General features: G+C 37.5%; 1 long non-coding RNA gene across 1 annotated transcript; it reads left to right on the top strand.

Annotated features, from left to right (window-relative positions):
• Window positions 1–13,216: 13,216 nt before the first annotated feature.
• LOC140251928 (uncharacterized) lies at window positions 13,217–34,438 on the top strand. The gene is made up of 4 exons (XR_011903491.1): window positions 13,217–13,248; window positions 31,188–31,269; window positions 31,566–31,629; window positions 32,772–34,438. It is a non-coding gene; the product is annotated as an uncharacterized lncRNA (long non-coding RNA).
• The last annotated feature ends 37,651 nt before the right edge of the window (window positions 34,439–72,089 follow it).

The raw sequence follows: 72,089 nt of genomic DNA, 5'->3' as shown, positions 1-72,089 counted from the left end.
ATAGGAGAAAAGCACAAGTTAAAGTAGAAGACTAAACCAGAGAAAAATAAATGGGTTGTGAACAGATCGGTGGCAAAGTTTGATCACTTGAGAAAAGAGGCAAATTTCTTATAAGTTAGTACAAAAGTTAAAAGAAGCTGGAGAAAAGGTCATAGGAATCCAGTAATATATATATATATATCAACCAAGAAGGACGTAAGCTTGTTTACAGAGAAGAAATTGCAAACAGTCTTTGGTCACAGTGATTCTGAGAATTCCAAAGCAAAAGCAAGTATGCATGAGGATGAGCAGAGATAATTGGAGACTTCCAGGGCAGTAATTTTGTGATCCATAAGACTTAATATTGTGTAGAACATGAGATTCAGTAGCTCAATTCATGTTAATTCACTTTTGTCCTTCATTTTGGAAGCTATGGTTCCTAGCTACTTTGCTTAACCCAGAGTTCTCTACTGGATTAGCTGGTATCTCTTTGCCTAGAAAGTTTTTTTCTTGCATCTCCAAAAAAGCCTGATGCCATTTTGTGTGATTTCATTTTCTGATTGTTTTCCTTTCTATTGCAGAAAGAATTAGTGCTGGCTTTTTACCCAATAACAGTGAAATCCTTAACTTTGTATAAATCAAAGCAGTTATAAATACACTGGAGGGATACAGAAGCTGCTGTTAGTAAATATGAAAATCCAGAGAGTTTAATTTTAAAGTAAAATTTTGCTGGCAAATTGAAAGCTTTTTTCTATTAAAAGTAAATGTGAGTACCCTTTTAATAAACAAACTGCTACTGATGTGCAGTTAATCTAGTAATTACGTAGTTTGCTTTAGTTCAGAGATTTTATCTTTTAAGACAAATTATCTTTATACAAGACCAAAGCTATTTCATTAACTTCCCAAAATAAGGCAATAATTAATTAGATAAATCACTTTCTCCTACTGATAAATAATCTATTTTGTGTTTTGTTGCAGTGAATTATTAGTTATGCTAGCTTCAAGCTCTCACTTCAAAAACAGCTTTTATAGGAACAGTAATCTGGGGAAGTTCTGAGCAACTGTGACCTCTTCTGGAAGCATTCAGATTGATTCCAATATACAGCAACCACAGGAAATCTTTGTTGCTACTTTAGGAACTAATCTGCATGTGTTATGAGCTGTAAGAATGGATTGAGAGATTGTACCTACCCTGAGGAATTTACTTGTAAATACAACATAAATAAAAAATACAAATGAAAACAAAGAGGAAATCAATGGTTGGACTAGACAGAATCTCAGTCTGCATCTTAGATTGCTTGTTCCACCTCTGAAGCAATATGAGCTACTTTTTTAAGCCACCACTGTGCATGGGTACACATGTGAAAAGGTGAGAACCCCAGAGTTGTAGTTCAATGTAAACAATGCAGAATATAAATATATATATATATATTTTTAAAGCGAAACAGGAACAAATCTTTGTTCAGCAAGGACTTAAGTATTGAGTTTCTGCTGGAAATAATAGGACAGTCATAACTGCATGATAAAAGGAGCCTTTAATGGAATTATCAAGAACTAAATCATTGATCTGGAAATGCTTAAGTCATACATTCACGATTCCAGCATGGAGAATCTTGAAATGCTCTTACCCTTAATGTTGGAAGTGATGCTACTCTGAGGCTCTACTTCAGCATGAAATGTACAATAAGTCACAAATTTGATTTATATTCTTGAAAAGAGATGTTTACATTTTACTGTCAGCTCATGCTTCATTGCAAATTGTCAAGTTTTTGAAAAATGTAAACGAACTTGCCACTTTACTTAGTGGAACATTTGGCATCCTGAGCATATGGTTCATTAAGGCTTCAGCAACTGTTTACTGCAGTTTGTTGTCTGTGGGAATTCTAAGTAGCAGTACAGTAAGATCTGAGCTCTTGAAATCAGAAGGCCCTGGAGCAAAGGCCGTCTCCCTCTTCCTGGTGCATCCCTGCCTCCTCTAACGATATAAATATAATATTTCACATGTTATTTTTGAAATATATATTGCAGTTGTCAAGATCCAGGCATACTTTTATGTACAAATGTCATATGTGATGAAAAAATATTGTTTGGAATTAATTGGAAACTAGTATTAATCTATTTCTTTTTTGTATGCTCAGATCTGGTCGTTATCCAAATTAAATCTCTGTTGAGGCACTGTTTAAGATAAAAGGGAAAGCTTGCACTGATTTTTGTAAGCTGATGATGTTAACCCTAGATAGCTTCTAATCTACAATAACTCTCTAAGTGAAGGGGAAAAGAGAGGGAAGGGTCAAGAGACAGGAAGACAGATAAATCAAAAATTTCACTGTGAACTCTGCCTATTCCTTATCCTTCCAACAAAGCGATTGGGAACTGCACTATCATTTCCTTAAATTCCTGGGGAGTGTAAAAATTTCCAAGACTTATTCAAAGTATTATTTACCGATAATAGAAACTCAGTATATTTCTGTCTTCCTCAGGACAATAAGCATTCAGACAGTGTTTGTGAAGTGTTTAGATGAAATAAAAACCAAACCACAAAATAATCATATTTTTCATTTCCAATGGAAGTCAATCATATATTCATAGAATTGCTTAGGTTGGAAAATACCTTCAAGATCATAAAGTCCAACTGCAACCTAACCAGGTCTCCCCAGAGCCTTCTCTTCCCCAAGCTAAACAAGCCCAGTTCCCTCAACCTTTCCTCACAGGAGAGGTTCTCCAGCCCTCTGATCATCTTAGTTGCCCTCCTCTGGACCCATTCTAAGAGCTCTGTGTCTTTCTTGTACTGGGGGCCCCAGGCCTGGATGCGGTACTCCAGCAGTAGAGATGATATAAATTGGGTGGCAAAACTGTGAATGATAATGAAAATTAGATTATATTCTTACTCATTCTTTTACAGATTCGAGGATAAATGATTTTTTTTTTTTTTTTTTAGTTGATTCTTACAGTTTCTGGGATGTGATGTTGTAAAAGTAACTTCCTTCATGTCCCAGCAGAACCCTTGGAGCTAATTTCAAAAGTTTGCAGGCAAATGAGGCTAGTATTTTTTCATAAACATTCAGTGTAGATTGCTTTAATCCCTTACTGCTACAGTTCATTTTGAATCACTTTGGGCCAACTAGAAGTTATAGTTTGACACAGAGCTCATTGCATGTAACTGTAGGGGTTTCTGTTGAACAAAGAGGATCTGTATATTCTCTTGGCTTTTCAAAGATAATAAATAATTACCAGGGAGTGCATAAGAAGTACTATAACCAGAGAAGGTAGTTATGGATTGAATTACCACTGTCCAAAATGCATTTTTAAATTTTGTATACCTAATTATGTAATGAGAAACTAAGCCATCAAAACAACCTAATGAATGATCCAAAACACTATTTAAGGACCTTGAAGTCTGTAGGAAATACTTTTACTCAAATAGCATATGGAATGTAGGAAGATAGGTCTGTTTCTAGGCAAACAAGTAAATAGCTTGTAAAAATACAATATACCAAGTTAAACAATTTCAACTCATCCCACACTTATCTAGTAGCCAGTAAAGTACAATGTTGCAAGAGCTACAATACACAGAGCTCAGAAAACTTCTTGAAAACTTGCCTTCATCAATGGGAAGGAAGGAGACTCTGGTATCTAGAAGATGTTGATGGACCTTAATATTTAGTAGGAATTGAAGGATCTTCTTTCATTAATGCTATTATTCTTCCATAACATTCACAATTTATTTTCAGTATGAAAATTGTTTTTCATTACAACCTGAAGTTGTTTTAAAATCTAATGTCAGGTAATTTTACTGGCTAGTTTAGCAGTTCCCTGCTCACATTTTTCCCACTATTTAAAGGTTTCCTTGGCCACCCCTTTTCACAGCAAAGAATCCTAGACACTACATCAATCTAAGAAAAACTTATCGATACTTACTAAGACCAGCATATGTCATTTCTTCTAGCCTTAATGGAACTGTGCCTTGTCCAAACTGAAAACGTGATCTCTAAAGACAATGAAAAAGAAAGTGTGTTGGTATGGATATTGTTGAATTAGTGCCCAACATGACAGGAGATTAATGTGATATAAACATGCAGCTTTCCAGATGAATCTTTGGTCACTTGTCACTATTTTAAATATGTTCTTACACTTTTCTTATAGACTACTGGTTTCAACCTCATGATTTTGCCTAAATTCTAGATTAACTAGAATTTCTTCATTATCCAGATGCTGTGTACTCCTTGCTACCTATTCTGGAGCATTTAACTGTATTAGAGGAGCACAATTAGCATGCTAGAATTCTGAGGCAGCAGAATTGATGGGTGCAGGAATTTCACCATATAGTTAATGAAACACTCTTTCACTGGGGGGTGAGGAGGGTCTGGCTGGCAGGCGAGGGTGATTTTTTTATTTATTTTTTTTTTTAAATAGATAAAAATTAATGTTTTTGTTGCTCCTGAATGAGATTCTCAGCAAAGGAATCAGGCTGCCATCAAGATATACTAAATCATGAATCACTAGCTTAGTGTTTTAATAATTAACTTCATTCAAGACAATGGGTAAAATTAATCAAAATTTGGCATGAAAGGTATTCCAGACAATTATTGATTCTTCTTACAGGTGCGCTGTTCCTTGAAACTTGAAAGGTGTTTTTTTCTTGTGTTTGTTTGTTTGTTTGTACCCGTTTCAGTGACAACTGCTAAAGGTCAGGCTGTAATAGCTGACCTTTTCACCAAAAAAAATGGGAGATAGAAATTAAAGTAATTGTTGTGAACATAATTAGTAGCAAAATCCTGGTCAATTGCTTGATTAAAAAGATTAATCAGTAAACTAAAATGTAAAAGCCTTCTGCAAGCTCATTTAGAAAATATCTATGTGCCATACTAATGAATAAGCATTGCAAGTCTGAGGAGAATTTTTTGCTTTTTTGGTGAGGTGTGGGTTAATTGTTTGCTAATCTCTACTTCAGAGCCAAAGAAAGAGTTTGATACATGTGTTACAGGAATACAAACAACAGATGCATTCCTTTGTGAAGCTGCAATAAGAACTCATTCTTGTCTTTCCAAGAAAATAAATCATGTCAAAAGGAAATTCATCATTTCAAAGTGTATATTGAGATGAAATTCTGATATTTTTGAAATTATGCTGGTGTTCTACTAAGGGCCTGAAAATTCAGTAAGTCTGGATTTTTTTTTTTTTTTTTGTTTGTTTTTTTTTTTTTTTTTTTTTTTTGAAGCCTTTTAGAGGTTTTTGCAGTGACCTGCTGGATCCAGCTTTGAATATGGAATTTTTCCAAATCAGAGACTTTTGATTTTATCTTAAACTTGGATATTGAGCAGACAAGTGGCATGAAATTGGACAAGCCTGGTAAAAATACTGAAATGGGCAAATAATCATGCAAGGCTTGCTTTAGAATTACTGGAGAAAAAAAAGTCTGTCATTGAGAAGATCTCATCTGCCACAGAGCCAAATGCTACTGGCTGAACACACAGTCACTGATGTGCCTGAGTTAATGGGAATCCGAGTCAGTTCATCGATAGAAAATATACTTAAAGACTTCAGGGAGGACAGTGCTTATGTTTTGTTGGGACTGTGAATAATTAAAACACTTAGAAACAGACTTTCTGCTTGAGCATTTGTGTCCCAAGAGGGATCATTGGTTAGATTTTGCCACAAACAGTACAGGCATTACAGATGAGCAGCTGAAAATGTAGCTTTCTTATAAAGATGTACAGTCAATTTTTGAACAGCAGAGTTCATTTAGATCTGAGAAACTACAGTATCTGTTTGTAAAATCTTAATGAAGACCTAAGTATTCAAACCTGTATTGTGCCTGTGCCAACCTTTCTCAAAGGTAGGGGTAAAATAACTGAAATTGAGGTATTCAGGACAAATACTGACTGACAAACACCAACAGTATTAAGCTCTAAACTGGTGAGAAGAAGGATGGAAGGAAATGCATTTCTCAGCTCATGGTACACTGTGTGAAGCAGAGTTTTTCAGACTTAAGTAATATTTTACACAAATACTGTTTCTATTTGCTTTGTCTTCTTTACTATATTAGCATTCTGAATCCTCTGTGCTTTCTTTCTGGAAGAAGTGCTTCCTAACTTTGGCAACGGCAATTTTCTAACTCTAAGGCTTAATACAAAGGGAATGCAAGAGTAAACCCTTTATTTGCTTTATTTCCTATTGCTGGAAAGCCAGTAGATGGAGCTTAAGTAACAAACTCTCTTCCCAGAATGTATTAATAATACAAAGGTACATAAGTAAACAAACAACACTCTGCCATGATAGTCTATTCCCGATAGGAAACAGAGGAGGAAGGAAATCAGTAGCCATCAAAAAGGATGAAACTAGAAGGGAAAGGAATTCTTTGTTCTAGTAGATGAGTGCACTGAAATTAACGGCAAAAAATAATGATTTTAAAATCTAGGAATCTGCAAGGTTTGTTGAGGAAAATACAGTAGTTTTTAACTTTTCTACATACCTAAGAAAGGAACAGATTTCACTGGCTTTTGTTTTGTAATGACTGTTCAGAATGTTGAAAAGTACTGACTGACTTCTCTCTCACTGAGTGTACCACTGAATTACATGTGCTGGGACTCAGGGAAAATACTCAGAATATGTTTCTGATGCAGTACCAGACAATCCTAAGCTGCCTTTCCTCTTCACTTACCTCAGCAGGGCAATCAACTCTGCTGAAAGTACAAGATTAACAATAGGAAAGCATTATTTATCTCTTTTTTTCGAGGAGATATATGAGAAAAACTCAGGTACTGAGTGATCAACTAAGGCAAGCAAATGCTCTGCTCTCAGATCTCTTCTTTGTAGATGACTTGCCATGCCAAGCTGGGACACACTTGCACTTGTTTCAAACACATCAAGTATAGCATCTTCTAATTTCAGGTGCCTAAATTGTTACCTATTATTGGCATCCTTGGGTAAAATAAGTTTGGGAAAAGATTCAAAGGCCCAGAAAAGAGATGAAATATTGGAGTGATTTCAGGTGGTTGTTTTAACGTACTCAATATTTATGGGAATGTTTCTGATATGGAGAGGTTGTATTTTTACTCAAATTTTCTTAATGACTTATTTAAGACTGTGTAGGTTTCTAAGAATTTGAGTATCAAATAAGAATGTTTTAATATCAAAGTTTGCCATTAGAGCCCAGTACTGATTGTAGTTTGTTGTAGAGTTGTCCAATAAGCACACTGTAGAAAGAGGTTCTCCTCCCAGTTTTTTTACTAGAAGCATCAAATTAAAGAAGACTTAGCTAAACAAGTGTCAGTGTTTTACAGACTTGTTGAATGTATGGTTTATTCCCAGCTCCACAAATATGTTTATTTCACATTGCCTTTTCTAGGTGTTTGGTTTGGAAGTGTTCTGCTTGAAAATGAAATCTTTTCTGGTCACGCACACTGCTGTTGTATTTCCACCTCCATAAATAAATTTGTTTTATAGCTTTGATAACAGAAGTCTAGACCCTTCAATAAAAATTTCCTTTCCTCCTCAATGGGTCAATACACCACTTGGCTGGCTGCCTCACAGCAGACGTACAATCAATTCTCTTCAGAAAAGACTGAGACTAAATTCCAACTTGCTGTATAACTAATAATTGGCCCAGTTTACTCCATTGTTAAAATGATTTTGCTGAGATGATAATCTCTTTCCAGTAGTCCTAAACTGTCATCTTGTGGTTAGTACTGGGTATGATTTTACACGATCGAGAGAAAATGCATCTAAATAACAAATACAAAAAATCTGTAAGCTTTTCTTACAGATATGGACATTAATAAGATCAATTTGGGGAGTCAAGATTATTTTAGAGATTGACTCATTGGGGCTTACCTTGGAAATAACTGATTGTAGTTGCTAATAAAAACTTACTAAGGAGTTCATAATCCATTTGGATTACACATAATGCTGTGGTTAAATGGGTTCATATGGAATTAAAAAAAAAAAAAAAAAAAAAAAAAAAAAAAAGTGAGGAAAAAGAAAGTCATAATAAATTATTAGATTTTTGAAATTCTCCTCTGATTGCTATATGTTTAATTTTCAAACTTTAATGAAGTACTCAGAATTGAATCAGACTGCAGAATCATCAAAACTGAAATAATTAAACTATCGCACTTGTCCCAGGATAACAAAGCTCACATATAAGCTCTCTGATATTAGCACACAGCATCTCAGCTTGCTCAGATATGCAGGCAATCTGATGTTCCTTCTGAGGTTATAAAAACCAATCTGAGTGTTCAGAGACTGAATAGCCTGCAGCATCTTGCATCAAGCAAAGGAATCCAAGTCCTCTAGAGGAATTTCTTCCAGGAGCTTTAAAGGATGAGGTGGGGAGGAGCTTTAACTGTTCCAACATTTTTGTCTCAAATTTCAATTATTTTATTCCTAGTAAATGTTTATAGCAAAACAGAAACAGTTTTAGCACTAAACTCTTACAGTTTTTAAGTTTTTTTTCTGAGAAATCTAAAGTTGTGTCATAATCCCAATTCAAATTTGTGCCAAACTGTGGAGTTTTCTATTTATAATCTTTTAGATAGCAGCCATCTGTTCTCTATGCTTGCATACAAATCACTTGCTGATATATATTACTTAGATCATGGGGCTTTTCTGTATATTTGAAATTCTCTTGGCAAAAAGACATTTATGCTAGCTGCAAAACTGTATGGGATCCAAAACTATTTATAAACAAGCAATATGAAATTCCATCTCACTTAAAAACGTAACAGTCCATTTGATTGCAAACGTAGCATTCTACTTTCAGACACTTGTGGTTTTTGGTGGTTCTTTTTTTTTCCTTCCTATTTTAAAGGCAAGGAATAAATAATTTATTCATTGGAATACAACTTAACATTTCTAGCCTTACTGCGCCTGCACCAAATGAGAGCGATGCAAGTTCAGTTTTTATTCCTTGAGGATTTGAACATCTCTCCCTTTTTCCAGCGAAGTTCTCAGGTTATGACCATTTTGGACTTAAGGAGTTATGGTAGCATTGTGCTCATTTTCTCCTAGTGGTAGCGTGCCACTTGTTCTGGTCACAATAATGGGTACAGATCTATTTCCCACCTCCTTTGTAACTGTCCTAAATGTTAGGACATAGAACCATTCTCTATCCCTTCAGCATGGCCCTGATGGCTGCTTGAAATGTTCACAAAACATACAATGCCACAGCATGTGTCCTGATGGATGGAAAACTCCCCTGTGAGACCTAGGTTCAGCTGAGCTGTGCATTGCACGCATTTGTTTACTACAAAGACTATCTTGATGCCTGGTGTTCACCCAGTCCATGGTTATGCAAGCACCGTATAATAATCTCTAGGGGGATATCTCAAATGGGCACAGCTGCTTCAGAGGTATAGCACGGAACAGCCTGTCTGCAATGTCTTGTGCTATCAATATAGATCATAACCTCATTCCTGAAGACTTATGTGTTAACAACGTGCCGTCAGAAAGTGGAAAAGTTCATAGTAATGTGCAGTATATTCAGAAGTAATCTTACAATGAGAAGATGGTTGGTTCACTCAATTACTTTATGGACTGAAGTTAGAGCAGCTGCTGAATCTGTTTGGCATACGCTGCATGGAAACAAAGATTTTCTGTGTCACTGGTCTTTTGTTTTAAACTCTGCACATCTCTTAAGAAGTAGAAAAACGTATGGATTTCCTGCAGTTTCTACCACCAAGGAGTTTGAAAATTCGTGCAAGTTCTTGAGTGTGTCTTCAAGAAAGTTGCTACCCCACACTTATTTATACCATAGTGAGACACTGCAGTTGCTCAGTTATTTCCATATTTTAAAAAATTATGCATTCTCTATCCCAGAGCACGTGAAATCTAAATTCAGTTGTACAATAGGCAGTGTAACTTATGCATAGATGAGATCATCCTCTTGAGAGTTGCTAAATAAAGTCCTGTTTTAAAGAAGGTATTGGGTGTTCTTAACAAGCCCATTTGTGTGTAATATTTTTCACTTCAGAAACTCTCTCTAAAGTAGATTTTAGGCTTGCAAGCCAAGAATTTACTAGCACAGATATCCACTTAGGTGATAACTTCCAACGAATTCTGCTTGTGAAGTGCTGCAATGGTAAATAGATATTGATTAAAGGTATTGATTTCTGACAAAATAGGAGACTTGACTCATTGCTGGATTTTGAACTTACACTTTAAATAAGACGACTTTGATAGGTGATGCTAAAATCCATTGTTTGTATTAGAATGATATCCAGAATCCCAAACTGAAAGAACGTACTTTAAAGAATAGTTGTAATAGAATAAAAACAACCACCATTAGAAAGAGAGATCGGGGTGAAATCTAAAACTACGTGTTCGGTGGATTAATCCTATCCTCTTATTTGTGAGAACATTTGGGTCTTTGTCTCCACAAACTAAAACTTCCTAGGTCAAATCTTCTACTGATCATGTAGGAGCAAATAAAAAGACAACTTTGGGTTTCTCTGGAGATGATCATTCAAATATTTAGCCAGACATTTTAATCAAGTCTGACCCAGAGATAAGACAAGACAGAGACAACCTCATTTCACAGTGCGAGGAATTTGCAAATCCTTCAGGCACAGTTGCTTTCCCACAGACTTCTATAATCCTGATATTCTTTCACAGTTTCCACAAAGAATACACAGTTTCGTTCCTGGAATATGTTACACTTGCATTACTATGTTACCATGTTTGTTGCTTACCTGGCAAATATTTTATTAATATTGATATCATGTTGCACATAGAATTAATTTTCAGATTCCGGATGCTGTGCATAAACTTCATGTCTTCTTTCTTTATGCTTGAATATGCATTCTTCCAGCTATTGGAGCACTTTTCCCTACCATGCCTAAGTATAACTCTTGTTTATGTGGGTTGCCGTACAATCTTATGCTCTTTGTTACGATTGTGATCAGATATCAGGTCTGACCTAGTGCTCAGTGAAGCTAATGAGAAATCTACGCTGATTAGAGTACTTTCCATTCTTAAAACTTGGTTATGTATATATCTGATGCAGACAGGCGTTAATGCAATTTTAACTGTGCTAAATTCCTTACGTAGATTGTCAACAGTTTATGGGCTGGTTCAGCCCAGTTCCATGAATAGCAGGGCGGAGGGATCAGCAGATCTGCGCCTCCAGAAAGGGGAAACAGGGAACCCTGAATAATTAAAAACAGTGGCAACAATATGAGGAGAATCAAACTAATTTACTAAAAATGGTAGAGGAATGCAAGATAAAATGCAATAATACAGTATAATTATAATTGAAGATAATAAATACAATGAGAGAGTCTGAAAGGTGGAAAGGCCTCACCATAAGTCTGAGGTGAGACATGCAAAAAGAAGACATGCAAGAGGTGAGTCAAGAAGGAAGGAAGAAAGCTGAAAAAAGGGAAAAGAGAGCATCAGGTGACCTACCAAGGCCTTATAACTATTCAATCTCAGCAGATATGGTAACAGAATAACAAACAGTCTTCTGGGGAATGTAGTAGTTCTTCTATTTCAGGATAGGTACCCAGCCCTGGAGCATTAACTCTTTAATTCCCAGTTCACTACGTGATGCTGTGATGTGGAATAACAATAACCAAATATCATAAAACCATGACAGAGTTTGAAGGAATTTTGAAGGAATTCCAGTATGATGTAATTGTTCTTGTATTAAGTTTAGGTAAAGGAGCTCAAGTCAAAATCATTTCACACGTACCAGAGCATAACATGAGGAACGAGTCTATTTTCAGATATTTGTTACAATAAAGTAAATGAGATTAACTTTTTTTTTATTACTTTTCTGACAAAATGTGCTTCAATATCACTAAATAATTCTGTGGTTCAAGCAATGACTTGTCATTAGCAGTAGTACACAAAGTCTTGCTATTGAGCATGAGAATTTAGCTCTTATTTCTTCTAGCTTTCAGACAAACTAGAAATACATTAGACGTTCTTCTCAATACTGCTCTTCAGTGTCAGTGCTGTCTTTTTTACAGGACTGATGTTTTGCTTCAAAACTGACTCTGAGAGTCAGCAGTTTAAAATGATAGCAAGAAGCATCAATAGATATTGAAGGTTTAACTTACTGCTGTCTTTGTTCTCTGCAGAGAATGAGGATCATCATCTATCAAAGTACAGAGCATGATTTGAAATGCAGGTACGTACATAAGTCCATTCACCTTCTCAGGGAGCATGAGGATGTGTGACACAACTGTCTGACAACAACCGCTATTCATATTTTTCTGCATACACAAGAAGGTTGAACTGTGTGCTTGACCTGCAGTAGTGAGTCTCCAGCGAACGCAATTCATCTGTGAAATTATTTCATTAGAGTTTCATCAAAATGATGAGATATAAAATGTGTCAAACAAGGTTTGGCTGCTTCCCTCTGGAGGTCTCAGCTGGATGCAAATATCTGCAGTTTTATTGTCCCTGTACTCTGCAGGTGTCCAGTACTGTCTCTACTTGTATTGTAATCTATTATGACTTTGACTGGGTAGCTCTGGTGTCAAGTCCAGTTCTGCCTTATGGGCTTTTACTTGACATAGTTCCTTTGAAAGTAAGGCCTTGTATATAGATGAAATCCAGCCTATTACTTCATTTTGAATGCCCTGTTATCATTTAGTGTCAATATAATGTTAAAAACTGATGATTTCTTTTGATCCTAACAAAGAGCGTTCTCTTTGCTTTCTTAACATATTGTGTACAATAAATCATGAAATTGATCTCTTTTGAAGTAATTCTCATACCTGACCGGGGTCACGATCTGCTTTGTAAATAAAACCTTTTCTTTTCACTTGTAGAAAAATATGTAAAACTGTACCTCTGCAAATATTCACAAGGTCTTCTTCAAAAGCAAATTCTGATACCCTCTCTGTTTTCAGATTAGTAAGAGAGAAGCAACTGAAGGAATTTTATTAGAAGTAAATTTTAATATAAATGAGGATTGAAATGCATTACTATGTCTCAGAAGATGTAAAGATAAGTTTAAGTATTTACTTTGAGTCTGCAGTTCAAAAGGAGGAAGGGAAGGCCATCCTGAAAATATACTTGAAGTTTATTCAGTTAAATCTGATAATATTTGTAGCAGAAATGCTAAGTCACAGCTTGAAGCAGTGATTGAGCACCTGGTGGAAAGGCAGGGCCAACCCAGGGGAGCTCAGCTGCATGCAATGTACCTGAGTGACCAGAAGGTGTGGAGCCAGGATCTACCCCTTCCCAGACCTCATTTAAGGGTTGGCAATGGAAGTAAGGGTGCCTTTCTGGAAATTCCTGCCTATTTGAGGCATTCAAAGGGTAAGCAGATTTCCTTTTCTCCTTCCCTTTGTTTCTGTGTCTACAGCTGCTGAATTTGGGCTTACCCTCATTTGTTGCAACCTAAGATTTTGCTGCCTGTCTATCCATTGCATTGTAACTATACAGTGTTAAACTAGAGCTTTTTTCAGGATGTTTACTTATACAAATTACAATCCAAACAAAATAGGACTATTTTCAAATGACTTTCATAATATGCTTCAAAACCATTTATCTAGATATATATTCTGGTTGTCTAAAGATTCATGGAGTCTGTTCTTTGTGTGGGATTAAAAAGATATATGAAGCGAATGTTTTGAGTGGACAACTAAAACTAGGAAGAATCTTGATCTGCCCGGTACTGCCTCACTGTGTGTTAGTCTAATGGAATCTAGTCCTAAGAAATCTTCCACTGGGCCTTTGGAAATGCTTGATGTGAATGGAAAAGCATGCAATTAACAGGTTGCTCAGGTATATATACTGAATGTAGGCTGCAATCATTAAAAATGAGTGATCTCAGAACTCTATTTCAAGAAAAGCTTAAGACTTTCTTCAGGAAACAAGAGGATCACAATGATCATTTCTGAAAGAATTTCCTAGATTCAAAACATACAGGAGACTTCCTCATCTCTCTCTTTATGACAGCAATATTTTTCTGATGTTTTTTCTTCATGCCAATCCATGAGAAAATTTTGAACATAAAGGTAAGCTCAGTTCCCACCTCACTTCTCTCTGCCTGGTTTTCCTTGCTGCAATGTCAGCAGCCATGCTTGCTGTGGCTTTGCTGTGAGACAAGTCTGTTTTCAGTACGAGGTGATCACAGTAAGTGAGGCAGAGCTGCATGCATTGTGCTTTGTGGTGCTGTGCTGCATTTGGTAATACTCATCCAAGAGCCAGACTTCCTTAGCTGATGTTTTATGCTTCTTATCCTTTCTCAGTGGGTATTTCAGTACAGCCATCGTAATAAACTTTCTGTTCCCATGGCACTGCACTGATGCCTTGCATCAATGTGAAAGTAAGACGAGTGTTGCATGTGTTTTCTCTCATGTCTTGTTATGCAGGCACTGAGCATGTGCTTCTGCTTGATTTGTTTGAAAATACAGAAGTTTGTTCCTTGACCTGATTTTATTCAGTAGGCATCTCAAATGGGCCATAATTCCCCAAAAGAGAATACCCTAGCAAAGACCCTTTGATACTGTATGAAAAAATGTCTAGATAGGAACAAAAGTACAGGTAGGTATGAAAATCACGTGAGGTTTGCACTGAAATAGGGTTTTCTTCATGGATCACTCAGCAATTTCAAACTCTCATTCTTCTATTTTAACTCCACCCCTTAACAGCTATAACAGTCACAGTACCAAAGTATGTGGAAGGCTTTCTATTCTTCTGTGCATTACTGGATGATTTGCTTTTACAGTGTGGTGCAAGTATTTCTAAACAAAGTAAGCCCCAAGAGCTAAGAAAGATGATGAAAATCAAACTTAAACTTCAAGAAAATGTGACACCAAGCATTAATAAAGCATCAGTTGGGTATTACAGGGTCTTGATAACATTTCCTCCCGGAAGCTCTGCATGCCTATGCATGAGTATGTTATCGCTTCTGACTCTGAAATGCCACTGTAACACCTGCATCGTCGAGCTGTACCATAACAACTATCAAACCCTTTGAACGTGCTAATTCTCCTCCCACGGTTTTAGTCTTTTGTGAAATGAAATATAAATTATGCCTGTGGACATGAAGGTGATGGTAACGCTGTATGTTCTTAAAAGGGGTAGCCAGCTAGATATCCTTTTGTACTTGATTGATGCCATTTAGAAACTACCATTAGATGACTGTTAATTGGGTTTATTATATTTCCATTATCACAGAAAGATCAGAGCTATTATAGATAGAACAAGCTCTGTTTCTATAGAGCTATTTTTAATGAAATCCTTCAACTTCTATAATCAAGTTCTCGAAAAGAAGTGTGTATACCCATCACTTCAAAGCCTGAAATGCAAGTTTGATTAGCTTGAAGGTATGACTGGTCATGCTTTCTTCCCTTAGGCAAAAACATTGCCACGGGGTTATCCCTAGATATAAGTCAGTGACAGAGGGGCACAGGCCACGGGGTAAACAAAGAAAGGAGAGCTAAAGGAGCAAAGGAAAAAAAGGAAGGAGTTTGCTGCGCCACCGGGCCGGCCCGGGAGAGGGGGAAGGGCAGAGAGCAAGCAGATAGTTCTAACAACGAGAAAACACAATGGCAACGATTTAAAGAGGAACGGTAATTGACTAAATATAACCATTGCAAATAAGAGAGAGAAGAGTACCTGATGTACGAGTCAAACCACGGCAGTGCGAGGGCAGCATGTGCTTTGCTCCGCGGCGAGCTGATGGAAGTGTTTTGAAGGACTGTGAGCAGTAATCAAGCTTGGGAATTGCAAATGGTGAGGAAACATTTCCAGACTATTCCCAACTAGTAAATATGGCATCTTCCTTATTTTCTTTTCTCAAGAACCTCAGGTGGATTGCTGACCAAATACGTGGTTCACATACAGCATGTTTGTGACTGAAAAGTGGCATGTTCAGGAATTAGTTGTTATTAAATGTCTGCTATCTGCAAGCTTGTGCAAAATCAAGAGATATTGCTAAACCAAGAATTCCAGGTGAGCAGTCACTGATAGTTTAAGATGAATGATTTTATAAATGAGCTATGTAGCAAAAAAAAAAAAAAAAACATACAACTCTCTTCTTCTCTGTTTTGCATTTAACATTTTAGTATTAAAGTTATAAACCCTGTGTGGAAATATGTGATAAGATTTTGCAGAATGTCATTAGTGATAGCATAACAATACTAAAATTATTTATGTGAAGCAACACAAATTTGAATGAGCAAGACCCTGAGTTCAAAGAGAAGAGGCAGCTTTAATGTAAATTAAAACAGATTCTTGCTGCCCACTAATCAAGTGTTTACCTGTTTCCACTAAAACTACATTAAATTTAATCAGCATGCCTTCTAATGCATGCATTTCTCCCTAAATAAGAAGCACATTTGTCATGAATATTTAAATTGGATTTTAAATCCATGAAAGTTTAATTTAAATAAAAAGTGAGGTGTTTTTTCAGGGTTGGAAGTTTAGTGCCTTCAAACAAGTTTAGTGCCCACATATTCTATTCAAATTCTAATGTTTGTGGTCTTGAGGGAGTTAATTCTGGGATTAAGTGTCTTTTAATCACAAAAAGCTTAAATGTAGTGACACATTGTATATAATCTATACATAAAACTTGAATAGTTTTCTAAATAAATAAAATTACTAACAATTAATTTAGAAATGAGAAGAGTACAGAGTATCGTACATGTAAAAAAAAAAAAAAATGTATGTATGGCAATAAGTTCTGAGACATGTTTTGCACTTCTCACTCTAGCCACCAATGTAGGATCTGGGAGTCATTTTCTTCATATGTTATTTCCAGTATATTTTGGTTTTGCAACATGAGTTGTTCTATGAAGTGGTATATGTATGGCCTAATTAACACATACCATAAGTTTCCATTTTACTGAAAAAGGAGGAAATGCAGTTGACTAAAACAGAAAGGTGTCATGGTTATTACATTATACTTATCAGCTGTATTAACTAGCCACGATGAATCCTTCTGAAAAATGGCATGCATAGAGTCCCAGCCTGCATTGTAGTTGACATATTGTTTTTATTGATGAAAAATACCTTTGTTCCTAGATTTTTCTTTTTTTTTTTTTTTTTTTTTGTTAAGGATATCAGTGTGCAAGTTATTTTTCATATTTTGCATTTACTAATTTATACATTCTTGCTTCATATGTAGACAATTTTTTTCTACAGAACTAGACTATTTTAAAGCAAGCCGATAATTGATACTTGAATTGTGTACTTGATTTGAATGACATAAACAAAAAAGGTCAGAGCTGAACGTTATCAAATTTTTTGTATAGCAATTACTGAGTAAATGCCACATCTTAAGATAGAACTGTAATAGATGCATCCACAAAACACACATAAATCTTCTTAGACAACTCAAGTCCTATAGTGGAAAATGGGTCGGCTTATTTGGATGAGGTTTATCCTTAGTGTTGACAACAGTGAAAATGGCAAAAACCTGAATCAAGTCTGTAATTATGGGGTTGGAATTTCTCATTTTTGACAGCAATGCAACCACTGTCAAGTTTTCAAATAAACACAATTTATTAGAGAGAAGGCCCCTGATAGACTCTAGTGTTGAAAGAGCACAACAAAGGTAACTTTAATTCCCCTTTGGATCAGGTTTGTGCCAGTGTTCTGATGGTCATCAGAATGAGAGTTGGTTCTGGTATATGTTGGAATATAGTGTATAAGCAGAGAGAAGTGATTTAGTTAAACCTATCTGCATTTTATTCAGATCTCTGCGGTGAGAGGGGAAGAAAAGGCTTCCCTGTGGTAATTTCTGTGTATGTATATTATAAATTCATACACATAAATATTCAGCACTTCATGCTTTAGGTAGAAGCCAAAATTCAAGGAAGCAAGGGATTAGCAGAGTGTGAATAATAATTCTATTTTCTTTAGCAATTTAGACTATGTACTCTGTGAAACTTATCAGTCCTATCTCCTTGTAATAAGCTAGAGACCTCTGACAACTCAACTTCCTGCGAGCAGTTGATGTTTTAAGGCAGCTGAAGTGAAGAACTTACCAAAAATCCTGGAGCTGTTGACACTGAATTGACAGTTATGATGGTTTTGAATGAGGCCAGGAGAACACCACTATTTTTCCAAACCAAAGACTGCATTCCAGTATGGCTCTGCTGAATTACTTCTCTTTGGCTGGCTTACTAACAGCAGTGGGGTTCTACTGAAGGAGTGGTATCATTAATGATGTCCTGTAATCTAGTACAGAAGTGCCCTCAGTGAGGGCTCTCAGCAGGGAGGGTATTGCTGCTTGTCCCTGTTATAGAGGGCTTGTCTTTACCTTCTGGCACCAAGTCATTTAAATGTTGCTGTAAGAAGGAAGGTTGAATATAAACAATCTAAATATCCTTGAACAGATGCACTGTAGCATGATTCTCTCTGTCACTCAAATTCACCAGGTGCAGAAGATGTTCCTTATTAGAGGAATAAGGCTTGAGCAGTTTGAAGGGTTTTCTCAGCATTACAGACTAATGCATCCTGATAGACTTGATGCATAGAAGTAATTTGAGGATGTAGCAGATATGGGTAGGGATAAACTTTGACAAGGGGTTGTTTGCACTATGGACAAACACAATCCTGAAAGCCTTTGAGCTGATTGCAACATTTCCTTAATCTTTAATGCAACTGGGATTTCATTCTTCATTCCTAGATTTCACATATACGTGTTTTGTATGTCCTCTCTCCTTCCTTGCCTTTCTTTTCAGTAGTGGGATTTGAGGACCTTTGGATAAAACAGTGTAAAGCCTCTTCTATCCCATGGGTGAAGGATTTGGGCACCAGAACCCATGAAAGTCTCAGAACAAAGCCCTGAATGCATTTGTCAGGTACTAGTTAAGCATCTTCATAATTGGACTGTACTTCATCCTATGCTGCCAGCATTTCCCTTTGAGTTTTTGAGAGTAACTTGGCCCTGCGTTGTCTGATAACTGATTGTGAAATTCAGGTTCTGCTGTAGGAATTTGTTGTTTTTAGTAAGTTCTTGAATAGTTAGAAACTGAAATGAGCCTTTCAAATTTAGAAGCATTGGAGCATAATGGAGTTATATTGATCAATCTGAATCAGAGAGAGATTTCAGTTTCTCAGCTGAAAATTATTTGTATCATTGCTTCCATTCATTATTTACTTATTAAGTACAGTTGGTTCTTCTCTGAGATATCATTAACGGCCATTGAAGTAAATTAACGTGATATACTGTTTTCCATTACTACCTTCTCTGGACTTGCCTGGGAAATGATATGTGTATTCATCCTTAAATTCCTTTGCAGGCATCTTGTCTTAGCTTTACTTACCTCATTGTTAAGTTTTTATCTTTTATGTTCAACTTCATTTGTAGTTTTGATCTTCATAGATTGGCTTCATTGTTGAATGTTATTTATTTAATTTATGTATCCCTCCCATATACATGCCTTTTTAACATGCACAGCTATTTTTCATAGGTTATTGCACAGAAATGTGGTCTATGCTTCATGGCACATAGCTTTCAGGGGTGATTCTCAAACTGCCATTTTCTGCAGTGTAGTAGTTCCAGTAGTTAAGTAGAACATCCCTATGTGTTAAACAGTTTCTGCATGTTTCTTTGTACAATAAAATTTGGTTAACTTTTTGGAGGATTCATAATATCTATAAATAGAGAGAAACATGGGTTTGTTAATGTGGCTATATTTAATCCTAGTGATGAATAGGCAGACAGACTGTCAGTGTGTGAAGTGCCCAAAAACAATCAGTTCACTGAAGTTTTCAGAAACATCACAGCAGGAAGAAAAACTTCAGAATCTCTGAAAGTGATCAACAATATGGATGGTAATGCTCTGCCATCTGGAATCACTGAAGATGTCAGATTGTACAGGAATTTGAGGTAATAGAGGAGAAGAGCAATGTCCTTCTTTATGTTGGTGGAACAGAAACCTCAGTGCCTACAAACATAGTAGGTATGAAATGTGTGGAGGTGATTTCTGTTTTAGAGCAGCTTGTGCAAGTTGTATGTTCTGAACCTGATCGTCACCTCACTGTAAATATTGAATAACTGTATGATTAGTTAATTGTGATTTGGGAGCACTGCTTGTCTCTTGCTACAGGTAAACATGGCTACAAGTGATTCAGTAAAGAAGACATTTGTTTAGTTCTGATTTTAACACACAAGCAGTAGAGAAGCATTTAGTATAGATTTGTTTTATGCAGGAAAACCTACTGTTTGACTTATTGCTGCCTCTCTGTATCCATCTTCCTGATTTCCGCTTCAATAAACATCCTCAAGGAGACAAGTAAGGTTTTAAAATAAGAAATGAAAATCATTCTTCTGATTTTGCTGCTGAAATATTAGTTCAATCAAACTGGATGTGGGGGGGGGGGGGGGGGGGAACAGTACTTATATTATGTCATAGTTTTATGGTATGTTTCTCTTAAATTGTTAAGCATTTTACCCTGTGGATCATGCCAATAGTGGCCAAAAGTTCACAGATTTACTTCACTGGCAATAGTGATGGTATAAGAATCAGTTTCTTGCCAGACAAGGGGTAGCAATAGGGAGGTAGTATTATTCTTGCGTTCCTACACTTGTATGCAGTTGCCAGTCTCTAGAATTTGACTCAGGGGTTCTTCCACAGAAAGAATGAAATGTATGTTAATTATGTTCTAATTTTCAAACTATGTAGAATATATTTAAGAAATGGAGGGAGCACTCAATTTTATTTACTTTGTCCCTTTAAACAACCTCCTGAGGAAGATGGCCCTTGTATGTGAGAAAGCACTACCAAGATTGAAGGCAGTGAAAGAAAATGATTTTAAAACTATTTTCAGTCTTGACAAATGAACAGCAGCTTTCATAAATGGCTCCTGAAAATGCCTCTTTCCCATCCTGGTGATTGTAAATTGATTGTTCCTACCGACTGCCTCGCTACCGTTGTGGGTACAAGGTACCTAATATAATCATAACTTGCCATCTAGTGGCACACCTGAGAATTATCGCACTTCTCTTGGTAGCAATATGACATATTACAGTCACTTTAAATTAAAAATTAAATTTTATTTAGTAATATCTTTTGCCATCGTGTAAAGAATATTCTTATTCCTTTAGAGGAATGCCTCTCTTCTCATACACCTGCAGCAATGTTGGCTGTGTTGTTGGTTCCTTTGTTACTCCTTTATTTTTTATTCCTGTGACAACATTAATGTAAGGTAGATTGCAAGCAGGAGGATGAAGGGTACTTTAGAAAACTGTTCTAAAACAGCTCATCACCTGGGGCGTATCTTAAGCAAAATGTTTGAGTGTATGAATAATTAGCTAAGAGCAATGTAATCTTTGGCCAAAATAATTCTGGGAAGTAGAAAAATATTTCTACAGCAGGCAGTGCAAAATATTGCATCACTGTGTTGTATGGAAACCAAACATTAGCGCTGTTCAAATAAAAATAAGATAGTAAAAATTAAGTATAATCTCTAGCAAAAGTACTATGCCATGTAAGAGAAGGAAGGGTGAATATCAACTTCTGTGCTAGTTGGAAAATGCAACTTCTTTCACTACTGCTAATCAGTGATGCATATACAGTGTACTCCTGCTTTCAAACCCATGTTGTAGAAGCAGCATTTAAAAGCATACAGTTTGGATCTGCCCCTATAAAGCGCCTTTGACTTGAGATCTCCACTACAGCAAACTTTCTGAGCTGTGATGATCAAATATGTAGCTCCACAGAAGCTTAGCAGGGTGCAAGTGTGGCTTCATAAGCAGAGAGGGGAAAACAAATCAATTCTCCTTGACAACAGGACCTTCCTAAATTTCTGACAGGAAGTGCTTCATATGGTCAAAGAAGGGCATATGCAACCCAGAAAAAACACATAGAAATAAGAGACTAAACCATCTAATATGGAATGATAGAGAAGGGCCAAAGTATATTTGATACATATCTAAGGCTTTTTTTGCCCCCCCCCCTCCCCCTGTTCCCCCCCCCCTTTTTTTTTCCTTCCATTTCTATTTTGGTATGAGAATTTGATTTCTGATTGTGAGGAAAATAATTTTCCTGTGCCTGGCTTCATTGTATTGTGTTATTCAGAGAATGTATTAACCAGATCTAGTGCTTGGGGTACATTTTGGATCACCAGCTACAAAAAGTTTAGGGTAACATACATAGATGTACTTAAACCCAGCAGCAACCCTCACTGAATCAAACTACATGTCTCATATCGGTACCTGGGTGATTTGGAATCAAAATTACGCTGAATAGGCTCCTGTTCAAGTAAACTACTGAGTGGCGCTCTGGAGCTGGTGAAATGGAATATAAGGAGATGTTCATTATTTTCCATCATCTTCATTTCAAATAAATTAAATCTAGCTAGTAAGAAAGAAGAGCTGAAAATTATGGTTGTGTACAATGCGTGTACCTCTGACAGCCTAGAGAAGTCCTGGATTTGTACTGTTCTTGCATACCAGAGTCCTTAACTGACTGCAATTTACATGCACCCAGGGGAACTATTGTTCAGAAAGTGTTCATACCTAAAATTCCTATTAATTCTTTACTTTTCACCTGAAATCAGTGAGAAGTTGAGAACATTTCAGATCAGAAACTTTAATACAGTAAGTATTTGACCTATCGCCGTTCTTTATGTCTTCTGGATTTCTTATATGTTTGTGAATTTGTGGGATACTGTGAATTTAATCCTGCCCTGGAAATACTAAAGCTTATTCTTAAGTTTGCAGATGACATCAAGTTGGGAGGGAGTGTTGATCTGCCTGAGGGAAGAAGGGCACTACAGAGGGACCTGGATAGACTGGGTCAATAGGCCAAGGTTAACAGCATGTGTTTCAATAGGGCCAAGTGTCGGGTCCTGCATTTTAATCACGACAACCCCGGGCAACCCTACAGGCTTGGGGAGGTGTGATTGGAAAACTGCCTGATGGAAAGAGACCTTGGTGTGCTGATGAACAGTTGGTTGAACGTGAGCCAGCAGTGTGCCCAGGTGGCCAAGAAGGCCAGTGGCATCCTGGCTTGCATCAGGAAAGGTGTGGTGAGCAGGACTAGGGAAGTCATCTTATTGCTCTCTTCCAATATCTGAAAGGTGCTTACAGTGAGAGCAGGGCAAGTCTCTTCTCACTGGTGACAGGATGAGGGGAAATGTCTTCAAGTTGCATCAAGTTAAGTTTTGGTTGGACGTTAGGAAACACTTCTTTACAGAAACGGTTGTTAAGCACTGGAATAGTCTCCCCAGGGAGGTGGCTGAGTCACCATCCCTGGATGTGTTTAAGATGTGGTACTCAGAGATGTGATTTAGCAGAGGGTTGTTAGGGTACTGTGGTTAGGCTGCAGTTGGACTTGGTGATCTTTGAGGTCTGTTCCAACTAGAGTAATTCTATAATTCACTAGGTAAACACTGTAGACAAGAGGCAGCAACTGTTGACATCTTTTCTAGCACACATGGGATAGTAGTATAGACTTCAAGAAAAAGAGGGAAGTGAATTTAATTGTCTGAAGCTACCCTGCAATGAAAACGTTTCACTGAAAGACTGCAGAGAATGATATAGCAAATGAAAATTGCAGTCATGTTCTGATCTCTTTAGAATTTCTGGAGTGATAGATGTTCCATGGTCCATGAGCTGGTAATCCTGACTGTCATTGTGCCTCCTTCTAACAGGCTTTCACTGTAGAACTTGCAGGCAGCGTCAGCTCCCAGGCTGACAGAAGCTTCATGCAGAACTTAGAGTCTAATATCTTCTTCATAAGATCAGTCCACTGGAGAAAACTTTCCCAATTTTTTATGTTACTTATCACAAAATGAAGTCATATTCCCCAAATAAGATTTCAGCAAAGGTGGCATGTAATCAATCTCAAACTGTCATAGAGGTGCCATGTCATTTGTTAGAGGAGATGGATAAAAAGTAATGGCAGATTATGTTAAGCTTAGCAACAGCTTCTTCTAAGGGAGAGTGGCAAATGAGCATTTGGATGATCCAGATGAGTTTGGATGTTTTAAGCACAGGACATGGTAATCCCTTTGCTAACTGATCAATACTTTTAAATTCTCCTTGGAATTAATCCACGTGGGTCTTTATCCAAAGTTACCAGTAACAAGACTGATTCAGTTCTGATAAAAGTTAGATAAACTTGTCACATTGATGCAGAACTTTCGTTTAATAAAACACTGAGCAAAAAGAAAAAGGTAAAAGCAACACGTGAAGATTTTCAAAAGGTGTAGTTAAATTTATGGTTCGCTATGGAATGTTCCTTGTTAATACAGAATATGCATATCACCTGTAATAGGATTGTCTGAATAAAGCCATGTTCTCCTAAGTTGGGATTTATACTGGCTATGCTAGGCCAGCTTTGCATAAGAGTGAGTTAGTCTGAACAGCATCTTTATATTTGCCAGCAACTTCCAAAGAAATTGGCTGTGACTAAGTGTGCAAAACTGGATCTCTTCCAAGCTACCACTTCTGTGCTGTAGGGTTAGTAAAGAGTTTGGCCAGGCATTAGTTCCTACCAAGAGTATACCTGAAGCAGAAGGAAATTCTAACATAGCTGAATACTTCTGATCAAGTCTGGGAGCCTTGAGAACTCAAAGGAACGTAATAGGTATTTTTGTCCTGTTCCATTAGATGAAGACTATACTGTAAGACTTTTCTATGCTGCTGTAGTCTTAACGCTTCTGTTCTGAATTAATAATACTCCAAATTTTTGTATTCTTGACCATACTACATTTTTCTGCATCAGAGTTGAGTCTGAGGTCATTCCGAATGTGATTAGCAAACGTACTTTACAAAAATAAAGCAAGGGGGAAGGCATGCTTGAATACATGTCAAGTAAAATATGTCTAGGAAAAGAAAAAGAAGGTGGGTAGGGTAGCCTTTACAAGTGAAACATGGGGAGCCTTATTTAAAAGATGGTGTTAGAAATGTCAGATTGTCTAACTCCCCCACATAACCAGATACAGTAACCTTCTTAATCAAAGGTTCCAGCAAAACCTTTTCTTTACAATGGTCAAGGCTACAGGAATATGGATTTTACTTGCTCCTAATATGTATGAAAATATCTGACAAGAAAATTCATTTTGTTTCTAAGATTTTCATACATCCTGATACTTCAGGATCAAAGGGATTAAGTCTTTAGATGATTGAATATGACTTATGTATCCAGCCTTCATTTCATAATGATATTTAATGAAGTATCTCTACATTTACCTTTCAAATTCTCAAAAAATAAAAAAATAAAAATAAAAAAGATAAATTTGTATCACTTCTTGGCACCCCTCATTAATTTGCTTATTGAGAAAATTGAATAAATGTTCCTTTGAAAGAATTAAAGACCTGTTCTCCCGAAGAAGGGATGTAAGGGGGAAAGGAAGAAAAACATACAGATCTTCTAACAGTTTTTCAATATCTTCAAGATAAATATCCAAGAAAAAGTAAAAATATTTGGAAGTAAGACATTGAAATAACTACAAGTTCTGATGTCTTTTTTTAAAGAAAAGTAGAATGTTTATTAATTTGAATGTATACACATAATGCAATGCCAGTATAAAGTCAGTGCACTCTCTTACACTGTATGTTTGTAAAAGAATGTTTTGAAATGGTATGGAACAGAAATTCTGTTCAGTCCAGAATCATACATGAATTCTGTAGCAAAGTGAATTTTTTCATATGCTTTATGACCATTGACCCTCTTCATCCTACTATAGCATTTTATGGTCCATTTTCAGGATTTGAAACAAAACAGGATTTGTCCTCAAAAGGCATCCAGGACTTTAAGCTGTTTTGAAAATCTGACTACTTTTGATGTCAAAATGCAGAGTGTTCCGTTCTGTCAACCTGCTCCATCTCGCTTGTAGAATACTGCTTCATTTAATAACACTGCAATTTTTATTAGAAATTGCAATGATTTGAGAAGTCTTTAAAAAAAGAAGTCTAAAAGCCTTCTAGGAATTCTGGTCCTCTAATGTTCTCTATTACTTTTACCTTGGTGGTGCTAGCTGTGATTTACACAGGATGAAGTTCAGTTCTTTTCCTTGCTATCACACTCATCAAGGAAGTCAGACATTTAATATTTCATCTGATAATCCCTTTTAAGTAAATTCTATTTTTCAAAGAAGCCTAAGGGTTGGAAGCTGGAGTGGTAAGGAAATCCTTAACACTCATCATTTCAGATATTATTTTATGCCTGATCAATCAGTAGGTTCTCTTTTTTCATCTGTTTTTGAGTGTGTTTTGTAGATGGCTTGGTAGAGTGTGTTGATGGGTGAACTGCTAAAAATGCATGTCAACTTACCCTTGAACAGGTTTATGTCATTGCGTCTTTTAAAATTGAACAATCAACACAGTCAATGACAGACATCTCTTTGCCTCTTGTGTCTTTATAATGTCTTCACTAATGCACTATCATGTTGGTTGAACGTTTGCTGCATCACAAAGAAGAACTGGAGGACTTTTGTCATAACTGTTGCTGTAGGATCACAAACCCACTGTCTACCAATAAGTAATCTGTAAATTCAAAGGGGGGCAATTTTTTTGTTGCGTCATTTGTATCATGCTGAAAAAATGTTGGATATTGTAAGACAGATGCAACAATTTTCAGAGCCTCATCAAAGTAAATAATTGAGCATCAGTTCATGAAGTAGTCCAGAAACCCTGTAAGGCCTCCCCTATGTTTGAGCAGTAAGGACCATTGAACACAGCTGGTTCTTCCTGTTTTCTCTATTATCATATCTCTTCAGGTCTTAACCAATGTTAGATTTTAGTTTTAAAGCCCAAGAGGAGGAAAGATTACAAAATGAATGGAGGGCTTTTCAAATAAGGGAAAAAATACAGGAGAAGAAATGGATGTCCAAATGTCAAGTAAGAGAGGAATCTGTCAAACCTGGAAATGTGATGTTACTGTTTAGTTTATCTCTTCAAATCTTTAAGACTTTGTGTTTGCTGCATAATGGTTGGGGAACCCGGTGTTGCAAAGGTACAGATGTGCCTTAAAGATTGCAAGTTGAACAGAGTTTTACAGGAGGTGGCCATAAAGAGGGGAGATGTATGAGTAGCCTTAGCTTAAGTACTCATGTAATATATCTATGGTCAATGGGATATGAAGGGAATGCTCTTATGTATGGCATAGTTCTAACTAGAACACCCTCATCTAAAGATGTAGAAAAACGAGATTTGTTGTGTCAGTTAAAAAGAAGAGCAATCAATATGTGATCCTCTTCAAAGACGTTGTGATCAAATCTTCAAGTAGGGAAATGACCTCTCTGGTAGCACTCTGAGTGATCATTAGCATGAGAAGTTAGGGCTTGTAGAGCTCCCAGAGTAAACGATTTCTTATTAACAGCTTCCTGTGGTTATCTTCCCTGTGGAGGAGCTGAATTAATCAGCACTGAAAATAATTTGTTCTCTTCTCCTGTTATTTCTCATCTTCTTTCTCTCCCCTTTCCCCTTCAGAACAAAACGCTGGGCCTCACAAGCTTTGTTTCAAGAAATTAACAAGTTCAAACATAATAATGATAGCTAATGGGAAGTAAATAATTATCTGTGTTTGCCATTTTGGAAGGGTCCAGATAGACTTGTAAATAAGGTAACACAATAGAACTTGACTCAGACTGCTGAAATCAGTAGATCACTATTGGTTTCTCTGCTCCAAATGAGACCTTGGGCCAAGTAATTACATCCCACATCGCTGTCTCTTTTGCCACTAATTGTTACTTCCTGGTTAGCTGAATTATTTAATAGGGAAGCAGAGCATCTTGTCTTGTGTTCCTTTTGATTTTTATTGTTTGTTGTTCTTTACCCTTTTATTGTGGGGGGGAGGAGGGTAGGAGGGGGGCAGACCTGGCTGGCAGCAGTGGGATTTTTAACATCAGCTTGAACTTAGTGAGCTCTGCTGGCATAGCTGTGCCGTTGCATGGTATAGGAAACCATGTGCTCTAGTTGATAAAACGGTATTGGGAAACATGGAAATTGATATCGTGCGAATACGTGCTATCAAGTAGTGCTTTCTTCAGCTTCGCAGATATAATTCAGGAAAGGAGTATATGCACATATGTACACAAGCGATTTTGCTTTTGGTATGCGCTGCATGTCCACGAGAGGGCTCTCTCAGTGTAGTTGTACTGACAGCAAGGCTGCACTCCGTTGCCACAGAACTCTCGTACTTAGCTGAGTTCTCATGTAAATCTGAGCACTGAATTATACTGCGTGGATGCAGAAACAGGAAATCGTTTTCATCACTACGGTATATGTATTCATGAAGTCTTACCTACATATATTAGATACCGACTCTCAGCAATGCAGGGACAGGTCCTGCCTTGCCTATCTGTGCATCTATTCCGTCACCTGCCTTCTCCCATCCCATCTGGCAATCTCATTAAGAGATGTCCTTGGTTCTAAAGAGGGTTTGTTTTGTGTTTATTCTTCCTTATTTTCAAATAAGTGTTAAAGACAGACAAATGGATTTTAAAAGGTTTGGGAACCACTACTCTAGATGTGTTGTGCCAAATTTCCCCCGACCTTGAACAGTCGATCTGTTTTTAATATTGAACTGCTTAAGCTATTTTAATTATACTTGTCAAGTATCTATAATTTAAATTCCAGTGTCATGAGGCAGAATTAAGGCAGCTTGAGATTGCTGTGCTTTCGTTGCTGAGCTGCTCTTGCATGCAATCATCCAATGTGTCCACCAGAGGTCAACAGCGAAACGTCATAGCGCAATGCCGGCTGCTTGGGAGGTTGGCTGCGATACGGAGAAACAGGAAAATAAAAGGCTGGACTTTCTGGTTATTTTAGGTTTGGGTTTGTTGTTTCGTTTTTTTGTTGTTGTTTCATATCTTAGGAATTATGATGACACAATTCTTAAACTCCTTTCTTGTGAGTATGAATGCTGTACTCTAGAATGCTAGATAAACTCATTTGCTGTTTGCATTTAAACAACTTTTCAAAAGCTATTTAAGTGAATTATCAAGAAATGCGAGCTTTCCCAAAAGGCTTGATCAGCCTTATTCATGGAATAACACAATAGGCCTGCATTCATCATGTGAAATACAACGGTAGTATACAGTTGAAGTGGCATGTTTTCTTCCTAAAAGTTGTATCTATCAGAGCTAAGTCTTGCGAAGTGGTCATCATATGACAGCATTTACTGTTGGTGTAGCTATTGATACCAGTGTAAAAGAAGCATGTACAGGTGTCTGACACTTACTTGATAGGCAATTAGTCTTCAGTCAGTCGCTGTCCATGCAGTTGAAAACCACCTATTTTCCTCACAGCATTTTTGTTTATTATCCTACATATTAAAATCTGCTTCTCCTTTACAAATGGGGTTGGGACCTCTCAATTAACTCTTGAAAGAACAAAATATTTGCACTGGTCATTTGTGAAGAAGGGCAATGAAGGTCAACAAACCACAGCACTCTGAACTAAAAGAAATAATTCCTAAAAACTATCTAAAATAGACCCCAATTTACTGCAGGTTGCATTCTCATTACAATCAGCATTTATCTGGATGAGAATATACCGAACTTTAGTAATATGCCAAATTTTTAGTGGAGACCAGTTTTACTCACAGTGGTATTACTGAACAAAAAATACAGCACTGATTTTCATTATTTTTGTTGTGTTTCTTTCTTGTTTATTTAGCTGCCATAGGGATAAAATATAGTACAGTCATGATCAAGTTTCTCAACATTTGTAATGCTTTCAAATAGGATAAGAAGGAAAGAAGGGGAACCCCAAACACAGTCAGCAAAGCTGGAGTCCATGCATATGTTCCATTGAGGATAGGTAGGTACGCATATGGATTATTTTCCAAAGAAACAGGGCAAAACATGAGCTCTTGGTGCAGCAACTGAGTTTGAAGAATACTTTACAAATAATAGATCAAAACAAGTGAGGAGAAAGGATATTTAGGGAAACTCCTCCTTACGTTGTATTATGTATGGATAAACCCAGCATAAAGCAATGGAAAGTTCATTGCAGTTGTTTCAACCCAAATATCCCTAACCTGGTATTTACTACTGTAACTAGTAGCTATTGTTGCTTATTTGCTCCAGGTAAACACATGGGTAATACAGAAAGTTACCTCTTGGTTTTCAAATGGAAAAGGTTTTCAGGTGTGTGCTTTCAACAGCTTAAAAAACAGAAGATACTCTGAATAAGGAGAGTTCAATTAAAGGAAGTCATTTCAAAATGTAATTGATAATTTTTAAGTAAATGTGGCCTTGTAACAGAATGCAGATGGCAAGCCCACTATCCAGCTGACCCCAGGGTGCGTTCGAGAAACAAACAGGAGGTGCAATACATTCTATTAATTATTTTCACTGCTACAGTTGTTTGCTATTATAATACAGGTCAACAGGGGTTAGCCTGAAGCTTCTCCTAATATATTAGTAAATAAATTTGAACAGATTTTAATTTGCTAATGGAAAGGTCTGAGCCAGTTGCGAATAAGAGTGGAGCTACTTTGTCTTGCTCATTAGCATGCAACATGGCTGCTCCAGACATTCATACAAAATGTTACATTTCCATAAAGCACGGTGTAATTTGTCACAGGGTTAAAAAAAAATAAATAAATAAGGGGGGGGGGTAACAACTCTGTAAGCTATATTAGATTAAAGATAAATGTGTATCATGGAGCAATCATTCTTATGGAGTCTGTAAGATAATTACGCATTGAACACCTGCCTCTGAAGGCTTGCCAAGTAATCCAGCATGGGCAGTGCTTTGAAGGAAATACTTGGGAGGAAAAGCAGAAAGCCTATGTTATTTGCAAATGGTTGTAAACAAGAGTGGGGAATCACACACTTAGTCTCATCTAGTTTTGATTTAAAGGCTATTTCCTTAAAACATCAGTATGCACTTTTATTTCCTACCTTGTTCTGCATTAGATTTTCTTGAAGAGATGAAAATTTCCACCTTTTCTCTCACTATCCATAGTTTCCAAAAACAAAACCAAACCTTATTACTGCATGGTGCAGTCTATATACCCCACAGCCTCGAAATACCCACATGGCATCTGCATAGAGGTGGCATAAAGTCCCATAAGGAATACCTTCCTGTTAAATAGCAGGACGGTTATGAGAAGCCGTGTTTCACGTGCATTCTAGAGATTTCTCACCTGTTTTGAAGGTTTGTGGTGTTCCTGTTCCAGTTCACACAGAATCATGAGAGTTCTGTGCTCACAGAGGTGTAACACAGCACCACATGCCACAGGTTGTTCGATTCTCATTCCTCTTCCTATAATAATTATAATTCCTTAAGTGTTAACTAAACTACTTTGCAAACATTTGTAAACGTTCTCATTTTACAGATGCAGAAACAGAGGCATTCAAGTCTGTATCTTGCCCGGCATTGTGATTGTTAGCAGCAAAATTGCGTGGTGTCTGAGCCCAGTAAGCACTGTTTCGGTTTTCCTGCCTTATTCTTTACCTCGCTTAGAAAACCACTGAGAGCAGAGAGAATGACTGCCCTTTTCAAATAATGATCGGTGATGAAGAGATATAAGCTGTACACTGCTGAAGGGTGAGTTAACCCAGCAGTGCTATCTTGTTGCATCGCGTTACTACCGTACGTGTTCCGTGGCTATAGCATCTCCCTTGAATCTCAACCCTTTTCAAATGGATCGTGAAGCTTCATTGGTGTGCATGGCTACCTGAGTAACTTTAACACCTCTCTCCTGCTTGTACAGTAAAACTCTCACGGGCCTGCTCCTTACTTCTGGTCGTCCACTGAATTCTTTCCCCGTCACAGAGGTAAATAAGGCTCTTCAAATGCTGTTGTTTAGAAAATCCTGTCACTGATGGTTTCTTAAGGAGGAATTCTAAAGGGGAGAATGATGCTTTCTTGTCAGGGAGGGTTTGTGCAGGCAGGTGTATGAGGATCAGTGCAAAGGGCCCACAACCCGGCAGCTTAACATGTATGTCCTTGCGTTGTATTTGCTGTACCTGCACACAGAACGTTTCCTATAATCAACTCTTCTCTCCATGTTTAAAATCTCACTTGCTTTCCGCTGGTTTATTTGTGAGGAAGGGATTTCTGTGGGGTTTTTGTTTTTTGTTTTGCTTTTTTAATGGCTTTCTGCTTTTAAATATTCCACCTGTTTGTATTGCTCAGATGCATGAGCTGACAGGAAGAGCCGTTAATGTTTAAACCTTTGCCATTTTCACCTCCTCTTCTTCCCTTTGTGATGTAAGAAGCGGCACTCGATTTTAAAATGGGCACAAATTAAGAAGCGTCTAAGGATTTACTCCCTTAATTACAATAATCCCTAAAGGATTATTCAGAGATTGGCCCTAACTAAAGTTTTAAACTTAGCCATGCATTTTAAATCAGGAGCAGGCTGATCTCCGCTCCGGCAGCAGAAGGCGATGCTCAGGTTTGGGAATTCTTTGGTTAAACATTGAGGTTGAGAAAACAGTCTGCTTCCTAGAACACAACCACTGATACGTTGTTTTTATTAGTAGACAGCTTGCCCAGCCGTGTCACAGCATTTTATGATTTTTCAATATTCAGTGTCTCAGTGATGTAGAAAAGGATCTCGTAACCAAAGAGACAGGGAGATCAGGGGGGGAGGGAGGAGTGTTGGTTTGCTGGCTGCCAGAGGAGTGAGATTTCCAGGCAGATTTCTTAACACCATCCCACCTTGGATGTGAGAAGTAGGTAAAGTTCTGTGGTTATTTTCAGCTGAGGGGATTCCTACCATCCAGATGTTTCAGCCACTGATTTTAGTGAAGTATCGATTAAAATAAAAGGTTGCCCAAACTGCATGAATTGCAGGGCTCGTGTGATTGGCCCTGCCTATTTGATGGTAGCAAGAAGAGATTTTCACAAGCAGTGGAACACATTCACTGATCGGGTTTCCAGAAAATTGCATTCACTGTGTGTCTTCTCACAGGTGCCCACAATTGTAATCGGCTGTTATCTGACTGTTCCGCAGAGAGGGAGGGCAGGAAAGAAGGAAGAGCAGAAGATGTGTGTGGTGTTGTGTGTCACCATCAGCATTCATCTTGCCTCCTTCGAAAGCAGACAGAACTCCTCCTGTCAAATGGCTGAGCAGTTAAGCCAAAGGAAGAATGTTTATACATAATTCCACCCTGTTTGGCTCAAGGCATGAATAGCAAAATATTTAACAGCAGTATTTAACTCCTCTGACCTTCTTAACATCCTTCCTTATTCTAATCTACATCTTCTGTCCAAATCTTGTTCTAGTTGTTTACTTTTCTTTTTACTTTCTTTTTCTCTTGTTATTTGCCATAGAAAATATTTTTTCCCTAATGTTTACATCAAGTGATGAAATCCCGATGTTGAGGTGTACCAAAAGGTGTGATGGAAGGGTTTAAATGATACATTTGCCCTACTTAATAAGCTTGTTGATGTTTCTGATACATATCTAATACTAAGAGCATAGGCAGTCATGAAGTTGGCTGCTTTATTGCTCGTGCTTTTTGTTGTTGGGAAAGACAAGGATTCTAAGGCTAAATATTTGGTGAGAAATACATCAGCAGCATGTTGCAATCGAACGTGGTATTGGAGACAACACCTCATGAAGGTTCAAATTTGGAGGAAAAGTAGTTTTTTTTTCAGTCAGGCCACAGCGCTGTTTGCTCTGTACTGTCACAACTGTTGTAGTTCTTTCAAACTGGAGAACTGCCTGGTTGCCAGAAAACTATTCAGTCTGCATCGTCCTTCACAAAATGCTGTTCCCAACCAAAGTAAAGAATAATGGTAAATATCCTCAAGTATTGAAACTAATTTCCCTACTCTGCTAGGATTCTCTTCATATGCTGCCCTGTGTTATGCCAGAGAATTTTTCTGCATTCGTTTCCACCCAGGAATGTCTTTGCCTCTGAAAGAAATTATACCGTCCCTTTGTAGCTGCTGAATACAGCTACAGTTATTATAGAGCTTAAGCTGAGGGCTGTGTATCTGCAATTTTAATAACTTCATTGTACAGGAGCAGTTTGTATTTTAGAGGACTTTCTATTCGCATTTCTCTGCAATATTTATGGGTAAACCAGTGCAGAGGAAGGCAGCCACCTTAAAGTTTCTAAAGTGTCATTGTTGTATCTCGGTTCAATAAAACAGTCATGTGAAAATTAAACACCAGTAAGAATTGAGGGGAATAAAATTAATTTCAACACTATGTCAAATATTAAGCTTATAAATAATTGTGTTCAGAAAACTATCCTGAGGGCTGTATCTGCAATGGAAACAAATCATTTTATGATCACAACTTTTTAATCACGAAGCTTGTTACCATCTAAACGCTGTGCTTATACACATGTACTGCTGCAAACTTGATTAGTTTTCTGCTGCTTCGATTATCTCCTTTGAAAGCCTGCATGAAGAGGTTAGAAGCCAAGGATAGCAATACAAATTAAAAACAAAATCTACACAGCTGAAGTTCAATAATTTAGGTTTGTAACTACAATAAGTATTTTATTATAGGCTAGAGAGCTCATGAATTATTTTTTGTGATAATAAAAAAAGATTAATATGAATGTATCTGATAACAACAACATTAGATAACAACACATTGGAAAGTCTTCCTTACATTATTGTACAATAAATACCAGTTAGAAATACAGTGCTAAAACACTAAAGCATTTTTTTATGAGCATACGGAAAGTTACGTACATTTTTGGCTTCTATGCAGGTTAGTAATAGAATTGCTTTGTTTATATTACTCACATCTTAAGAATGAAAGCAATTATTTCGGTAATAAGCTTGAAGAAAGTTAATTTTGAATATGAATTACACATCAGTTACTTATTTGGGATAACAGTCAGCCACTATACTTGAAACTAAGGAAAAATAATTCTAGAGGGCATTTCCCCCAACATGAAGCAGACGTTTAGAAGAGAAATATGTGGAAAAAGCAGCAGGCTCCTAAAAGCAAAGAGAATTAAATTTCCTTGTGGGTTTGAAATTCCTGGAACGCTAAACAATAATATTGTAAGACCTTTTTTTACATTATTGTATGTATGTAGAAATTAGTTGCATTCATCTTTCCCTTACGTAATAAGTGAAAATGCAACCTGCTTTCAGAATCAGACTATATTTCTATCTGTTACTGCAGAAATATTTTTGCTTTCTAATTTCAACACACACATATATATATTTAAAAGTAAATGATAATAACCATGATATTTTTAGGGGAAAAATAAAAAATAAAATTCATTAATTTTTTTTCATTTTCTTATACATGAATCTAAAAGATTTTTCTCCATTTTAAAGAAAAGTATGTAAGGAAGAAAAACAAAACAACAAAACAATGAAATTAGTTCAGCCTTTTCTAATCATGTCCTTGTGTATAATAGGGCATTTAACACTAGAAGTACCTTTACAGGCACGGTATTGAGAGCTTTTCTTCACTACCCAGTTTTCATCTCTCTCTTACAAGTAGTTGTTGCTTTTATTTGTCTGTCCAATGTTTCTGCAACACCAATGGAGTGGGAAGAAAAGGAAAAAAAGGTAGCATTGAATCAAAACACCTCTAAACACAGAGAAATGAAATGTGGATTTGGGGACTTTCTTGCGAGGTTTACAGCATTGTTTAGGAAACCTGACTTCATTGCACATCCCAGCTGCTCTACCTGGTAGGATGCTCAGAGGCTCTTCCGTGCACTGAATTTGCACCAGTTTTCATTCAGAAGCAGTCAGTGGTGCTTTCCTTGAACATGCCATACTGAATAGCGTGAAGGGCCCACGGTGATTTTTGGACAGTCTCTGCTCTTTGTATCTGTCTCGAAGAAGAGAGAATATTATGACAGCAGCTGCTTCTCCACTGCATGCTGCCCTCATGACCTTAAATTGAGACATTGATTTAAAGCTCATCTGTAAGTTGTTGTTCCTTATCAGCAGCTGTACGTCAGCTGCATCTGCAGTTATGCTGCAATGGTTGTTCTAAACAAAAAGTAGTTACAGTAGTGGTCTGTTTATATTTCTAGTATGGGATGCTGTGGAATATCTTCAGTATCTGAAAAAGAGGGTAATGATGACTGATCACTTAATGGGAAAGTGATCTGAGTTCATCAGTAAATGTTTGGAAAGGTAGAACATCTGAGAATTCTGATGTAACTGTAACAGGTTTGTCTGAATTTCAGGAGCAGAAAAGGAGCAGACTCATGGCTTTTCTTTACCTATTTCCCTTTCACTTGAAGCTCCATAGACAACACACTGACCTTAAGACTTATTACTTGAGAAAAGCTGATTAAAAATAAGGCAGCAGGAAGTGGGCAAGGTGAGGAATTTCCATTTCCCAAACAATTAAAGACATATCAACAACCAGATAGCCATTTTGAGACATTAGAGAAAAATATAAAATGTTGTGACTGTTATAGCCTGTTAAGGCTGAGAGGGGACTTGATCCAGGTTTATAAATACCTGAGGTGTGGGAGCTATAGTGGCGAGGCTGGTCTCTTTTCAGTAGTGCGTGGGGACAGGACTAGGGGCAATGGGCTGAAACTTCAGCATAGGAAGTTCCGCACGAATGTGCGCAAGAACTTCTTTACGGTGAGGGTGACGGAGCACTGGAACAGGCTGCCCAGGGGGGTGGTGGAGTCTCCTTCTCTGGAGATATTCAAGACCCGCCTGGACGCCTACCTGTGTGACGTGGTGTAGGGAGCCTGCTTTGGCAGGGGGGTTGGACTCAATGATCTCTAGAGGTCCCTTCCAACCCCTATAATTCTGTGATTCTGTGATATTCATATGTGGTTCTTGGATATCGTGGTTCTTGGATATAGCGCTGGTCTGGAACACGGCGACAGACTTTTGTTTCCTGTTTCACCCCATGACTGCTGACAAACCCATTCCATCCTAATGTTGATGCCCTATTTTTCCTGCCCTGCATATAGACCCTTTCATGACAGTCTTTCTCCTGTTGTTCAACTGTATGGCATCATTCGCGGTAGGATTTGGATTTTGGTAGAAGAATCTTTAGAAAAACAAACAACAACAAAACAAATCTATTGTAATACCACTAAGAAGAAGAAATAATAAGGAATACTTTACTCCCTGGAACTAAAATAAGAGGTTGCTACAAATTCACTCTGTTCAGATGTGTGTCCTTTGCAAATTGACAGAACACAAATAACATTTTTCCTACTCCCTCTGACCTATTTTCTAATCTGCTTCTGCTTTCAGAAAAGACATAATAACTGTCTTATTTTTACTCACCTTCCTGACCTTGCTTCATCTGTGCTATGTCTTTTGTCCTCAACAGTCAGCTTTCATATTGAGAATGAGTCCTTAAAGAGAGGACATGTCCTGTATGTGTTGCTTTTTCATTTCAGGCTGTCAATTCTATGGGTTATTCCGTGTATGTGTGTATGCCTCCATCACCTTGTCTATTAGAACAATTAATTACTTTTTTTTTGTCAACAGACATCAGAAATATCAATATCAGCATTTATAGGACTTATATCATCTAATGCTTCCCTTAATTTTCACGATAGCTGTTAATTGTCACCAGACTACTCATCTTTTTGAAGACCATTTACTTTAATGAAAATATCAGTATTTCATGGCACTTTTCCTAAGTGCTGTGTGTCATTTTCCTCTAAAATTTAACTTGTGATCCAAGAACAACAATAAAATACATACGGTGCTGACAGGTAAAAAAACTCTGAGATTATTCTTGAGGTGAACGTCAGTGGTAAGACCTGCTCTGCCTTTGTGCAAAGGGAGGGATATACCTTTGTGCTCTATTATTCCTATCTGACTTATAACTTCTGGAGAAAAAAAACAATTTTTTTTCTAGTTTTCTCTTCTGCAACTTTTCTTCATTTTTATTAATATTATTGAATTCTAGAAAGTTACTAAGGATGTAGCAGTTGATTCCTTGCTTTGGAGCCAGAGCAAAAGGGTATGGGCAGGCCAGAAAAGATTCTAACTTTAGTTTTCTTATGAAAGTTAGATCCCAAAGTATTCCAAACTTTCTGGCTGCAGGTCACTTCCCATGGGGCTCTTAAGCAAAAATAAGCAAAAGACAGAAATGTAACAGCATACACTGCACAAGTCAGAAGAGAGCTGATATTAAGATAATACTTATCTTTGTGACTATCAGAGCTTTGGGGGGGATATTTTAAAGCAATTTAAACATGGATGTCACTGTTTCTAAGGCTTTTCCAGTTACTGATTGTCTTTTGAGATCATGGTCTTACTCCTCTAGAAAGCACATATGAGTTTATCTCTGGCCAGGTCTAAAACTGAGTGTTGCCTCCAAATGAGTGGAGCACAAGTCAGAAGTTTGCACACATTGTGTGCATGAGCTAGGCTTTATTTGAACTAAGAGATCAGGTACATGAGTGTGTTGGTACTGGTGTTACTTGACATAGATTATAAAAGCACTAGAGAGTAATTAAGAGGAGATACCCTAGTTTTCACGGGAGACTTGAGGGAAATTGAAGGAATGTCACCAAAGTGAATTAATAGCTGCCTCATTCGATGCAATACCATATATTACACTTAGATGAGGCACATTACTGCAGGTGACACTTGAAATTATTTATTTATAGGCAAAAGTTTAGGGGGTTTGAAGCTGTTCAGTCCTTACCAGCACTGACGCACTGCCTGTGCTATCTTCAAGTGGAAAGTTAATGGAACTAATGCATAATCCATGAAACCTTTGTACATCATTTCAGAAAGCTAGGCCATCAAAAAGTTCATGCTAAGTAGACTGCTCCATTCAACAACAAAGTCACATAAAGCAGCAACTATTCATTCAATATAAACACTTAAAACAGGGGTCAAAAGTGTTACAGAAATACATGTTTTGCTACAAGCAACTATAGCCACGTTTTTCATCTTTCACCCAAACCTTTATCATTGGTGTGAGTCCTATTTAACTGTTATAGGAGATTGGCTCTTTCCTGATAATGTTTTTTCAGCCTCTTTGCTGATGTCAAGAACACTAAGCTGCAATATCTCTCTATTGCAGCTTGGAGGAGGTGAAAGACAATAAAGGCTTGGAGTCAACCACTTCTGGTGAAAAAGAAAAAAAAAAAAACCCAAAACATACACATTTAAATATTCTTTTATTTTAAAACGATCTGCACTGTATTAATCAACGTAGATGCTTCAATTTAACTTTCCATTTATTTACAATAGCATTTTTATTTGACTTTCCCTCACTAGATCAAGTAAAAGGAAGAACTTACAAAAGGGCTAAATGACTCAGAGTTTCAGGGAGGTTTTGTTTCTAGGTTTGTAGGAAAGAAAAACTATGTCTAAGTAGAATGAAAAGCAATTATCTGAAATGCAGCTGCGAAATGAATACTTCAGGTTCTCAGAGCATCTATCATTCTGGGAAACCCGGTGTTCCTACACAGAAGCTAAGCCATATTCTACTCTTAACACCCCATCGAGTAGACAGTTGGTCATTTGAAGTGTTCTGTTCAGGTAATGCCATCCCTTTGCTCCTTTTTTTCACATGGAGTCTGGTACCTTTCCCCACAGTTTAACTGCAGAGAAAATGAAGGGGATGCAGGCACTCCCACACTAAAGATTTACAGAATGATTAGTCAACATCAATTGCTTTTCTGAATTCTTTAATATTGCCCCCAGTCACTCATGTTTTCTTAAAATAGCTCAGCAGATATGAAAGGCCCATTTCAAAGGCAGAAGTCAAGAAGGAAATCAACTGCCTAGAAAGGGAATCATCAAAGCAGTTGGATGGACATCATCTTTGAAAACTTATTTTTCCTATTATTCTCTTAATAATAACAATAATAATGGTTGGTTAAAATATTTTGCAGTCTTTAAGCTGCCATTCCCAACGCATTACCTAAGCTCTGGCCCTAGGTCAGTAATGCTTGAGAAGTCCTCACTTCGTTAGAGTCTGTGCTGTGCCCCGTATAAAAATGCTGGTGTTCCCAGTTCAGTTCTTAATGGACAGGTGTTTGCAGCACAAAACCCTCCATAACAATTGGCCCTAATTAGCACCTTTATCAGCAGCCTCCCCAGGGAGGCCAGAGAATGAACAGACTCGGAAACTGAGCCGCCAGCCCGGCTCATCGCTAGAGGTGAGCCCTGCAGGTCAAGGTTGAGGGGCAGTGTGAGGAAGATTTGCTGCTACAGCCCGGGTCTAGCTGTTCCATGAATAGAGGACTTCAGACTCAGAACTGTCAATCTGGCACCTTTCAAAAGCACTAAATTCACTTAATTAACAGACAGGGGAAAAAAAATAGCCTTCCCTAGCAACTCTTGCATCAAATGGTACTTATGTTACCTTATATTCTGAGCACCTAACCCTATTAGCATTGCATTGTGTGTTTCCATTGGAGTGCCTTTATGTAGACACCAATCTTAACATACGTACCAATGTATACTGGGAGATTTAACAACATTTTAAATTAAACCGACATCATAAAGTACAATTTATGTCTTTTTAAATTTTATTTTCCATTAGCTGTTACACCCTAACATGCTATAATAGTTTCACAGAGGTTTTTTTTCCCCGTGTTAGTATGATTTTTACATGCAATTAAAATTCCTTCTCTTTTGCATTTCATGCTTTTCATTATTTTTTTTTCTTTTTTCTTTTTCTTGTCATGACACAAGGCAGTGTTTTGCATTCCTGCTCAGGATTTGTCAGTCTATTGTACATTAACACAGCACAAAAAAAGCCTATGCTTACCTTATTTTCAAGAGATACGGGGTATGCTGATTTGTGCAATTATGTAAAATTGAGATAGAAATGAACCATTTTTAACCATACCCTGTATGTTACTATGCGTAGTTGTGCCACTCAGAGAAATTACAGGGCTACCTTTATGGAAGTAAGGAGTTTCACTACACAGATGTAATATATCAGCTCTCTGTAGATAAATTGAGTTTTCCTGGTACAAAACTCTGATTTTTCCTTCTTGGTATATTTTTAAGTTCCTATATTTATTCAAGCAGATTAGGAAAATGGTTCCCATGTGATATTTTACTCTCCACTGTAGGATAGGTGATTATGCTCTATGTTAGCTCTCAGCTACCCAAGCTGTACTCAGAAATTTTGATTTTTCATGTTAGAACATCCTTTCACATCTCCATTTATGTTTCACTTCTTAAAACTCTCCCTGGATGATCAAGACCGCTCCAGGCATCCCAGAAACAACTAATGAAGTCTTTCTCATCTGTCTTTGACCTTTATTATGTCACTTCTTTATTCTGCATCTCTTTCTCTGGACATAATAAAAAAAGAAATGGTAATGCTCACTCAGCTCCGAAAGTTTTAGGTGAAAACTATTTGGAGTACACAAGTAGTTTTATGAGGCTGGGTGGTCAGGACAGTAGTCATTCTATGAGGTAAGGTTTACTGTGTAACTACATATCTTTGGCTTTTCCTGCTCTGGAGTCTCTGTAGGTTATTTTCTATTGGTAGTTCCATGGAGTAGAAACTCCCTTGCTATCTCTCAGTAGAGGCAGCCGCAACAGAACCTGGGGTCAGTGGGCCCTCAGTGTTATATAATCCAAATTCATTCAGTAGAACAATGCAGTACATCAGATGAGATGTAACAGATCAGTTACCCAACTTTCTTTCTGAAAGGAATCCAAACTGGCAGCTTACAAGTATATTGTACCAGCAACTCAGATATGCTTTTCTGATTTATGGCAGATGAAGGAGGTTTTCCTCCAAAAAAGCAAGGTTATCTCCCAGATATGTGTGATAGTTTATCTTAAAGATTACCAAGTAATTCTTTCTCAGTGAAACTGTTTGCTTTTACAGCCAAAAAGCAATGTACTTTTTGCACTACTGTCTTTGATCTTTCAAAAGTTATGTGAAGATACTTGGGATAGGTAGCGAGATATTTAGAAACGTGAGCTGGATTCAAATTCCAATTAGAGATGTCCTCAATCAGAAACAGTAAAAAAAAGAAGGAAGAGAAAACATGTAAGATGGCTAACAGATCTGCATGGAAGTTTCCTATATTTATGACTGCCTTTCAGCAAATAGTTCCTCCGTTTTCTGTTTCTGACACTATATGTCGCATTCTAATCCATCACAAATCAAGCAACCTACTGGCTAAGGTCAGTGGATTAACACTAATACCCTGCATTCATCTGAAGTATTAGTACATAATTATTGATACGTCTACAAATGTGTTGGATATCTATATTAATAACATTACAGCCGCAGTTCAGAGGGGCTTGTCAAGTGACAGCGGTCTTTCGTGTTCCCAGTAGTTGCCTGCACTGCAGCTAGAAATCCAGTGTGATTTTGTGACCAAACTGCTCTGGCTCAGGAGCGGCAAAATTGACTAAATGACTTGGAGATAAGTGAATGAAAAACAGCTGAGCAAGAAGCTGCACATTGGTGCTCCCTAAGGCCTTGTTCCCAAGACTTACTGTTTTTACCTTGTAATACTTAACAAATACCTGATTTTGGGGGGTAGAAAACAAAATGAGGCACACTCATCTGACTGTGAAACAAACCCAGATACACCAGAGACTACTAATGAGTCAACTCAGGGGTTTACCTTGACCTAATTAGTCCATTATGTTATTCTCCTTAATGAACTGTCTTCATTTTTTCCCCTCAAAAAAATCTTATATTAACTAATATATTTATTACTTTGGTGTAAAAGTTTATTTTTAAACAATGAAGAATGGCTTCAAACTACAGCACTACACTGCCACTGTTACTACCCATCTCCTTCCCTGGGATTTCAACACAGGAGACATTACAGTACTAAGAAGAAGATTGTTAGAATTAAACTGCCAAATACCACTTAGTGAGTTTTGGTGTATAATTCCTGAGATGATTCCAGTGCCTCTCAGTTTCAGTTGATGTTTCAGTGAATGGCTATCACGAGCTCATTCTGAAATTTGGCCTCGTTACCCCCTTTATGTTCCAATTTCATAGCTGAGCATGTCAGCAATAAGTCTTTTGTCGCAGAACGGGGTGACAGCAACATTTACATTTGCAAGAGAATGATCAATGAACTCTGAGTGGCATGCGGCAGTTTCCCCAGAGCTCCCCATCGCAGGAACATTTCCAGGGGAGGCAGCCAGTCTACCTGTCTTCCCCAGCAGCAGCAAGAGGTATGCATGCCCTGCAGCAACAAGAGATTTCCTGCTGAGTCCAAGGACTTGTTCCTTTCAGGCACAGCAGGATTCCTCCGTTAAGGTCACAAGCAGGACTTCGGGAAGGTATAGTTCTGCCTTCTAAGATCGGTCTTTTCTCAGCAAGTCTTACCTTCAGGTGCCCAGTGACTGTTTCTGTTATCCCTCCTTGTTTCTATTTTTTACCATCTATGTTGTGTTCAAATGGGGCATGGTGCGAGTCTCTGTTGCACTGCTTCCTTGCCTCGGTTCTTTATTCTGTTTACTTGCCTTTCACAGTTCTCTTTCTCTTCAGTTCATGTCAGTGAATGATAGATAGTGAAGGAGATAAGGCATGTAACTGAAAACATTGCTACCATGAGTTTAAAACATAACGACTACAAAGCAGAACTAAATTTGCTGAAGACATGATGTAGTATCATTAAAAATCTCAATAGGCAAAGAAAGGGAAAAGCATTTTTGTGAGATACATGGAGGGAAGTTTATGAACACAACGAAGTAAAAACAATGGTGATGAAGCATTTATACTTCACCAGTATCTGAACCAAATGTATACCAATAGGAAAACTGGAGAATATTTTTGATTGCTACCTATTATCTAAGTAGCTGCAAAAAGAAAATCATAATGTATAGCAACCATATTAGAGGTACTATATACTTTTGTTTTAGGTTCTTTTCTAAATTGTGTTTCTATGGGCTAATTGAGAGCATTCTGGACTCAATACCATCAATCACTTCAAGCACATGAATTTTGGTTAATACTTTTCTTTGTTTTTAACTTAATCTGTACTTGATTTAAAGATTCTAAATCTAGCTAATGTAATGATTAAACAATAAGGCATAGATAAGTCGTTTATTGCTAGCATAAAATTTGTATGACTGACATAATTGTAGTGAACTGATCCCTTGTATAAAACTGGGCATGATGAGAAAACACTCTTCTAGCTAAAAGCACAGTTCAAGCACTGAAGATCTTGAGAGCCAATCTTTGCTTGCTACATTTACTTGGTAAGGGCTGAGGGCATAGATGGTTAAAAGATATATAAATGGTTAACCCAGCTGTACAAGGCAGAGCATACTTTTATATCAAAACGAACCGTGGCTGGTTATCTGTATCAAAAGCTGACTGATTCCTCTGCGTGTTAGCTTCCCTAACTGTCAAAGACAGGTTACCTTCTAAGTCTGTTGCTTCATTCAGTGCTGCAACTTTCAGTAAATTGGGAATACAGTTGATAGCACAGGATATGTGCATGTTTAATCATATCTGTATGCTGCAACTTACAGAAAAAGGGGTTCTGATTTATCTCTCACAGAAGGATTAGCAGAATTCAACAGACCTGCATGTTGCTTTCAAGTGCAGTTCTCTTTCTTTAAAGCAGAGCAGAAAGTGAATGCAGTAACTGAATTTTGTAACTCTGGAAATTATTAGAACTTTTCTTTAAGGAGGAAAGTCTAAGAGTGACCAATAAAAGATTTTGGAAAGCGTCTGATCAGCTGAAATTACTTATAACTTTTGTACTGTAGAAACCCAAGAAATGAGATTTGATGCCCGCTGTGGTCTTCTCTAGGGATGAAATTGGATGCATTCTTTGATTAAATGGGCCCCAAAAGAAGAAAATATGTACGCAATTTTGATAAACAGCTTATTCTTAAGTCAGATTTATGAATCTGAATTCACAGCTGAAAACAAGGCCGCGCTGTGGGTGCGAAGATGAATATTTAACACAAAGTCAAAAATAGCTTTCTGAAAATAAGAGACTGTTGAAGTTATGATGAACTTGTTCAAATTGCAAAATATCAGCAAGTCTTCTCTGCTGCAAACTGATCTAAAGCAGCTTTGCTGTTTCCCCAGCAACCTTAAGCAATGCTAACTTGTTTCTTTGGAAGTAAATTAAATGTGACTTTCAAGTAGTTCATTATTTCAGTAGCCACAATGCCCTTCGGAAGTAAGGACATTCAATAAATCATGTTAGGATTTGCTGCACTTCTGAAGGGAGGCAGATAAAGGAATTTTGCAAAACTAGTTTTCAAATCTGGTAAATTTTTTAGAAATTACAAAAAAAAAAAAATTGTTTTTATTGGTACAGGAAGAAATAATAATATATGTTTTGGATGCATAAATAAAGATGAATGTTGTCTCCACTAAAAGCCAGCAGGACCTGAGATTTACATGCATATAGCCATTGCATGCTGGTCTGTGGTTCCCAAATACAGATCCACTTGGTAGTTTGAAACCTCTGCAAAAATGCTTTGATAGACGCAGTGTCCACACTTAGCCCCGGTTTTGCTCTTTCAATATACTTAGTAATCCTTGGCCTCTTCCTTCCCCCAGCCTGGATATGTCTCTCTAAACTACAGAATCATACTCTTCAGGTTATCTATATTGTGCACAAAAATGGATGTGAGATTTCCCTAAACAATCTCCCAGTGACTTTCAGATGCAAAAGCAGAAGCCTCTCCATTTGTTGACTACACATTTTCTAATCTGAGCTTCAAGCTTACACTGTTCAAAAAGTTTGCCTTGCATATCCACTTGAATTTCCTTGTTAGCTGCCACTAATCTGTAATTGCTGAAAGTCAAGCCAGTGCATTTTTCGGTTTATTTCAGATTTGAATGTGACTGAAGTTGTTTTGGTTCAGCCCTGGGTTCAGCAGAATTTGAGGACATTGCTTCAGATTTAGGTTTAGGTTGGAAAAAAGGGTTCCAACTGGGTCTTGTTGGGCTTAATTGGTTTACCTTTGCAGTGATGTTCAGGAAGGCAGTAGAATAATGGGCAGAAGAAGCTATCATGGAACCCTCTGCTTTGGTGCCTTATTTTAGTGCAATAGCAGGCTGTTAGAAAATAAACAGGCTTTTTGGTTTTGTTTTTGCCTTCAACAAATGTTTGTCCTTTGTCTTGGTTGTGCACATTTGGAGATAAGATACCAGGTAAAAGTAAGTCTCATTCTAACATGCGGTAGCTGAAGCAACAAGGCTGTGTTGCCAGGTGCAACGGAAATGTCAATGGAAACAGGTTCTCTCTGAATGACACTGGCAGGTAGATGGCAGTGGAACTGCCCTATTTCCTCCCTCAGTCCTACAGAAACCCCAAGTCTAGCAGTGTCCCAGAGTATGAATATTTTTTCATAGTGTTCTTATAAGTGATTGCTTGTGGCATCTTATAGTCTTATCTCAGCTTGTGCAGCTCCTCATGAATATTCTGTACATATGGAAGAGTTTTCTATATCATTGCCCATTAACAAGGAGGATAATCACTCATTCAGTTATCAAGAAGTCAGAGAAGGCCTTTCCTTGAGCCCTCAGTGCAAAGAATCATGGGAGATCAAAGGAGGTTAAATGTGGCTGACATTAGGATCATTACTTTTTTCTGTGTAATTATTGTATTATAATAAAGATGGTTTAAGATAAGGAAAAGGCGTATTGAAGCCTTTTAGAGCTAAAAGACCAAATTAGTGCCTTTAGTCGCAATGGGACAAAATGTGTATTTTGGCTGATGCAAATAAATGAGTCTTCTTTCACTGAAAGTACAGTAAGGTCATAAGTGTACGTATAAGTCATATATATTTTTTTACTTTTTAATTGATCTTAAGGGAAAATAATCCAAAAGGGAAATAGAAGCTGTAGTGTTGCATTGTTAGTAAAAACAGCAACACTGAATTCTAAGTTCAAGCTGAAAAGTAGCTTTCTCAATCTTTAGAGAATCTGAAACTTAATAATAAATTATTTTTTTGGGTTTCTTTTCTCTGCACTTTCTCGTCTATCTTTGTCACAATTTAATCCTACTTGCAGTGAAAGAAGATGTATTCCTGCGAATCAGTAAAACTCTATTTTTATAAAATAAGCATGTCCTGTGCAAATGGTATGGTTGTGGCCCGTGAAACAGCTCCTTTACTCTTCTGGTTGTTCTAGAGGTTACCACCATTGCAGCAGAGCTGGTAAAGCTGGCTGCCCTAACCCACTAAGGGTTGTAATGCAAAATCAAGTTTTCTTTAAATTCTGATTCTTGTCCCCCCAAGAAGAGCAATAGTATCCAGTACATAATTATCCTGTAGTTATTCTGCATTTATCTGCAGAAAAGATTTCCATCTTGTGCTTATTTCTTATTATTTTTTCTTTACTTGTGAATGACTGGGTAGAAATTCAGGTTTTGAAGTACAGGGTTTGAACTCACCTTGCAGGATGTCCCTATTTCACAGTCCTTAAGAAATTGTCACAGCATTTTAATTTGGTCTCTTGCATTTGAAATAATTTTCCAGTTTACTTCAGAAGACAATAGGCTGCTGATTTCATGAGTCTCCTGCTGCAGCTGCCCACCGCCCACTGTTGCTATTTTTGAGAGCATGCTGTAGGGCACATAGGTTATGCCTGATTACATGATGCGTGGATCCTGCTGGCAAGAGGCAAAGGGGAAAAGACAAGAGACAGCTTGAATTTGCCAGAGTTGAATACTTCTAACGTCTTAGAGCAATATACATACTCTTTCACTCTACTTCATGTAAAGACTTCATCTAAGAGAGACTAGTCATGTGTTGTCTCCTTTCCTTGACACATGGATGTTCAATAAACTCTAACTGCTCATAGTCACTATACACTGGCAGAGGGAATGGGTTTTAGTTTTATATTTTGTTTCACTATACCCAAAACGCTTTATTAAGATTATTGGATTTTCTAAATTTATGTCTTTCTGAAATTTTTCTTCTGATTAGAAATCACTGCTAATTTTGCTTTTTTTTTTTCTGCACATAATAATAAAGCAACAACAAAAACCCTTCAGTAAGGTAGCAAGACCTTCGTAAGGTAATATTTAGTAAATAGGGAAGGAAAAAATGTAAGACCATTGAAACTAGATGAGTCAGAAGTATATCAGCTATGTCATCTCTTAGGAGCTCTAATCCAAGAGTTACTAAGACAAAAAGGAAAAATGTGAATATTTTCAAGGCTCTTGCTGTGTGAATCAGATGAACAATAATTTTCTCAAGTACTTTGTGTCAGATGTCTGGTCAAAGGTGAAATGTTCTTGACTATTAAAGTTACAATTTTCAATATATGACAATTGTGAAACCGTGCTGCCTCTGAATCTATTCAGTCATCTCTCTTATTGAATATCTGAGCAAATCATGCAAGAGCCAAATTTTGCAGCAGATTGAGCACACCTACGCAAACAGTTTATGTTATAAAATAATATACAGAAATGAGTTTTAAGAACTGTCTTCAACTTTGAGGCTCCAGGCATAGCTGATAGAAAACAGGACCCTTTAACTATGTAAGTAACCTCCATGTTTGGTTGTCATCTGCAGAATTATTATTGAAGAGGTTCTTTATAAAACCAGGAAAACATATACTATGTGTTTGTGAGCTGGTTAAGATTTCTGACTAGAAAACAGATATACCTGAACACACAATTCTGTTTGGTAATGTAATTATGAGTAATGACTTTTCAATAATAATTATCATAATCAGGTGTACACCTAACCCTATAGGTCTTATAAAACCTTCATCACAGCATTCTACCGTCATGTAAGTGAAGCACAGGAGAGAGATTTTTTTCATTAATGTTGAATCTTTCCTGCATTTCTTCACTGTTCTCATTCTACACTCAGGACTGAACTACATCTCCCATCAAGCAACGCAGTCTCTTCCCTGACTAAGGTGGAAGAGCAGGACAACAGTCACTGAGGTTTTTTTCAGTTCTTCTTTTGTTAGAGGTTGGAATTTACTTCACAAACACTCTTGAGCTTGACAATTTATTTTCTGCATTCCTTTATTACATTTTTCTTTTTTTCCAGCACTTCTGGGCAGCTACACACAAACATCTATTAAACTAGATGAGCAGGACAAGGAAACAAAATGTGTGCAGCTTATTAATTCTGCCATTAATGTTAATGAGGACAAGTTGGTGTATTTCATGGGAAGATAAGTGCTAGAAAGCATATGATGGCAATGTATCCAATGAGCTCTTCAGTAACTCTTCCATGGGAATTATATTTGGTCAAATATATGTTTATCACATTTAAAACACTGTCATGCAAAACTGTTGCTAAGACAATCAAAGGCATCTGGCCTGTTTGAAGGATATCCTCATTCCTCCAGTTTTAAACCTCACATTGCATAGGAACCTTTGGACAACAATGTAATAATATAAATATTTGTCAGTAACAATTTCAGGATTTACTGAGTATCCATTAAATCATTTCTATTACCATTTATGTAGCACCAATTGCTGTACTGTTGAGGTACATTTTATTTTTACTTGAAACTTAAATTTAAGTAGTCCAAACTATTTTTTTCCCTTTTTTGTCATTATTTGTTTATTTTAATCCTGTTCTACTTCTGCTGTACTTCTGTAACTTTTCAGTCTGCAAGCTGAGGAATCTGTACAGCACTGTACAGATTCTTCACCTGCAGCAGGAAGTAACTTTCTGGGGAGCTTTACTTTTAAAAGTCAGTGGGGCTGTACTCATGTAAGTATTCCACGAAAGCAAGACAATCTGATGGAGTGGTCTTCTTCAAATTCTACTTTGAAACGTTAAAAGTTAAGAAACATAATTAAACTGCAACTGCATTAACATTTATATAAAATATAAACCAAGTGCTTATCCTGATTCACCAAACAAATTACAGTTTGAACATTATAGAAAAAAATACCCAGCTACTTATCAACGGCACCATTTGAAATTATTGCTAGTACTACAACTCTAAATGCATAAGATGCCTTAAATACAAACCCTGAACATTTACATACTGATTTCATGAGCAAAGCAAAAGGTATTTGCCAGTAACAGTACAGGACTCAGCATTTTTATTGTCTGAGTAATCCTGGCTCGCTCTGATATGAAAATTCAATTATTTTAGAACTGGCCGTCTCATTAAATTTTGACAAGGAGCACAAGCTCAGTACCAGCTCTAGCTCTGAGAAGCTGTGGGTGCCTGACAGCTCCACGGTGAATTTTAAAATGTAGTATTTTTGCAGGACAAGATTATCTGACAATTTTATATTAAAAAAAGAAAAAATTAATCAAATACATTATAACAACCAACACTGGTAACTTGGCCTTTCCATAGATAGTTTTATGAAAATGCATTGCGAAAAAAAAAGACTCCAATGTTTATTACATCTTCTCCCAAAGCCCACCTCCGTGTCTTACACTCTGTAATTGTGCTAGAAGAAAATACTTGTGTCTTTATGTGAGCAGCGCTATTTAACCACTCATTGTTAGCGTTTTCTGCCCTTCCGCAATTGAAATGAGTTTGTAATGATTTTTATAAATATGATTTCTAAAACCAGAAACATTTAGTTAATATATTTACCTTTAGCACCTGCAAGGAATCTTTAGACAAAATATTTTTTCATCAGAATATGCCAGTTTGTTGAAACTAAAACTTTTCACAGGATCATAACATTTTGGTGATACTAACACTGGAAAAGGGTACTCAAGTTTAAGATGACTTATTATAGAGCAACAGAGAGTCCCAAGACTGTTGGGCTATTTGAACTTTGAAACTAAATCACCTTTATGACCAAACTTTCACCACCTGGACAATGACAGCCTGACTACGAGGCTCTTGCTTATTGTGTCATAGATTTCTCCTACTCTTTCCTGTTGAAAGTGCTGCACTCTTTATAGTCCACACAAAGCAGGCAACTGTGGATGGACACCATGTTAAAAAACACACTGGGGTCTACATTTGTGGGGGTGTAAATAATTACGTAATCTTTTGGTGCAGAATTTTTCATGCAGTGTTTAGATAATTCTCTTTGAGTAGTAGTAGATTTATGCTCTGGTTAATATGGAAACAATATTTGATCAGTTTGCAAAGTAGAAGAATTCCAGTAAGAAAGATGAAAGGATGCTGTTTCTTAGACTGCTTAGTAACATGTAACTTACAGTACTCAGCTGTGTTACAGTGGGCTAGGAAAACTAAGATACGAACTAAGTCTTTAGTATAAGTAAGCACCCTAATACCAGTGTTGCTCCAAAGTTCTGGAGTGTGCATTTTGTTCATTTTATTTTTGGTTCAGTAGGATTTTTTGTGTATTGAGGTTGGAGTGGACATTTTGGTATTTGTTCTCTCCCAGTCTAGAATGTGTAATCTATGGATATTGAGCACAGCCACTCTGGCTGCAACTTTCCAACCAATTCCTTATCCACCTACCCTTCAATTCCTTATCAACCTACCCTTCAAATTCATATTTCTCCAATTTAGATAAGGATGTGGTGTGGGACCACAACAAAAGCCTTGCAGAAGTCCAGATAGATTACATCTGTCAGTACTCCCTTGTCAAATAATGCAGTCATAGAAAGCCACAAGATGTGTCAGGTATGATCTGCTGTTGGTGAAGCCATGCTGGCTGTCTTGGATCACCTCCTCATCTCGCATGTGCCTTAACATAACTTCTAGACCGGCTCCATGGTCTTCCCAGGCACAGCCATGAGGCTCATCAGCCTGTAGTTCACTGGGTCTTCCTTTTTCCCTTTCTTAAAAATGGGAGTGATGTTTCCTTTTTCCAGTGACTAAGGACTTTACCTGACAGCTACCACTTTTCAAATATGATGGAGAGCAGTTTGGCAAACACATCAGCCTGTTCCTTCAGGACCCTGAGATAAATGTTATCCAGCCCCATAGATTTGTATACATTCACTGTCTTGAGGTGATCTTGGACTTGCTCTTCTCTTATGGTAGGAGGGATTTTTTCTCCTCAGTCTTTGTCTAGAGATTCAGGGATGTGGCAGGTGTGAGAAGCCTGACTGACAGTAAAGACTGAGGTAAACAGCTTTTTGAGTACCTCAGCCTTTTTCACATCTGTTTTGTGCTGTTTCTAACAGTTGTTCATGCTGTTGTAAAAAAATAAAATTCAGTAGACCAAAAAGGCTGTAAACTGATCGCTGCTGATGGAAGCTTGTGGCATGAGGAAGATAATCAATTGTACTTCAAGGCCAACACAAACTTTCCACTTGAGATCTACTGACAGTGTCTTGAGAACAGACAAAATGTTGTGTCGTATGTGGGCTAACAAGAGATAATTTCCTTCAAACATGTAAAAACTTGAGCAACAGAGGGCATCCTCAGTCTGACAACCTCTAGACGGAAATTATTCAAGGGGACCTTGTACAGCAGATAGCAGATACATTGGACTGTCCTACCTATTAGTTAGGGTCAGGGACATTTGAAATACAAGCTTCTTAGGGAAAAATATATATATATATATATATCAGACTGCTTTTCTCTATATTTAATTAACTTACGTGAAGGTCATACATATCTCTATCTCTAAAATGCATAGCATGTCAGTCATTTAAAAATCTGGATATTTTGCATTATCTTACTTTTACAGTCCAACTTTTTTATCCAAAGTTTCATTTTGGTGATCAAATTAAAGGGACGACAAACTCCTTGTCCTTACAAGCTAAGCATTTTGTGTGTTACACTCAGATATACTCTGTGTGATATAAGATGAGACTTCATAATGGGATTCAATGCAGTTGAGTGCTAAATTATAGCAGGCTTATATCACAGAAAATTATAACAATGAGAGAAGAATTCATATCGTGGCTTTAGTCAGAGAGGAAAATTAAGACTTTCCAATTAAAGTAGTAACCTAAAACTTTAAAATAATTTAAGCATTTACTGAATACGTGTAATGTTCTGTACTTATCTGGAAGCAGAATTGGCAGTTGTTTGAAAGGATCCAAATGAAATGTGGACAAGGTGTATGTTATGTCCTCAGAACACAGATCTGTCATTTTCTTCATTGTTCATGAATACATTGGTATTGAATATCTCTTTCCCACAAATTCACAGGCTCCATGCAGGACTAGAGAGAAAAACAGTGTAATGTTATCGTTAAATTGATGTTGCATACAACTTTATGATAATCCTGACAACTACAGCTTGTGAATTTGCCAAGAGCAACCTTAGTAAGTGATCTTCAGAGATGAACACTGAACTATGAAGTAAAATAATCCTTTCCTTCAGGAGGACAAAACTGCAATTTTCTTGTAGACGTAATTTACAGAATTATTACTGACAATTTTAGAATTCCACTGTGTGAAACACTGGGGGCTTGAGAACGGAATTTCTTGTCCTTTTAAGGACAGACAAATTTTAAATGGACTGTGTCTATAGTGTCTTTCTAATAACACAGAAGGAATCTGACATGGAAAACTAGCGGTGGATTCTTTCCTTTATTCAAATACTCCGTCTGTTAACAAAAGCGAGGGTGTGCTGTGATTCATAACTTTTGATAAGGTTTAAAAAGAGCTTAGTGCATATTCTGATTTCCTCTTGCATACCTTTGGAACACAGCGTATAATGCACTTTAAACAAAGTTTTTATACAAGTGCTACTTCAAAAAAAAGTTCTTGCCACAGCCAGTTAGCATGTTTGCTTTTGTCCCTTCAGAAGTTTATGAAATTGTTTAGACTGCGAATCTCCTGGAAAAGGAATTATTTTAAGTGACAAGGAGGAAGAAAGACTTAAAATGAGATGATACTTTCTTGCTGGAAGTTGTTATAGTATTCTGATGGGAATAAGAGGAAAAGCAATAGTGTTCAGTATAGATGTCATACTCCTAGTGACAATGCTGTAGACTTACAAGCATGTGAACATCTCACCTGACATGAGTGTTAACTGAAATTGGTTGAAGCAATTAAAATGAAGTAAATATATCTGTGCTACTTAGAATTGAATGCCCATTGGAAGGGTCCTTAAAGATCACTGAATTCCAACCCCAGTGACATGGGCTGGCTGACCCCCAGCAGGTCATGCCCTGGGCCCTATCCAACCTGGTCTTGAGCACCTCCAGGGGTGGGGCATTCACTATTTCTTTGGGAAGCCTGTGCTGGTGTCTTACCACCCTCCGTGTAAAGAAATTGTTCCTAACATCTAACAAAAATTTGCCTTCTTTTCTTTTACAGCCATTCTCCCTTTTCCTATCTCTTTTAGACTGTTTATAAAGTGGGTCTCCCTCCTGCTTATAAGCTCCCTCCAAGTACTGGAAGGTGACAGTGAGGTTTCTCTGAAGCCTCTTCTTCTCCAGACTGAGCATCTCCAGCTACTTTGATCATCCCTGCGGCCCTCCTTTGCACCCACTCCAAGAGCTCCACAACCTTCCCATGCTTCCCACAGCTGGAGGCCACACTGGCAAGGCCTGAACCCATCTACCAGCCCTTTAGATATGTGTATTCAAGCCCACTCTTCCCTGCTGCCTTGCAGTCTGTGCATAGTCATCTGTCGATCGGTCCCTGCATTAGCCATACTAACTGGCTTTGGAATGAGCAGGGCTGCAGGAGCAGACAGTGTTTGCAGACTCATCATCATAGTTGTAGTGGTATGATCTCTTTTAAATGAGTGAATAGAGGAGTAGGAGACAATAACAAAAATATAAATATTTTTTTCATAAGAAGTATTTCACATGAATCTGAAAAGATGACAGAAATGTATGATTTCCTCGGCACAGCAGATGGATCTCTAACAGTTAATGAGATGATCTTTCAGTGATTTTTCACGTTCTGTAATTTACGTTAGTGGATGGTGTATATGAACCATGGAAGTGTATGTTTCAGTGCCAGTCTTTAAAACTGCACCTAGACTTTAACAGACGAGGGGGGGGGGGGGGGGGGGGGGAAAGACTGTATTTTATTCTTCATTTATAAGGTGCAGAATTTTAGCCTTGAAAAGATCAGTTAATTGCCAAGTACAGAGGAATTAAAAATGAGAATTGCATGTTTATTATCCATTTTTATGTGTTTTTTTTTTTCTTTCTGAACCCAGACTCCAGGCCAGCCTCCCATCCAAGTTTTCCTTCATGCCTTATTGTCTATTCTGTTCAGCTATTTAAAAAATGTTGAATATCAACAATGGCTTTCAGTAGGGTATTGTCAACTTTTGTATGAAGCAATCTTGGTTGAATGAGAAGATCCCAGAGCTTATAGTTCTATCTACTGTGCTGCACTGGGTTTCTGCTTGAATGTGTGTGACTGATAACAGGACAAATTTCTACCTTCGTTATTACATTTCAGCTACATAATTCATTTGCCAAAATCTTTTAGGAAATATCTTTATAACACATTGCACGAGACATCAGGTAAGTGCTTGCAACATAAGAATATGTAAAGATCCAGCAAATGCCTTGTCAAATTTGTTTGTTAATTGTAGATCTGCTTCTACTAGGTTGTTTTGCAGACTTGTAGTGTTTCGTGGACTGCCGTGTGCCCTGAGACATTTTTAGCAGAGCATCTTCTCTCACGTAAAGAAATTCATGCTGGATCTGCATTGCTTTTAAAGTCCAAAAGCAATATTCAGAAATAGCTGGGAAAAATGTTGCATATATGCAAATAGCTTCTGAATTTTTAAGTAACGGATGTTGTGAATGTTATTGTTAATATACAAGCTGGTTTGTGTCTAGAGTTACAGCACTAAATGCTTTTAAAACATATAATAACTCCTTGTTATTCTTCATAGTCTAATATGCTTTAATTTTGTATATGCGGTAAATGTAATTTAGCTTATATGCAGTCAGTCACAAACCTATCTTTAAATGAAAGATAATTTCCTAGGGGCTGTTTGCAGGAAATCTAAGAATTCCTCAACAATATTCAGTTTATTCACACATTTCACTTAACAGGTGGTAAAACAGGTAAAACATAAGAAAGAATTTTCACTTCTCATCTTATTTGTTTACAGCCAGTGTCTCTTTGAAAATAATTGAGAGAGATCACATCTGTAAACGGTTTGATAACTAAAATGACATGAAGAGATGGTGCTGTGTAACACCTGATCCTGCTGGAGTAACTGACGAAAATCTCCATTGCAACAACTATTTTGTTGCAATTAAGAAAGCAGGATCTGGCCCATCATCTTGTATAACAGATTAATCAGTGTACTCACCAAGTATCACATTTGATATTCTTCACTTAAAATATTTTTTTTGTTTTGTTTTGTTTTGTTATTCTGTAAAATAGTAAGTATCTGAGAAACAGCATTCGTGGAACAAATTGACACTACTGAGTATAAGAAAAGACATTACTTGCCAAAATGGGTACTGTAGCAATACCAGCTTTGTACATTAAAAAAAAACTTAGATGTGGATTATCCTTCTGGAGAGAATATCTAGCTACTCACACAGTATTATCAATTTCCCATTAATTCATTTGCTTGCCTCTTTGTCCCAGTTCCTGGGCTCTTTTCAGTGCCTGTGTCCACATTGTTTGGATACTGTCAGCAGACAAACAATGACCATCTTGCAATATATTTGTGTGTATATGTGCATATAATTGCAGCCTCTTCAGTAGGCAAGTAATGTAATACTTCTTAAGAGGTATTTACATAATTATATTCCTGTAAAATACACTGAAGATTTCTTTATTTCAAAAAGTATCTCAAAATCTTCTTAAAAGTAAATTTATTTAAGCAGAAATTAAAACTTCAGAAGCAAAAACAGTCATTTTTACACCTGTTCTCTGATGCTGGGGTGACAGTGGAATTTTTTGGAGCAGCATACTAACAATACAAGTTTTCTTTCTCCTTTGCTCATTGATACTGGGTATGTTTGTAGTTTTAATAGTATTAAAGCATTAAGCAGGTGCTATTCCTTACTACAGTTAAACTGGTTACTATAACTATGCCTCTCGTGTAGGAGGATTTAATGAAAAATTCATTAAAAAAATTTACTTCTACATGGAGATGTGAGAATTTGCATGACACTGATGGCATATGCAGTGTAATATAGTCATTTATAGGACTGTTTTACACCATAAATTAGGAATCAACATCTTCCAGATTTTGCAGAGGAAAATGATTTAATTTCAGCATCAAGTTTTGTTGCTTGAATGACTTGAACTGAGCTTTCCTTAGGGAAAAAAACAAATATATTTTATTCTAATAATTGACTTTTCTTTTTTATTTCAGTTTTCATCCTTAATTAAAGAAGATTAAAGACAAGAAATCCTTAAAGAAATGTTTGATGGATATCTTGAGGAAGAAATGACAGCAGCAGTAAACAAAAAGGTACAATGCCCGTACAACTATCGGCTTCTTCGTACGCAAAGTACAAAACACTGCCTTTGCACAAATGCCCAACTAACAAGCTAATCGCCTCGTTTATTGCAGAACTGTCTTTCTGGAATCAACTGATTAAGATTTACAAGTTTTTGAGGCAATATCTTAGGATTTACTTAGCACTTTGAAAACATTCACATATTTATTGTAAAATATGGGTTTTCATGAGGTGGTTAGAAGAAAAGACTACAGCCTCCCAGTGATATTTGTGATGCAATTTTGATTCTTTGAATATTTTTGATTTCTGATATTGAATAATAATAGTCTCTTCAATGGCCTTCTGCTTTTACAGGACACTAGAACTTTATCAAGAGAGTAATATAGGTGTTCTTGTTGGTTCATCTTTACTCTGTACAGTGTAAAATTAGGACAGCTTTCTAGTCTGTTTTTTTCACTGCTGTAAATCTTTATTGCTGTGCAATGACAAGCTCATTCAATCTCTTTCCAAAAAAAAAAAAAAAAAAAAAAAAAGTGTTTTATGCAGTAAATGAAGTTTAGGAGCATTCAAGTTTTAATTATAAAGAGGTTCTCTTGTTGTCTTTATCTGGAACCCTACATGGGATCAATGTTAGCAGTCCTGGCAATATATTCAAAGATTGTTCTTATTTAGACTCTATGCATATCTAGAAATGATCCTGTTTAAACTGCCTGTGTAGTCTCGAATATTACAGAAGTTCATCTCTCTAAAGGCACATGACCCACGTTCCCAGTCTCTGCAGAAACAGGAAATGCTGTATGCTGTAAAATCCTACTGCTAGCTGAGACAGCCTCTTCAATATAATTTGCAAGGAGCCCCAGCAGGGCTACTATGTCAGAGACAACTTCTGGTACACAATGCTGTGACATTTTACACAAGTTGAGCCAAATGTTTTCTGTTTCTTTTTCTTCCAGTTTCTGCACCCTTTGAAATAAATCCAGTACAGTGTTTATTTTCATCCCCACTAGGTGTGGCAAGCAGGACAACCTATCCACCACATTGTCCTTCTGATGTGGTTGGTCAAGGTTACTGTTTTGCTCTTCTGACACATTATCAATTATCCTGCCAACAGACTGATACTGGACCTGTAGTTTTCTTATAAAATAAAAAACTGAGTTTAATTAAACCATCAGTAACTTGGACCTAATTATTTCAGACAGTATTTAATTAATGTTTCATGGATACCTAATGTAATTAGGGTTCCTTTAATAAGACCTTCCGTGACATTAAAATATATGACCTTTATCTTTCTTATCTACCGTAGTCTGACAACTCAGATTTGTCATTTTCACTAAAAGGTGTAGTTTGATTAAATAGAACAGAACATAAAATTAATCTAGCAAATTATACTTGTTTGTTTCTTTTTTTGCTTCCTAAAGACTAATAAGTTAAGTCTTTTAATTAGCAATGTCGGTACAAATGTTCATTCACGCGTTTTACCTTTGTGGCTTTTTTTTCAGAGTGCTTCTTTTGTATATCAATTTTTATGACAAAAGTAGATAACAACCAGACTTTATTAATCATGGTGAAGGGTTCAATCTTTTAGATATGAAAACGGAGGTGCTTTTCTTTATAGTAACAATGACTAGTAATTGTTTAAGACAGTTCTGCAAAGAACTTAACTTTTCTGGTCACAAACTTCCCCAGAATAAGCCTGTAGTTTGAATGGAAGTAAACATCAGTGAAATTTTAGGTTGATACAAATATTACATGTTTGCTTTTAGGACCTTCAGGTTCTCTCTTCTTTAGTTCTGTTACTTTCTGGTGTAGATCCCATGAAAGAGCAATTTGTCATCCACAAAACTTTTATCATATTCTCTTTCTCTAAGGAATATTATGAGCTTCCTTGGAACAACACCCATCCAATCTTGTTTCTTCACTCCCCAAATAACTTTTATGTCTTACCTTCAAAATTAGAGTGGATCTGCTGACATCACTTGTGTTTAAGTTCCATTTCTGAATAAGAATTTGCTAATGTGTGTAAATCTTAGGTAAGAGTTTTGATCAATCACAGCACTGGCATTTATAATACCATTAATTCAATTGAAGAGAATGATAGCTACCTCAAGGTATTAGACAAGTAGAGTAGAATTTGACTATTTGATAAGCCAACATAATTGTTCCACATGCATCAGAAGTATATGTAAAAAGTACAGAAACCTATAAAAGAAGTAGTTTCAATTTACTTCTGTTTACATTTTGGTTATTTTGAGTGTTAGATCAATGGAACATGGATAGTTTCCAACAAATGTGTGCCTTTAAAATAAATTAAAAAATTAACATTTCTTATTTTCATTTGTTCAGTTCAAGTTTTAGGTAAGTTTATAAGCAGAAAAACAATACAAACCTTAAAGTCATCAATGAAATATGGTGTGCTTCTTTTATTACAACAAGAGGAAACCAAGCAGTGATCTGCAGAAGTTAAACTATTTATTTAGTTTTTCATTCCTCCTCTCAATAAAATCAGGAAGGACAAAGAAACCTCTTGGTGCAGAACCAGTACAGAGGCAGGAGTGGAGTTATTTTGTTTTGTTTCCAGTGGAGAATGCAAAGAAATTAGCAGTTTACTGACTCATACTTTTATTCTTTCCATAGCAGAGATGTCCAGAAAGAGACCATATTAGACAACCGCTAGAAGAGAAGCACTTTCTCAAATAAATAGTCTTTGAGAAAGACTTCTTCTCTGCTTTACTCCAGAGAAGGATGCAAACACACACTGAATTCTAAGCCTGTGAACAATGTCACCTGTGATGACATTCCCACACTTAAAATTTAAAATACACTGAAGGGTTTTGCTCTGCAGGCAGCGAACAGGCTTAGAGAGCTAGCTGATCTACCCATGGACTGCTGGGGTGATAAGGAAATAACAGGAAAGTGCAATAGTTTTGGCAATCAAGGGTGGGAAAACAGTCTGAACACCTACAAGGAATAAAATTCCAAGTTAACTCTGGGTGTCTCATTCCCTTGGATGAATTCCAGTCTTCTGCCCTATCTACATGGAGCACTTTGCAGTTTAATGTGTGTGTAACCCAAAATTTAATCCAAGGGTTGTCGAGCATGTTCTTCTTCACATTGAATTTAAAACTGTTATGTGTGGCACACGGTAACCCCTGATGTTACATATTAAATAAAATTATCATGTTAATGTAATAAGTCTTAATCAGTACGTACGTGTTTTTGCTGATTGCAGACTGTGATAGATGTTGCTAATACAGCCACCAACCAGGACTCACGGTATTCAATTAAGATTTTTAAATGTCACAAAGACAGTGACCAAGATTCAACCCAAGTTCAGAAATTTACCACTACACAAGCAGGCAGCTGCAGAACTCCACTCCCATTGCTGTAGTGAGTCTGTGCTGAGCAAAGCCTCCCACTGACCAGTGTCTTATGGATAGGAGAGCAGAAAAAATATCTCCCCTAGCCCTTTTTGATTCACCCATCTTACAACCTTTTGCACTTGACGTTGTCCCAATCAGCTGATGACCTGACAATTCTCTCCTTGCAATTACTTCTTTAATATTTTACATCACAAATCTTTATAGTCACCACACAGATTTCTCCATTTTCTTCATTAACACGTTGAAATTTGAATTACAAAAAAACCTATTCGATCCAGAGATATTCAAGAGAAATACGATTAATATAGAAAAATCTACTGGATAAAAAAATCTTGATCCAATCATGTAAAAATAAATTGATCTGATTACACAGATTACTGAGAACTGGTCACCTTGGCTACATTAGGGACTTCAAAAGCAAACACGAATCAGTGAATCATTTTAATCAAATTTAATTTAGATTATACACTTTCACATAAAATCTAATTTAGTTGGAATTACTCGGTCATGACTTGTCTGCTCCCTACAGGACAAGGTTAAAGAGATTACATTTGGGTTCATGTCAGCAGCATCTGCTAGTTAGCCCTCTGAATGCTGATTTAATGAGAGAGGTTATGCTTAGTCTCTCAGAAAGACTTCTGGTTTAGGCAGGTGCTTGAGATATGTTATTAATTTAGTGTGATACAAGCAATGATGTTATCGTACTTGCATAAAACCTTGTATCATTATTTTCATTTGCACAAAATACCCTGGCATTTCCACATCTGTTTAGCAGATTTTTGAGGGTTTTCCTCTGATCTGTCTTTAATATACTGCTTTTGAGAAACAGAAGATTCTATTAGAGAGAGAACAGACTCTTTAATATGAGCAATTATCTTGAGACTTGTTTACGAGACGCAGTAAGTGAGCTTCAAGCCACAGTATGAATATACAGAGATCTAGAAGTTAGCAGCTTGATACGTAGGCAAATACTTACAATCTCTCAGCTCTGCAGTATCTACAGTATCTACTCCTGCAATCAGACCTTCCACAGGATCACCTTGTATGGTATCCTTCTTGCTCTGCAAACAGACTTTTTATTTCTACATATTCAACCTATGCAGAGCCAAATTTGGTCCTCATGCAGTGAACTACGCCATGCAAGTTTTTAAGTTGAAAAAAGTAGGATGTGTGACAGAGTTTGATACTAATTGATTAAAAAAAAAAAAATCTAAGGGAGTTAAAGCCTTTGAGGGCAATCTCCATTCTGATGTAGCACTACTCTACAGCAAAAACAGACTCTTGGTTGCTTTATTCTTCAACCCTGCCACAGAAAATAAGGTCAAAATGAATGTGAAAACCTGTTGCTCAGTTCCCCCCATCTGAATCAGAAAATTTCCAATGGCGTGGTTAATCACCAAAGTTGTCAAAGCCATGTCCATGATCATTCAGGCTGAGATCAGTGCAGTGTGCAAAATGCAGTGTGCAGTAGGTGTGCTTGCTCAGGTATCTGCCGCTGCTGTAGATGTACAGATATCAGAGAGAAAGATGGCTTCAGAAATTCCTCCTGGGAAGGATTTCCATCAGGAAAGAAAGGACAGACTGAGCATCCATGGATATGATTCCTTAACTGAGCATCCATTGACTGATTCCTTAATCCAGCAGGCAAACAGAGGACTTAGACCACCTTAACTGTCCTAAAGTACCTCTCTGCATATCCAGGAGCCTTTCACTTTAAAATAGTTTTCTCCCCACACATAGAAAAGATGAGCTAGGAATTCATTTGGGGTAAATCAGCACCATTTCACTGAAATCAATAGAGTTGCATCAATTTTAGATGTACTGCATGTTTTCTGCTGGTTTTTTAAGCACTGTTTGTGGTTTTTCAGAAGAAAAAAAAGTACGAGAACTATTAATCCCCGAAGTTCTGATAAAGAATTTTGAATAACAATTGAAATTCATTACAAAATTTCACTATTTCAATGCATAATTTTCCTGGTGGAGGGGCTTAAAACTCCTTCTGTAATTACCATAACAGCATAAGGGTCGAGCCATTAAAATAATCTCTGGCAATTCTGTGTGATTCACGTTATTTATGAAGAATGCTGCAGACACAATGTTCCTTGCTGCACCGTCTGTTTCTGTCTCTCTACTCTTTCTCTTCCCCTAGGTATAAATGGTTAATTCTTATATATGTACTAGAGGGATGTACATCTCCAGAATTAATAAATCCACCCAGAGGAAGTAGCATTTGTATATGAAGTCCACAATAATATCAAAGAAAACTGGGCAAAATTGAGAAAATGGAGACATACCTTGTTGCAATTACCTTTTATTCTAGCATATTTTTCTTATTAACGGTGCAGACAAAAGGTAACCCTCCTATTTTATTTTAAATGAGCCTGATAGAAGGATCTCATCCACTTCATTTTCATATAAAATTACACTGTGGAGCCTGATCTCCCTGCCTTTCCTCAGCCAGAATGCCTACTGCAGTCCCCGGAAATGGCTGTGTCAAGCTAACGGGGCTGGGAGCTGGTATTTACACTTCTGCCCTTGCTAACCACTGTTATTCACTGTGTTGCACGTGGCATTCCCAAATGGCCTTTCAAAGAGGGAAATGTACAGGTAATGCACTGAACTTGGTTGGCCTTTGCTAGGAACAAATATAGGCACACCAGTGTTTTCTTTAAAACAGCGCGATTCTGTCACAGTGACAAGATAAACAGGCCGGTTAAGCCTATGTGAATGTCCATTATTTTCTGAGGTGATACTAATGTTGAAATACCAAACACATTTTGCATACTGTCATGGTTTTGTGGTGTTGCTGAATTAAGTGTGCAGGAGTTTTACATTCACAAAATGAGGGTACTGAAGTTCTCTGTTAACGTCCTAGAGATAAACAGCCAAATGCTTGGCAGGTGGAAATCTCTGAAGCACCAGCAAGTAGAACAGAACTGTGCTACTTCACATAGAGCTTAGGTATAGCCAGAGGCAAAAGCTAGTGAGGATTTCTAATGAAATAATATGTCTGAATTTGAGAAATAATTTACAGACATGTTACATAGGCTTAGTTAGCTAACTCAGCTACCTAGCTTGCTTTCTCATTATATGTGTGGAAACAAACTCCAGATGTGGCTATGTTTGTACAATCCTTACAGCAAGTCACTGCTGCCCTGAAATGTGCTGTGAACTCCCAGAGTTCAGCCAGGAGACATTCAAACAGATAAAATGGAAGTGGAATGTAGCCAAATTTTGCAATGTTATATTCTAAACTAAAAATCTGATTAATTGGTAATTGTTTTTGACACATTCTATGTTTAAAAGATACATTTCCATGTTAGAATATGGAGAATAAATTGTAATAGATAAAGCCAAAATAGTGACCCAATACTAAGTTCAGAACTTCCTGATTTGAATTTCCTTCTGTTAAATTACTAGACAGTAACCCACACAACAAACACACAGCCAAATCCAAGATGTGCTATAGATGCCAAAAAATCCTGATTAGTTCACACTCACGCAGGAAAAATTAATAGCAGTGCCATTAATCAAAATTAAGGTTTTTTAGAAAGCTGGGAAAAAAAAAGTGTTGAGTTTAATTACCCCTTTTAATTGGCTCGCTAGACAGTTATTATATTCCTGTGACTACAGAACAAGCACAGCCCTTTGCGTACAGTTTTTGTCAGAATTCTTCAGATGCACAAAACCGATTTTTCCTGCTATTGCATTCATTTTTATTTATAGACCATTTTATTAATGCAAATACTGCAACCAAAAACAAATGCTGAGGAAGCTGGCTGGCTTGGCAATGGAGATGGAGTAGGAATGTAAAGGATTAGAGTGCTTAATGTACTGGAAAGAAGTTTATCAATACTGACAATTCTCACAGTGCTTAATCAAACATTTAAGACAAGTGGAGAAGCAGAAAGTAAAGACTTTGGGGCTTTGGAACAATACGTGCAAACAAACTTGTCTTGTCAGAACATGTCAGTGTGTGGAGGAATAAAGAAATGCCTATAATTTAGTTACTGTTTTCATATAGATAGCTCGTGGTTTTAGCTAGGTAGTTCGAGTGCAGTGGCCTTACAATGACAGTAAGCAATTCCTGAGGGAAATGAAGTATAACTTCTGCCTCCCTATTTTAAATCAAAATTTACTGTTAAGCATCATTTAAGGCTTCAGGAGCTGTAAATTAAGGAGGATTATGGATTTTTTCTGTTTTGTTGTGTTTTTCTTAAAGCTATTTATTAATTTATTTATATTATTGTTAACACATATTAAGGGGTATTAGGATCTGATCCTTCAGTAACATATCCTGCGTTATTGATTCTGGGCTTTCCTAGAGCTTGTCCCTGTGCTCAGACAAGGCTGGGAGGCAAATGCTGCTCCACATGTGCCTGCAGGTTAATGTGAGTCTCAGACACCTGAAGCTCCTGTGCTAGATCTTCTTACCTAAGAGTCTGCAAATTCCCTGTATGTAATTTTGCTGTTGATTTGGGAGAACAAAATCCTGCCTAAAAGGCCTGACTTAAATCTTACTCTAGTTTTGAGTCAGATTAAATTCTGAGAAGATTAAATTCTGAGCATAGGCAGAATGTGTATTTGAATTTTCTTGTTATTGCTACCAAACCTTGAAGATATACATCGTAGTATAAGTATAGGTAGTTGTGTTTACACCAGCTCTTACAGCTTGGAATTTAATACTACTTCAGGTTTGTCACAGTTGGACCTTGTAGGTACAATACTCCAAACTGTTCTGAATACATAATGACTGTGTAGATGTAAGCTTAACTTGTGTGTATGTTTACCATGATCACATATGCAAACAGACAACTACGTGTTGGCAGTTCACACCTGCTAATGTTTCACACCCATCCACAGTCATAGTCATTTCACAAGCAGATTCCACACACCGTTGCATATGCAGTCATGTCTTGAACACCCATTAGTCCTGTGCATGTACTGCTTCTATTACACCACTGTACTATAAAAAGTAACACCACTATACATTCTTATTTCATGGAATTCATACCAAGACACTGACATTTGCTTCCTTCTGTTCTTTTTCTGTCTTTAATTTCTGTGTTAGGGAGTCCTATTTTTCAAAGAGAGTATGTGAATGGAGTTATCTATTAGTTTACATGGTTTTAAGCAGTAGTTGAAGCCACTGATAAAATCATACCGTAAATGTTAACCCCAGTGACTTCAATTATCATTTTTCTATCCATTTAGATAGAAGTATTTTGTATTTTCTTATGCTGTAAGTTGCAGGCACAAGAAAGTAGGTGATATAATGACATTTTAAAGCTTACATCAACAGAAGATGTTCAGTGAAGACTATGCCATACCAGCTACGGTTTCAAAGTTGTATGTCTTTAACTGCCCTTTAACTGCCCCAGAATCATAGGAGGGAATAATTCACAACACAACGGAGAGTCTTTTCAAACTGTTCCAAAATACATTCCACCCCTAGGAATGACTTCAGAAATTATAATTCAAACCAGCCTGTTTGCAAAACAAAGATTCACAACTGCATATAACATTTCCCTGAATTTTGAGTAACAGGAATAGCAGAACAAAATCTGATCTGCTATTATTAATGGATTCTGTGCTACCATGAAACTTCACTATTATTTCAGTGGGAATCTTGATCAAGTCCCAACTAGCACATAAAGCAGAGAAAGGTCTTTCAGTTTTGTTTTTTAACTTGCTCTGAGTTGCCCAGTGACTGTGACTGCCACTCGGTGTGCGCTGCGCAGATACATATTTATGTGTCCTCCCTTTTGTTATCAACCTGTAACCACTAGAATCTAGGGGGACACTACAGGCATAATATGAAAAGCTAAACAGGACTGATCACACTAACAATCTGTGTGATCAGATTCTCTATTTGATCAGTGCGTGACCGGTTACCTGCCATCAACATCTTTTACACGTTACGTGACCTTGAAATATGTAAGCTGTCTCCATCATGACTCTGAAACAACTGATCGAGCAAAATGTGTGACCTGGCCTGATGCCAAACTCATAATGATTAAAAACCAGAATTTTAAAAACCTTTCTTTTTGCAAACCTATAGCTGACCAAAAAGGCAGGGGTGTTACTAATAGAAGCATTTCAGCTCTATTCTACGCAATCAGCCCAAGGTCAGGTATTTCTTCAGGGTTTCTAAATAGTTGCTAATTGTCTAACTACCTCAATGGAAAATTGATCAAATGTGTCCCTACCAAGAGATGGAGTACGGCTCTGGAAAGACACACAGTGGTAACAGGGTCAGAAGCTGATCGATGGCAAGGAAAGAATGAATGCTATTTAATATTGTAGGAACTATTTTTCTGGTTTATTTCTGAGTGTGGAAATGCTACTCTTTATGTGTGTTTTGTTGACTCAGCAGTAAGGAAAAATGCCCTGTTGGTAACATTTTCAACTTGGAAGTCCTCTATTTAGCCACAGATTTAGTGGTATGAACAGAAACAAGACTTGAGAATCTACAATTTCTTGGCAGTTTAATTTGGAGAGCCCTTTATGTGTAAGAGAGATATATCACTGTAAATTTAAATATGTTCTATGGCTTGTGATTAATTTTGAATAGGGAAAATAGCAACAATTTTCTCTTGCATGACAGTTCTCTACCTGGAAGCGTTTCATCCTGTGGCAGCACCTGAGAAGCACCTGAGCACTGTGGGAAGCACAGAGTGCCCTCTCCTGGGTTAGGAAATAATCGATCAGTGAAAATGCACAGGTGCTGTAGGAGTTTCGCTGAGGAGTAACATCTGGTTACTGTTCCCTCCCTCTTACTTTGACTGACACATGAAAGTGTAGAGACAGAATGTAGACAGTAGTGTAGACAGGATAGGTATAGATAGACCTAAATCTTCCCTCCTCAGAAGTTCAGCTTTGTCATAGAGCACATAAGATGTCCTACAGAGTGTATGGTCTCCCATGTGGCTTCTCTTCTTGGCCACAGAGTTGTTCTTTTAGAAGCCTTTTTCTCCTGTAGCTTCTCCTGAATCATGCAGCATCTTCTTTTTCAGTTGTACTTGCCCTACTGTTATCTACAGAGTCAATGGAGATCTTGACCACTGACATAGGTGATAACAGCCTTGAGCATATTATTTGTTCATAGCTCTAACCAGTCATTGCATCAGTAAGGCAGCAGTAGTTGGTGGAGAAGTTTGTTCGAGATTAGTCACAAGTCTTTGCATTGTTCAGTGAGGGTGGTGATTGAGCATCTGTTGGGAGATACCTTCAATATCAAGTAACTGGCATAAACTATTGTAGAAGTAGAAAATGAATGTTGGATAGGAATTTAGATTGTGTAGTTATTTGTGACTCCTGCTAGATCAGAAATTGAGTTTGAGCCATTAAGACAGTCTGTATAATAACAAATTCTTCAGTGAATTCCATTTCTGTTACTGTGTACCTGTTGTATATGTGTAGACATAGGAATATAAACGTATTTGCTTTACAAAAGGTTTCTGAATACATCCTTATTTGTGCATGTGTAAGGGAGAAAAAATGGAGTGGAGAGGATCTTCAGGCCTAGTGTGTTGCTCTCACAGCCAACCACATCGTCTCCACAGTGGGCTGGAAAGGCTGAAGGAATTGCAAGCTCTCCTTGCTGAGTGAGCATGTATTGGTTTCTCATAGACCTGATCAGGCCCAAGCCCTCTAACACATCCCCACTTATCAACAGCTCACTCTTGTACTCAAAGTTATTTCTGTTGCCTAGTTCTGCATTTGGAACTCCGCTCCAAAATCTTGTTCTGAAACTTGGACAGTTTTAAGTGGCATTCTCAGATTTTGAGAATCAAGGAAGTTTTTTATGTTCACAAGGACTAAGGATAGGAACAGAAGCAAAACACTGCTTTGAGGTCAGGGCTGAGAGTTGCTGCATCATTACTGGGTTTTTCTCACTGATGCAGGCTTTATGTTATTAGCTGCAGAAGTCTCAATGACACTTAAGCTTTGCAAGGATGGAAGACTTTCCCACTAGCTAGTATGATAATAACAATTTTTCTCTGACAAATTAATATCAAATAAAATGAAATTTTAACTAACATCGTAGAAAACGAATGGAAACTTTGCCACAAGCAGAGACTTGCATTAATCGTTATTTTCTATCTACTCCAAAGGAAAGGGTGTTTCTTCAAATTATTAGTGACTCCATTTTGCAAGCTAGGAGATCATTCTTAGCTGATTTATCTATTTCTTATTGTACCTATATTCATACATGACGTAGAGCCAAAGCAACACTGAAAGGGAATATTGACACTGAATAGAAAGCTGGCATTCACCTTTCACATCAAAATCACAGACAAGTATGATTAATTTTTTGGATCAGAGAAAGCAATTTTTAATTGAACACTTACTTGTCTGTGGGTGAGAAGGGCAATTATAAAACATGCTATCACAGCAAAATCAATCTGTGTTAAATTTGATCTTCCATTTGAGTGTATATGTTCAGTCTTTGAATTAACCATGGAGACTTGTTTGTAAGCAAGTAGTTTTTGGGGGGAGATAAATGAGAGAGAAAAGGAAGGAAAGGGAAAAGAAAGGAGGAGAAAGGTAAAAGAAAAAGGAGGAAAAAGAAATAAGAGGAAGAAAACTGTGTGATTTTATATAAGGAGATATTTATAGCCCCACAAGTTAATGTGAGAACAGGACTTGTTCATAATAAAGCTCTGTGGCTGTTACCTGTTCAAATAATCACTGAAAGGTTATTTCCATACAATCTAACGCATAGTCCATGAAAATTGGCTTCCATTTGCATCATGAAGTTATGAGCAGGGAGAAGTTCTGGAGGATGCAAGGTGTTCTTTCGTGATTTTTTCTAAGACTCGTGGGAAAACATACATTTTTTATTGAAGAAAGAAAAACGGTGTTCAGAAAACCGTATCCAAATGTGATATTTTGAAAGAGATTTTTAAAGTTTTACATTTTAAAGTTATTGAAGTTGTTAAGTTTTAAAATGAAATAAATGTAGGATTGCTAAAATACGCAGGATGCTTGAGTTAAAAGCGTTATGGGGAGAACAAGTCTACAATAATCGTTCAGTCTGGGGTGTAATGAAAGAATGCACATTTCAATTCATGGGCAGTGAAATTAACTTTTCTGTAACCAAAATGCAGTGGTGTTATTCAGCAGTTCATTTTCCTCGAGCTCTTCATTCTTGTTTCGTTTTCTGCAAGAAAAGAGGACAAGGATGTGATGTGTGTGCAGAACACATTAGTTGGTGTGCTGAAGAAACATTCAACTACCCAAATTAATGCTCCTTTATTTAATGCTCCTTTATCCATCTCGATAGCTTGTTAGACTTAGAGAACGCTATACTGGATGCTTTTGGTGTCATAAAATATACAGTATTTGTTAACTGATTCTTCCAAAATGAAAGGGAAATAGGAAGACTCTCCCCATCCCTGCCTCGGGCTTCTTGGTGCAACAGAGTTTATATTCCCTGTGTTTTTCCACTTTTCTTCTATGAAATGAACAGCTGTAATTGAAAAGCAAGAAGCTCCATGGTTTATAGAAATAGGTGTTGTTAAGAGCCTTAGCCATCTAATTTTCTTCCTATTGCAGGGCAGGCTTCCTATTGTCTGTCCTTTAGAGCTAATTTCTTTTCTGATCAAAAGGCCCACATCATTGAAAAGGTAGTAATGACTATTCATTTGGTTGAAACCTCCATTCTGCAGCCCGCAGAGCTTTATTTAGAAACTGCTATTTATTTCTAAAAGGAAAACCTCATTTGTGTCCTCTATAATGTCAATTAAAGGAGAATATATTTTAATTATTTGTCCTGAAGAGAAACCTTTCAGGATCTCTATTTGCTGCGCCAGTGATACAGGCAGCAGTTTGAAACAATATGTGCCTGCAGAACTGAGTGTCAGAGAGGAGAAATAAGATGTGTTTTGATTTAATTTGCCACTAATTAATAGTTTATTTGCAGCTAATTAGCAAGTTCGAGTTTTGCAATTAATGTCACATTTCTAATATGACTCATAAACAAGACGCCTCGTCGTCATTGCCAGCAAATGAGTTGCGTTACAGAATCCAAACAGGAAACGGGAAGGATTCACCATGTTATCGATGGGTAAAAAAATAGGTGATTGAGTGGGTTTGTTCTCGCGGAGAATGAGTTCTGCGACCGCTCAGCTGTCACTGGGAAGTGGAGGAAAGGGTCGGTGAAGCGCCGCGAGTGGGGGATATCCCAACCCCTGGGGCTGCTGGGGACATCCGTGGCAAGGGGCGCCGTGTGGGCACCAGGGGCCGCTCTGCTCCGCCCCGCGCTGTGCCCGCTCCCCTGGGGCTGGTTGGGACCGGGCAGGACACGGACGCGCTGCTGCTCTCGGAGCGAGATGTGGGACTGGGAATAGTGGGGGGAGCTGCACAAAGTTCCTGCCGCCGTCTTTAGCGTCGGGTTTCTTGCTCGTTTTTTTTCTCGGTGTTCTCTTTTCTCGTTTCCGCGGGACTCCACAGCGAGCCCGGGGGAGATGTCCTGTGCTGGTGGTCTCCTCTGCAGCTCTGTAAATTGGTAACTTGGAGATGAGGGGTCCTTATTAGCAATCTCCCCTCCCCCTCCGCATCCTTCCCCTCCCGCAGAAGCCAACCCTATGAGGCGATTACCAGGAGGAGCTGTTTGTCAGAGGCTAATAAACAAATTCCTGGCGAACACCTGAATGAATGAGCGAGCGAGGGCCGGGAACAGCCCAATTAAGACACGGAGCTCCTGGTTGTTTTTGTGGCAGTGGAAACAATCCGGGCCAGAAAAAGAGTCTATTCAGTGGTGCTCCGAGAGGTCTGTTTGCAGCCCGCTATTGTTGGTAGAAGCCAAATAACAGTTCAGCTGGGGGGAAGAAGTGATTAAAAACAACATTCACTGCTGCCTCCTGAATGCGATGGGAGGCTCGATTCAAAGGAACTGGGCTGCACCCAAACGACTGCCCGAGTTTTACTCACGGCTCGGGAGATTTTTGTTTTGAAATGTTGCTGTTTTTAATGATGTTATCAAAGGTGTTCCTCGTGCTTTGGGGCAGATGGGCAGCAGGGATGCTGCAATCACTGTAGTGTTCTGCAGCAGGTACGGGTGAAGCTGCAGAAAGGATAGAGGACCCATTCAGGAGTGTGGTGGTTTGTGCCCCCAGCTGAAATGAGAACTCGGTCCGAGGCAGCTTGAGGCTGGCTCGACGTGACACCACTGGTAGGGGAATAAAAACAATCCTGTCTCAACCTAGCGAGCTGGGGTTGCAGCACCAGCCCGATGCGCCCCACTTGAGAGCTGTGTTACTGTGTGGAAACTTTGGGGAAATCCTAAAACAGAGTCCAAGTGCAGAAATATGTGAACCTTTCTTTTAAGCATCATGTGGCAATTTTCAGGGAATCATCCAAGTGAGGGTCAGGAAGAACCAAACGAATGGGGCTCAGCTCTGGGTCCGGGCACACTGTAAAGGCTGAGCCTATTTGGGACTGATGCTCAGGATGTTGGGGGGGGGGGGGGGGGGGGGATGTTTTAATAATGAGATTAAATGGGGCTTTTTTGGTGCATATCATCACTTTAAAAGCCAGCGATCTTCCCTTCCAAGAGCCCCCCTCCCCAAGTTCTATGAAGCTGCAATTAACAGATATTAATAGTTATTGCTTATTAAGTGCTGATCACATATGAAGCAGATTGTTCCTTGTCAGCCATGCACTTTCTCTCACTTCCAATTCGGAGTGTGCTATAAATTTCTGCTTTTGCCTCATGCTCCTTTGTCACCAAAAAGGAAAAACAAATTAAAAACAATACAGAACTGAGAGCTTTTT

Source organism: Excalfactoria chinensis, chromosome 4 (genome assembly GCF_039878825.1).
Source record: "Excalfactoria chinensis isolate bCotChi1 chromosome 4, bCotChi1.hap2, whole genome shotgun sequence".
NCBI lineage: Eukaryota > Metazoa > Chordata > Aves > Galliformes > Phasianidae > Excalfactoria > Excalfactoria chinensis.
This window is presented reverse-complemented; position numbering and strand designations above follow the sequence as displayed.